Source organism: Carica papaya, chromosome 7, assembly GCF_054855325.1.
Source record: "Carica papaya isolate Zhongbai chromosome 7, ASM5485532v1, whole genome shotgun sequence".
Lineage (NCBI taxonomy): Eukaryota > Viridiplantae > Streptophyta > Magnoliopsida > Brassicales > Caricaceae > Carica > Carica papaya.
The window spans coordinates 12,710,612-12,782,700 of NC_142315.1; the positions used below are offsets into that span (position 1 = coordinate 12,710,612).

The window sequence follows — 72,089 nt, forward strand, 5'->3', positions numbered from 1 at the left end:
ATCACAAACATCATAAAGATATAATATATATATAACAAAATTTCAGATTTAGAGGCTGACAAACACAGAATTTTGGCGTAGGTGTTCTACCGCTTGTGGTGGTTTATGCTACTGGGAAAGTTTTCTACTCCATTTGGTGGAGACCAAAATGGGTGGAGAAGCATCTGAAGCAGCAAGGAATTAGAGGCAACCGCTATAAACTGCTAATTGGAGACATGAAAGATTTCATAAGCCGCTTGTTCCAAAACCATCAACCTAACCCACCAAATTGTTCAGAGAGTCGATCCGTTTACATTAAACAACGTCGAAAATTACGGTAGGCTACATGTCAATTTTCATCATTTTGCACTCAATTTCTTTTGTATTAGTATTTGATATATAGAATCACCAAAATGTTGATGTCTGAGTTTGGATGTAAAATAAGCAGGGAAGATTTCATTGCGTTGGACTGGGAAAACACCAAGAGTGATCATCAAGGACCCGGAACTTATGATGGAAGCACTATCAAATAAGATGGGTCATCTTCAAAAGCCACCGTTAAATCCTCTTATTCTCATTCTAGCCAGATGATTGACTGTGCTTGAGGGTGAAAAATGGGTGAAACATAGAAGGATAATTAACCCTACTTTTCACCTCCAGAAACTTAGGTTCTTCTCTTCTTTCCTATATTATTATTTACCATGTTTTCTGCTTTATCCTTTCTCATTATCTTGACAGTTTATAGAAGATGTAGCCCCTATGTACGTTACGTTTCTATATAAAAAAAATGTAATCTTTAATGAACTGTGTAAGTTTTAATACATATGGTTGTAAAAACAAATTATGGAATAAAAGAGGCTTTTGCCTTATGAATCCTGATGAGTATGTTACTTGATCGAGATTTTTTTCTTTTGTTTCCTTTCTTTGCTCTTTTTTTTTTTGCATTTTGCGAGAAAAGTAGATTAAAAAAATTGGTACTCAACAACAATTTTATTAAGTCATAAAAGTGTTAATTGACATTATGTCTTGCTTCGATCGATGTATAAGATAACTCTTTTTTTAATAGATAAACAGACAAAAAAAATTCACGGTGCAAGAATTTAAAAGTGCAAAAGTAAAAGATAGTAGGTTTAGATGGAGAAAAGCTTTGATACCAAATGATACAAAACCCAAAATCAATTAGCATGATCAGAAACTCACACAATTTCATTTAAAGGCATCAAAAAAATTGATCTTGTAGAAATCTTCCCTACTTAACCCGCTATCAAGAATGATAGGAACTAAGATCACTAAAAATGAAAGAAATATAATGAAAAAACACCACAAGGTCATACCTTGATAAGTAAATCCACTCATTTTTCAACAAGATAGTAGAAGAATCTCTTTTGAAAAGAAACACTCTTAATATTATTGAGATAATTTCTAAATATTTACAATAAAAATTTGATAGTTTATTTATAGGGTAAGCCATGTGAATAAAAAGATAATAAAAATATCATAATTTAAAGTTACAATTATATAGAAAATTAATTAAAATTAAAGTCTAAATAACTAATTAGGTGCATAGAAAATTAATTAAAATTAAAGTCTAACTTGCTAATTAAGATAGATGTGGTGTTTCCCTTTTTCTTGGCTGATTGATTCCTTTTCTTACCCTTTTCCATCATGTACTTGAAGCAAGTTGACGAGACCATTATGCCATTGGATTAATTGGTTGGGCTTGTTTTCCTCTTCCTTTGGATGAGGCCTTCTCTTTATGGTCCATGTCCATGTTCACATCACTAGGGGTTTGACATATTGCATCCTAATGTCTTAATCAATGTGTTATGATCGTAAGAGATGATGGGAATGTAATCAGTGACCATGAAAGTGCTAATGAATAGGAAGACATATAATCATTTGGAGCTAGTGAAGAACGTATTGCCCGGCCAATTCAGGAAGATATGTTTATGATGCAAAGAACTCTGAATGTGCAAATCAAGTCAAAGAAAAATGATTAGAGAGAAACCATCTTCCACTCAAGATGTCTGATTAACAAAAAATTCTGTAGTGTGATTATTGATGGAGGCAGTGTTACTAATGTTGCCATCACCTTATTGGTTGATAAGGCATAATTAACTTACATACCATACCCTAATCCCTACAAGTTATACTAGTTAATGAATAAGGAGATCAGTGTCACCAAACAAGTTTGAGTTCTATTTTTTGTTGGTAAATATGAAGATGAGATACTATACGATATCGTTCCAATGCAAGTAGGGCACTTGTTGCTAGGAAAACCATGACAATACAATAGAGATGTTAGTCATGTTGGTGGAAAGAATCATTATTCCGTATGTATGGGAGGTTTCACCCATGTGTTGACTCCCTTATCAAGAAGGAAAGTGTACAAAGACTATCTTAAAATTAAGAAGTTTTATGATGAGTTTGCAGGACGAAAAACAGAGGTAGACAATGTCCCATCAAGTTCCAAGAGTTGTTTCCTCGTGAAAGAGCAAAGAGTTGTTCTAAGTTACTCCGTTGATTGTTTGGTATTTTCCTTGGCCTCTTTATCCTTAAATCAGAAAATTACAGAAAATGCGTATTTAAGGAAGAATCCTCTCAAAGAATAGGAGGATGATGTGATAATAACTGAGGAAAAGTTTAATGATAAATTGAAGGTTCTTATGACAAACGAAGGGCAGAAAAGGTTAAATAACAACATGTTTCTTAAACATACTCGAAAGTGTTCCTGAACAGAAAGTACTCGAGTTGAATCCACCCAAGTACAAACCCAATGTAGCGAATCCGGATTAAATGAATCTGGGCCTTGGCCTAAAAAGATGTGAAATTAAAAAAGACCGAAAACAAGAAAGTTATTGGGCCATATAGCCGAGGAAAGATTTGGCCCACGAATCCTGACCTGAAAGGAAGCTCAATAAGTGATTTGGGTGTGGATAGCCATTAGATAAGCATTTGTGCCCTTCCACATGTGTGAGCTGGGGCACCTGCACGTGCGGACACCCCATATGCATGATCAAGCACGTAGGACGTGCGAACAGCAGCACTCGCACCTCCCACAACAGGTACACAAGCACGCGATAGGACACTCGTATGCGCAATATCTGCATATGTGTGGACAGACAGCTTCGCATGCCATAACATATGCGAGTATGCGCATGGACAATAACTGGCATATACACCCCATGTGTATGTGCACAGTAGGCCAGACACGTACCCAACGCCCAGTGCGCGCTTGAAGGAGCCTCGCACGACAGGACCACACGACTCGCGCAACATGCCCGTGCGACCCTTGGGGCATATGCATGCCACCCAGGTGTACCCAACATGCTACCGACATAGCAACCCTCTTTTAAGTCCTTTTGGACTCTTTGTCTTCCTTTTCCAAGTCCTATAAGGTTTCCAAGTCTTCCATAAATTATCCCATGTGATTATTGTGCTAAATTGGAGGATGATTTCAACTCAAATTGGAAGTCCAAAGAATATAATGCTATTTGAAGATTTGAATAAGGATAAAACATTATTTTATTAATTATTTTAACTATTTTAATTATTTTGATTATTTTAAGATAAGACTAAGTATTTAAGTATTTTTGTATTTATTTTCTAATTAAATTAATATCTAGCATTTGTATAGGAATTTATAATCTTATTCTAATTAGAATTAGTAAATAAAAGCCTATATAAAGGTTTAAGTTCATAGGTTCTAATCACAACTTTTAGATTAATAAATTTTGAAGCTTTTGCTTTCTTCAGAATTAACCAAGACTACTTTTTTTAGTGTTCTTTAAGTTCTTCAAAGTTAGGGAGCTTCCTGAAGTCTTATTGAGTCAAGGAATTGTGATTGACTTATTGGATAAGTCATTCCATCTTTTCTTCTCTTTTATTTTCCTATTTCTTGTTTATGCATGCCATATAGGTGGGTGTAGATTCAAGTAGGGGTTAATTAGGCGGTCAAGTCTTCGATTGCATGCATTAGTTGAGGTTTTGGGAGTTAAAACGATCCTCCTCATACCTTCCTGTGTCAATACTGAAACAAACTTGGTGCTAGTTGATCCACTAGTCAAGGGACTGAGACTTATTGTGTTTAAAGAATATATTGTTAACATAGATATTTTAGGATCTCTTGATGTACTTGGTTAATAGAGCTTAATTTATTGATGCATGAATCATTTTGACTATTGTTTAAGCATTTTGTAACTGAGTATTCTTTACTAAATAAATGGAACTTATTATTATTATTATTATTGTTATTATTATTATTATTATTATTATTATTATGGTTTATCATGTCTCTTTTCTAGATGTTTGACATATCATGATTATAAAATTAAATCGTAAGGGCATGTATAACTATGACTATTATGTCAATTGTAATATATTTGTTGCGCTATATTTAAGATTATTATGGTATAAAGTACGATTAAGACATGATATTTTTTAGGTTGGTACATGGTATTTTAAAATTTCTAAATGAACAGTGCATAGTATTTGGCAATTTCTTAATGATTAGTTAATAAAATTTTGGTAATGAGATTATATTATGGACTAACAAAGAAAAAAGCTTGTTAAGACACATTTGAGCTGTTTCTTATTTCATACCATATCTCTGATCCATTTTTATTAGTAATTGTAACCATGATTTTTGTCTTACATCATTAGAATATATATCGACTATCATGATTCATTATTGATTGACTTTATTAGACCATAATGATTTTGAGTTACGTGTCCAAAACCACTATTTTCTTAAAGTGGTCAAATAAAAATTTTAACTATTTGATGGTTTTCTTTGTCTAGCCCACGTGGCAAATAATAAAAGGAAGAAAAAGGCTATAAATTAAAGAATTAGGGGGAAACATTTTTCTCTCTTTCTCACATATATATACTCACACAAAATTAAAAAAAAAAGAACAAAAACAGAAGTGCAATTCATAATTTTCTCTTCTTATACACTCACATACGAGAACTGAGTAAAAGTCAGACTAGTTTTCATACTAGGGTTTGCCTTGTTTTTGGAAAACATTAGGGTTTGCCTTGTTTTTGGAAATTGAGATAGAATATGGCTGATTTTGTACTTTTTCTTTCAGTCACGGGAACAGAGGAGAAGGTTTAGTTTTAGTGAATTTTCTTTTGGTTTATGAATCTATTTTGGAGGATTATTCCCTAATTTATTGATGAGATTATTCAAGAGGAATTGAGTTTGTCTAGGGAAACATTGATGTATTTTCTCTATTATTGGTGATCTGAACTGTGAATTACCTGAGAATATCTTCATTTGGTTCTTTGATAGTGGATTTGACTCGAAATTTGGTCCGTAATTTTTGCCTCTATACTGGAGGGGTTTTCCATGTAAAATGTCATGTATCTTTATTTTGTTGATTGGTTCTTTGTTTGCATTGATTTTTATTTACAATATTAATTGGCTTGGAATTTTAAATTGGATCCGGTGAATTAATTTTATGATTACCTTAGTTTACACAAGTGGCTAGATTTTTTGGAACACCCAACAAGTGGTATTATAGGCAGGTTGATTAGTTTCTTGGTTGATTTCTGGTATGAGATTAATTGTGTGAATTAGAATGAAAAAATTTACTAGTATAATTGATGTGGAACCCAGGATCAATAACGCAATCCAAAATCTCGCATATATATTAGTAAGTAGAAACTCAAAATCCTAAGTAAACTCCCTACTTTACTTGCACTCAATAGGGGAGTGAAAACTAAGGTTATAGGAAAAGAAACAAAGAATTAGAATTAAAAAGATGCCACGAGGCTTACCTTGATAAGTGGTTTTAATTTCTAGTGCAATATGTTGATCGAAGACCCACTCACTCATTCTTGAAAGCTTGAAAGTTTAAAAGCAAAAATACTTGAATTTTATTAATAATATGAATTGTGAATACAAGAAGGGGTGGTGGCCTCTATTTATAGAGTTGGCCATCCTTATTTGACTCAAAGTAGGAAATAAGAATCCTAAACATAATTTTTAATTCCAATCTTAATAAAATATTGAAACTTAATTTAATTCAAACTCAAAAACTTAAAAAAATTGCAATAAAAATTTCTAGAATTAACTAAGCTAAACTCCTCTTTTTTGGTAGGCTTAGATTCTCTTTTCCATTTTGACAATTGTCTTCCACATGGTTTCATCTTCTGATTTCTTTATTATTTAATTCTTTATGCAGGTAGTGACTGGACAAATTATTTCTTCCAAAATTATGAATAATTTAGGAATTCAGAAGTCAAGTAGGACTCTACCTCTCTTGGTCGACACCCACTTTCCCATGTTGTGTTGTCTTCTTCCTTTTCTCTCTTTTTTACTTTCCTTCTTCTACTCATCTTTAGTATTCTTCCTCTCTTCTTCTTCTTATTGTGTAGCCATGCAGATTTTTCTTCTTATTGCAGATTGGGGAAACAGTTTCAGAAAACTAGAAGAAACCTTGCAGTAAGGAGAATCCTTATTTGGTTATAGGTGTCATTTTTTGTCCCCATTTTGCTTCTGTTTTTGCAAGTTAGTCAGAGTCTATATTGAAGGCTTCAAGCCTCCTCAAAGAGAAACCTAGCTTAGTCTTTCCTAGTTTGGTGTAGTTCCCATGCGGGTGAATAGGACTGCACCTCCATTCTCTTCCTAAACAAGAACCATACATGGTTGAGGTTTTTCTATTTTTCTTGGGCTTGTTTTTGCAGCTCCTTGGGCTTTAAATTTGCTTCCTTGTGTGATCTAGGTTTGAACAAGAAGATTGAAAGCTTTCTAAAAGCTTTTGGCATAGGTTCAGGTAATAGGTCCCTCCAGGACTTGAATATTTCTTCCTAGTTCTCCTCAATTGTCTTCTTGGTCTTTCGGGTAACGTCCTTCTCTATATCTCTTGTGTCTAGGTTTATATCAATAATGATTAAATTATCATATTCAGATTATTAAATTTGGAAGTTAAAGATTGAGAACCTTCTTTATTGTAAAGATTTATATGATCCTATTAAGTTGGGAACTGTTAAGCCAATTGGAAAATCATATGACAATTAGGAGAAAATGCATAGAAAGATTGTAAGAACTATTCGACAATGAATGGATAATAGTGTATATCATAATATAAACAAAGAAGTGAATGCACAAATTTTATGGAAGAAATTAGAAAATATGTATGAGAGGAAAAGTATTTTTAATAAAACTTTTATTATTAAAAAGCATGTCAATATGAAGTTGAGATATGGATAATTAATTGCAGAATACTAAGTAAATTTCAAGATTTGGTGATGTGAGCATGGATCATCTTGGGCCACTTGGAAGAGACATCATCATGCCAAGTGGGCCCATAACAAGGAACTAGACCCAAGGATTATAACAAGTTTTCCAACTCTTTATTCAAGTTTGAATTAATGAGGAAGATGAGTTTAGATCCACTAAAGAAGCCTGAGGAAATAAGCTACCTAACCAGTTGATCCAAAGGCATAATGGGCTTATCAACTTACTTCAAGCACATGATGGAAATGGGTAAGAAAAGGAAACAATCGGCCAAGAAAAGGGGGAAGACCATAACTATCATAATTAGAAATTTGAATTTGAATTTTAATTAATTTCCCATGTAATTGTACCTAGTTGGGAATTTATATTTTATTTTTAATTAACTTCCTATGCAATTGCAATTTTAATTAGGAGATTTTTATTACCTTTGTATTCACCTGGCTTACCCTATAAATAGGTCATCAAGTCTTCATCGTAAGCATTCAAGATTAAAATTAATAATATTGTGAGTCTTTTTCAAGAGAGGTGTCTTCATCTTTCTTATTGAGCAAGAAGTGGATTTACTTATCAAAGTAATTTCTTGTGGCATTTTTATATTCTTCTTTTAATTCTCCATTTTCCAATTATCTTAGTTCCTATCATTCTTGATAGAAGGTTAAGTAGAGAGAGTTTTTATATAATCAAATTCCTTTGGTGCCTTGAATGAAATTGTGTGAGTTTTTGATCACATTGATTGATCTTGGGTTTCGCATCATTTGGTATCAGAGCTTTGGCTCCATCTAAACCTATTGTATCCTTTATTTTTGTACTTTTAAATTCTTGCACCATTTATTTATTTATTTTATTCATCTATTAAAAAAAGGATTATCTCATACATCGATCCAAGTAAGACATAACATCAATTAACGCTTTCTTGACTTGATAAAATCATTGTTGAGTACCAATTTTTTTAATATACTTTTTTTGTAATTTTTTTTTCTGTGTAAAAAAAAAAAGAAAATAAGAGAAAATTAAAAAAAGAGAGAAAAAAGGAAACAAATAAAAGAAATCCTATCGGAAAAGTACTTACCTTTTTGGTACTCAATCATCCTTCTTTGAAACGGTGCAAGAACCACCTCTTCATAAGGCTAAAACCCCTTTTATTCTACAATTTTTTTTTTACAATCACGTGCACCCACACTTACAGAGTTCATTAAAGGCTACTTTTTTTTTTTATCGAATGCAACATATATCGAAAATATATTAGTAGGAATATCTTTCAAAATTTCCCTTGGGGTAATACCGAATCCCTATATCTTCTATAAATCAACAATTTTTTTAAACTCTCAGTTTCTTTTATTGTTTTAAGCTTCAATTCCTTGATACATCTAAGCATCTAAATTGCATCTTAGAGCTTAGTGTAATTGATAACACACTACTTCTTCCTCTGTGTGTTACACTCTTACTTCTAGTATTAGTGTAGTATTTGTTTTATAGGACTCCTCACGGTGTCTTAAAACAATATTTGAGAATACTTTGATTCAAGAGGATATATCCCACATTCAACTTGAGGGTGGGAGATAGAAAGGTAAAAAAGGCAAGATTGTGTGAGAATATCAGAGAGTAAAAGTCTAGTGAGTAAAACATGAGAGAACCAATGAGGAATCTTTATTTGTGATTACTAACCTCTTCTATAGAGAACTCTTTTATGAAGATGTCAAGTGAACACCAAAGCCCTACCAACATAAGATTCTTTCTGGAGGCTATGCAAGCAAAATTAACACAACTCGGTAAAAAAATAGATAATCTAAGTGGTGACTGAAGTTAGACAAGGCACGAGACCCCAAACACCAGACGTCCTAAGACTCAATAGCATGACGATAAGGTGGGGTCCTGTAATGATGAAGAGGAAGATAGGGTGAAGAGGAGAGAAGAAATAAGGGATAACAATATTAGCTCCATCAAGATGAGAATACCACCTTTCGAGGGTAAGAATGATGCTGAAGCATACTTGGTGTGGGAGAGGAAGGTAAAACTAGTCTTTGATTGCCATAACTATCACAAAAAAAAGATCAAACTAGAAGTGGTAGAGTTCATTGACTACGCTTTAGTGTGGTGGGATCAACTACTCCTCAATAGATAATGTAATAAAGAATAACCAATTTTCTCATGGAGAGAGATGAAAGCAATTATGCAAAAAAGGTTCGTACCCTCTTACTACCATAGAAAAATACATAAAAAAGTTACAGCGTTTAATGCTAGAGTCTATGTTTGTTGAGGACTACCACAAGGAGATGGAGATGGCTATGATCAGGGTCAATATAGAAGAAGATCTTGAAGTAACCATGGAGAGATTCCTCAAAGGTCTCAATAAAGACATCGCCAACACAGTGGAATTACAAAACGATGTAGAGGTGGAGGACATGGTCCACATGGCCATGAAGATTGATAAATAACTAAGGAGTAAAGGCAAGGGAATATTCCATACCACTCTTACTTTTAATTCAAGATGGCTAAAGAAAGAGGAAAGAAAGATAGTTGAGGCAAAGAAGGAGAAGGCAACCACTCCTGACTATAAAGGTAAACAACTATCTCATCTTAAAAATATAGCACTATCAAATGTTTTAGGTGTTTAAAATTCGAGCACAATGTTTCCTAATGTCCGAATTAGAGAGTGATGTTATTAAGAGACAATGGCGAGATCGATAGTGACTTTAAAAGCAATAGCATGTCATCACTAGAGGATGAAGATGAGAAAAATAAGTATGCGGCTCAAGGAGGGTCCCTAGTTATATGGAGAGCCCTTAACATCCAAATAAAGGAGGAGGAGGATCAGAGAGAGAACATATTCCATATACAGTTTCTTGTGGGTGGAAAAGTATACAGCATGATCATCGATTGAGGTAGTTGCACCAACATAGCCAGCACAACACTTGTTGAGAAGTTGGGATTAACTTGTACCAAGCACCCAATCGATATCGGCTATAGTGGTTGAATGAGTGTGGAGACATCTGAGTAAACAAGCAGGTAATGATAACTTTCACCATATGAAGTTATCATGATTAAGTTCTTTGTAATGTTGTACATATGCATGCTTGTCACATCTTATTAGGGTGATCATTGCAATATGACCAACGAGTTACTATGACAATTTTAAGAACCAGTACGCCTTTAGCTTCAACGGGTGAAATTACACTCTTATCCCGTTGACACCTAAGGAGGTATGTGAAGACTAGTTTAAAACCAAAAAGTCAATGGAAGGAATAATAACACAAAAAGAAAAAGAAAAAAATGAGGCCCAAAAAAAAGAGAAGACCCAATGAGTGAACAAAAAGAGGCCCAAAAGAAAATAGAAGGCCCATTGAGTGATAAAGAGGCTAGGAAAAAAAGACCCACTAAGAGAGCAAAAGGCCCAAAAAAAAATGTAAGGCCCAGTGACGGAGGAGAAACAAAAGAAAAAAGAGTGTCTACTTGTGAGGGAGAGAGAGTTGAGGAGAGTGTATTGTGAGAAACAAATTCTAATTGTACTTTGGTATAAAGAGGCTTATTTAAGTTTAACTGACCTTAACCCCTCTTTACCTAATGTTCTATTGTTTGCTTTGTAGGAATTCAAAGACGTATTTCTAGAAGGGATACCAGATGGATTACCACTGATACAAAGGATTGACTTCACCCCTGGATAATCGATTCCCAATTGACCTACCTACCGAAGCAATTTTGAGGAGGCAAAGGAGCTTCAGAGATAGATAGAGTAGTTATTGAAGAAGGGACATATTCGTAAAAGTCTAAGTACTTGTGCAGTGTCAGTCCTGTTGGTACCCAAGGATGGGTTTTTGAGGATATGTGTGGATTATCAGGCCGTGAATAAAATTACGGTTAAGTATAGACACCCCATTCCCTGATTCGATGATATGCTCGACAAGTTAAGTGGTGCAAACGTCTTCACGAAGATCAAATTGAAGAGTGGCCACATCAGATCCACATGAATTCTAGAGATGAGTGAAAGACTACCTTCGAAATGAAATACAATTTGTATGAGTGTTGGTTATGTCCTTTGGGTTGACTAATGCTCTTAGCATTTTCATTCATTTAATGAATCATATTTTATAGCCATATCTTAGTAAGTTTGTAGTTGTTTACTTTGATGACATTTTAATGTATAGCAAATCATTAGAAAATCATGTTGAGCATATTAAAAGTGTCCTAGAGATATTGCAAAAAGAAAAGTTGTATGCTAACCTCAAAAAGTGTACCTTTTGTAGTAAAAACTAACTTTTTTGGGCTTTGTGGTTAGCACACAGTGTATCGAATTAGATGACGAGAAAGTAAAAGCCATTAGAGATTGGCCTATGCCTAAGACTGCAAGCGAGATGATGAGTTTCCATAGACTAGTTAGTTTTTACTGATGGTTTGTAAGAGATTTCAGTTCCATAGCTGCACCTTTAAATGAACTTGTTAATAATGACATAAAATTTGTATGGATTGATAAACAGGAAAATGCTTCTACTTTACTTAAAGAAAAGTTGTGTATTGCGACTATTATAGCATTATCAAATTTTGACAAAATATTTGAACTTGAATGTGATGTTTCAGGTATCGGTGTAGGAGCAATACTACTACAAGAATAATGCCCCATTGCCTTTTTAGTGAAAAGTTCAACGACGCACCTTTTAATTACTCCACCTACAACAAAAAACTATATGTACTAGTTAAAGCACTAGATGTATGGTAGCATTATCTCTTACCAAGGAGTTTGTGATCCACATAGATCATGAATCATTAAAACATCTAAAAAGATAGGGTAAGCTAAACCACAGATATGGTAAGTGGGTAGAATTCATTGAAACATTTCCTTATATCATCAAGTACAAGAAAGGTAAAGATAATATTGTAGCGGATGCATTGTCACGGAGGTATGTATTACTTACAAATCCTAGTTCTAAATTGCTCGGCTTTGAACATATTAAAGAATTATATCCCAATGATAATGACTTTGCTAATGTTTATGCAGGATGTAAAAAATGTGTCTTCTAGAAGTTTTATAGGCATAATGAGTTTCTGTTTAAAGATGGAAAATTATGCGTACTTGTATGCTCCCAGCGGGAACTTTTAGTACGTCAGTCACACAGTGGGAGACTCATTGGACATTTTGGGGTAGTTAAGACTTTAAGTATCCTACAAGAACACTTTTACTGGCTTAACATGTGTAGGGATGTAGAGCGAGCGTCTGAAAAGTGTATTGCATGTAGGCATGCCAAGTTTAGGTCCTTACAACACAGATGTACACTCTGTTACCCAGTTCGTCAGCACTATGGATAGATGTATCTATGAATTTCGTATTAGGGTTACCGAGGACTAAGCGATGAAATGATAGTATAGTCGTTGTAATGGATAGGTTCAGTAAAATATCATACTTTATAGCATGTCATAGAACAGATGATGCAACAAATATAGCCAATCTGTTTTTCAGTGACGTTGTGCGGCTACATGGTGTTCCCAGGACCATAGTTAGTGATAGGGATGTCAAGTTCCTAAGTCACTTTCCACTACCAGTCACTCCCGGATAGATGGACAGACAGAAGTAGTTAATAGGACTTTAGGAGCCCTATTAAGGGTGGTACTTGGAAAAAATTTAAAAACATAGAAAGAGTATTTACCTTTAGTGGAGTTTGTTTATAACAGGACTATTCACTCTTCCACTGGTTTATCTCTTTTTGAGATTGTATATGGATTTAACCAATTAACTCCACTTGATTTAACTCTTTTTACCTATACAGGAACTTGCTAATCTTGATGGATAACAAAGAGCAGAATTAGTTAAAACTATACACAAAAAGGCATGGGAACACTTTGAGAAAAAGAATGAATCATATGCTCGCAATGCCAATAAAGGGAGAAAATAAATCACATTTTAACCTGAAGATTGGGTATGGGTCCATGTGAGGAAAGAAAGATTTCCTAAATAAATGAAGTTAAAACTAGACCCTAGTGGAGCTGACCTGTTCCAGGTCTTAAAGCACTTCAACGATAAGGCTTACACGATAGACCTCCCAGGTAAGTATGGCGTTTCCACCACCTTTATTGTTGTTGACCTTTCCTTTTTCGATGTAGGTCTAGATTCGAGGACAAATCCTCTTGAAGAGGAGGGAGATGATGTGAGCATGGATCATCTTATGCCATTTAGAAGAGACATCGTCATGCCAAGTGGGCCTAAAACAAGGAGCCAGGCTTAAGAATTACAACAAGTTTTCCAACTCTTCATCCAAGCTTGAATTAATGAGGAAGATGGGTTTGGATTCACTAAAAAAGCCCAAGAAAATAAGCTACCTAACCAATTAATCTAAGGGCATAATGGTCTTATCAACTTGCTTCAAGCACATGATGGAAATGGGTAAGAAAATGAAACAATTGGCCAAAAAAAAGGGGGAAGATCATAAATATCATAATTAGGAATTTAGACTTTAATTTTAATTAATTTTCTATGTAATTGCACCTAGTTAGAAATTTAGACTTTATTTTTAAATAATTTCCTCTGTAATTGTAATTTTAATTAAGAAATTTTTATTACCTTTTTATTCACCTAACTTACCCTATAAATAGGCTATCAAGTCTCCATTGTAAGGATTCAAGATTAAAATCAATAATATTGTGAGTCTTTTTCAAGAGAGGTATTTTCATCCTTCTTATTGAGTAAGGAGTAGATCTACTTATCAATGTAATTCCTTGTGACATTTTTTCATTCTTCTTTTAGTTCTCCATTTCTCAATAACTTTAGTTCTTATCATTCTTGATAGAGGATTAAGTAGGGAGGGTTTTTATAAGATCAAATTCTTTTGGTGCATTACATTGGTTGATCTTGGATTTTACATCAATTGTTAAATCAATTGAACACAATAAAAATGACTCTAGATGATGAATTCTAAGTGTTATTATTCTTAAGTTATTTTACTAGACAATTGGCCGACCTTGGTGGTATCTCTTAGTAATTCTGCTCCAAGTGGTATTTTATTTTTATTTGTGATAATAGATACGTTGTACAAAAAAGATAGTATAAGAGAAAATATGACATTAAGACTTCACAAGCACTTGTTACAACGATAGAGAGTAAGGGTAGAAGTAGAAGTAGAGGTCTTAAGGGGTGTTATAAATCAAAAGGCAAATTAAAATTAAAAGGAAAATTCAGTTGTTACAACTGCAACAAAGAGGGGCATATGAAAAGAAACTATATGGTTTGGAAAAATGAAGAGAATAGTGAAGAAAATAAAAAAAAAAAGACAAATGATCAGAATACCACTACAACTGTAGCTGATGATAGTGAAAAACTAATTGTACTTTCATTTATTGAGGATCATAGTCATGCTCTATTCTTATACTGAGTGGGTTATTGATTTTACAGCATCCTATCATGCTACACCTAGGAGAGATATCTTTACTATGTATAAAATAGAAAATTTTTGCATAATAAAGATGGGTAATACCAGTTACACAAATATTATGGGCATTAGTGATATTTATGTGTAGACAGATGTTGGTTGCATGTAACTCTGAAGAACGTGCAACATGTGACAGATTTGCGTTTGAATATGATTTCTACTCACACCTTTGACTTATATTGTTATTACAATCTATTTAGCGGTAGAAATGAAAACTCACTAAAGGTTCAATTATGCTTGCTAGAGGCAGATTGTGTAATACACTTTATAATACTCAAGTGAATAATATTAGAGGTGCATTGAATGCAGCTAAAGATGATGTTTCACAATATTTGTAGCATAAGAGGCTGGCTCACATGAGTGAAAAGGGATTATAAATTTTGGTAAAGAAGTCTCTTATTCTCTTTGTCAAAGTTATGAGTTTAAATCCTTGCTATCATTGTTTGTATGGTAAACAACATAAAATTTCTTTTACGAGTTCATCTAAAAAGAAAAAAGAATGCTATTGAATTAATTTACTTTAATGTATATGGTCCTATTGATGTGAAAATTATAGAAGATTCTAGATACTTTATTACTTTTATTAATGATGCTTCACAAACGATTTAAATGTTTGTTTTAAAAACAAAAAATTAGGTTCTTTTGTACTTTAAGTAGTTTTATGTCATGGTAGAAAGAGAGAAAGAAACATCTTTAAAATATCTTCACAGTAACACTAGAGGTGAATACATTTCAAAAGAGTTTAAGAATTACTACATACAATATGGAATCAGACATGAAAAGTTTGTTCTTGGTACTCCTATTTATGTCATGGTAGAAAGAGAGAAAGAAACATCTTTAAAATATCTTCGCAGTAACACTAGAGGTGAATACATTTCAAAAGAGTTTGAGAATTACTACATACAATATGGAATTAGACATGAAAAGTTTGTTCTTGGTACTCCTCAACATAATGATGTGGTTAAAAGAACAAACAGAATCCTCATTGAAAAGGTCATATGCATGTTGAAAATGACTAATCTACCAAAGCTATTTTGGGGTGAACTCTACACTGTCTGTTACTTAATGAATCGATCTCCATTAACTCCTTTAGATTTTGGTATTCCTTAGAGAGTATGGTTTGGGAAGGATCTCACTTATTCTTATTTGAAAATATTTAGGTGTAAGGCGTTTATGCATGAGCCTAAGGAGGAAAGACAGAAGTTTGATGACAAGACTATTCTATGTATTTTTTCTGGGTTGTGAAGATATAGAGTTTGGATACAGATTGTGAGATCCAGTGAAATAAAAAGTCATCATATCTGTAGATGTGATTTTTATTAAAACAAGACATTGTCAGACTTTAAAACATCAGAGAAGATTATAAGTAAATATATTCCTCGTACAGATATCCCTTTTCTTGTACTAGTTTCTCCTTTAATCAAAGATGCCACTGATGAAAGAGAGTTACATGATGAACAAGAGATTGATGATATGTCATAACCAGATTATGTTGAACAGGAAAAACAACCCCTTATACCTTATATTACAGAAGAACCTTAGCTTAAAAGATCAACTAGAACACATCACCCTTCTATTAGATATCCTAATTCTTAGTATGTTATAGTTATTGAAAATGAGGAGCTAGAAAACTTCTAAGAAGTTCAGAATCATTAAAAGAAAGCTTAGTGGTTGAAAGCAATACAAGAGGAGATGAACTCTCTAAAGAATAATACTTATGAGCTAACTGAACTTTCAAAGGTAAAAAAGCTTTGAAAACAAAAATAGATGGTGACAAGCTAGTGAAATATAAGGCTTATTTAGTAGTAAAGAGTTTCAATAAGAAGAAATGAATTGATTTTGATGAGATATTTTCTTTTGTTGTCAAGATAAACTTCATCTGAGTAATTCTTGATTTGACTACTAGTTTAGATCTTGAGCTTTAATAGTTAGATGTTAAAACTACATTCTTTCATGGTGATTTAGAGGAAGAAATCTACATGGATTAACTAAAGGGATTTAAAGTAAAAATAAAAGAACAGATAATTTGCAGGTTAAAGAAGAGTTAGTATGGGTTGAAATAAGCTCCAAGACAATGGTACAAGAAATTTAATTCTTTTATGGTGAGTCATGGTTGCACAAGAACAAATGCAAATCATTGTGTGTACTTTAAGACATTCCCAGATAGTGAGGTTGTCATTCTTTTACTTTATGTGATGACATACTGATAGTAGGGCAAGATACTACAAAGATTAGTGGTTTAAAAAAAGAGTTGTTTGGCTTTTTTGATATAAAAGATTTGGGACTAGCATGACAGATTTTGGGTATGCAGATTATTCATGACATGAAAGCTCAAATGTTGTGGTTGTCATAAGAGAGGTATGTTGAGTAGGTTTTAAATAGATTTAATATAAAAAATGTTAAGCTAGTTAGCACACTTTTTTCTAATCACTTCACACTTAGCAAGAAATCATACCCTTCAACTCAAAAGAAAAGGAAAAAAATGACAATTATTCATTACTCTTCTGTAGTTAGGAGTTTAATGTATGTTATGGTTTGCACTACTAAATATTGTTCATTCTGTTTGTTTGGTCAACAGGTTTCTTTCTAATCTTAGTAAAGATCATTGAGAGGTAATGAAATGGATTCTCATATATTTGAGAGGTATTTTTAATATGTGCTTATATTTTGGAGGGTTAGAACCAATTATAGAGGAAAATACAAATGCAGATATGACAGGTGATCTTGAAAACAAAAAGTCTATTTCAGAGTATGTGTTTATTTTTACAAGGGAGCTGTATCATGGCAATCTAAATTGCAAAAGTGTGTTGCTTTATCTACAACTTAGGGAAAGTACACAACTATGATTGAAATAGGTAAAGAAATGCTCTGGATAAAAAGATTTCTCAAATAGTTGGATTTGAAGCAAGATAAGTGTGTGATGAATTGTGATAGTCAAAATACTCTCCATTTGACTAAGAAAGCTACATGTCATTGTCGAACTAAGCATATTGATATGAGATACTATTGGATTCATGCAATTATGAATAATCAAGAAATGTTAATGAAAAAGATTCGCACTAGTAAAAATCTAGTTGATATGTTGACTAAGGTAGTGAATCATGACAAACATTAGTCTTCCACTACGATGGTAGGATTAAGTGGTAGTTGAGCAATGAATGTTAGATATCTCTCCATGGGATAAAGGGGGAGATTGTTGGTTTTCTTTGTCCCACCCACCTGGTAAATAATAAAAGAAAAGAAGGCCATAAATTAGAAAATCGGGGGGATATAATTTTATCTCTTTCTCACATAGAAATACTCACACGAAAATTGAGAAAACAAAGCCATAAGTGCAATTCAAATTTTTCTCTTATTGTACACTCACACATGGGAACCAAGTAGAAGTGAGACTTGTTTTCATACTTGCACAAAAATCGAGGGGAAAGAAAACATAAAGTGCTTTGTTTTTCCTATTTTTGTACAAGAAAATCAAGGCACAATTTGGTTGGTTTTGTGCTTTCTCTTTTAGCCATAAGAACTAAGGAGAAGGTTCGGTTTTAGTGAATTTTTTTTTTGTTTATGAATCTATTTTGGAGGATTATTTCCTAATTTCTTGATGTGATCATTTAAGACGAATTGAGTTTTTTTAAGGAAGCATTAATGTATTTTCTCTATTATTAGCGATCCGAAGTATGAATTACTTAAGGATATGTTGTACTTGGTTCTTTGATAGTGGATTTGACTTGGAATTTGGCATGTGCTTTTTTTTTCTACATTGGAGGAGTTTTTCATGTAAAATACTGTGTATCTTTATTTTGTTGATTGATTCTTTATTTTCATTAGTTTTGATTTACAATATCGATTGGTTTGAAATTGTAAATTAGATCCAGTTAATTAATTACGTAATTACCTTAGTTTACACAAGTGACTAGATTTTTTGAAAGAGTATTAGCCTGTAAAAATAAGGATTCATTGACATATTTCTATATATACATTTTATTATTAATTAAGAGCTTAATTAAATATTATCCAAGTGAAAGATTGTAAGAATTTATACGCTACTATTCAATTGAGAATCTATGATTTATTAATAGGTTAAACTCTATATTAGATGTAATTAAAATACGTGTATTATATGATTTAAATCTATTAGTCTACATAGACACCTCGTAATAGTAAGATATGAATTTAAAACTTAGTGGTGGGCCTATATATCTCAACAAGCACATTATGGGAGGCCCTATGTGGGAAATAGCCTAGGATTAAGTCTTTTTTGCTCATATATATATGACTTATTCCATTGATAGTTGTCATTTACAAAAAAAATAAACAAAAGAAGGAAAAAACATCTAATCATCAAACTCTAACACATATTCCTAGAATATACTACAATGTCTCAATTAGGTATGTGTGTACTATACATACTATGTGATTATTTTGTATTCTAGATTTATATATTAGATCATAAAGTTTACATTTTATTTGTAATTTACATAGTCAATGTTACTATTGCTAGTCAAGCTAATAACTATCTATGCTTCAAAGCATTGATTATATTTTTATCATTTAGTTAAACTACCATAACTAACATTAGAACAAAGAGACTCCTTTTTTATCAATTGAGAAATCTGTATATACATTAGCATAATGACATGACTTGTTATGTTTAGCAACTGAAACCCTTAGTATGCTAGTTTAAAAGATCCAAACAATATTGACAGGAACTAATGAATTGCAGCTTTAATAGTTTGTGATCTCCAATAGCTTAAATTATTCATTCTTATTCTCTTTGACTTCAAATATGGATATTCAATTATTAGTAACTATTCTTGATTTTTGCTAAAATATTTCTTTAAGTCTCATTTATATATAGGAGTATAATATTAGATTTTGTTATTCATTAAAATTAATTTAAATAGTTTAGCAATTAAGTTGGCAAAATGCAATTCGTTCAAATTTACCATATTATTTCAAACTATATTGACAAATGTGCATTAAATTGTACAAAGAAAATAAGATTATAAGATTATAATATTGAAATTTATTCAAACTCAAATATTGTTTATAAAGTTCTTTAGCTAATGTATTAATATGACTTGACACTATTTGTAAAAGCTCGAAATTTTAAAGAAAATGAATTTATATATTTAATACGGAAACGAATAATAAAGTCAGTGTTTATATTTCTTACATAGTAAATTGGAATGCCCAATAAGACTACGGGAATGTCCCTTCTACATTTGTTTATAAAAAAATAAACGGTAATTAAAAATAAATAAATAGTAATCCTAGGGGTTAACGTTCACTAGCACTTGAAGCTAGTCCGGGAGGTGAACTATTCACATCCCTCTTGCTTATCAAGATCTAGATCTTAGTCTTCTTGATCTGAAATAGTTAATAAAAAGGTGAGGTACACTAACCCAGTAAGAATATCATACTAATCACTGATATAAAAAATCGAATGTTGGTAACAATCACAAAACAACTAATGGAGCCCTTGATTTAAGTAAATACTTTTAACTCTAAAACGTCTTATTTTATACTCACAGTTACAAGTTTTTTCGAAAATAACCTATGAAGACAAATAGTGAAGTAATATTTTAATTTCGTACATAAGATCAACAATTCTTCCTTTTAAGCTACTTACTGGGACATTGGGGGTCCATAGGGATATCCTTATACTCGCGGACCCAGTATCAAGATTTGACAATTAACCCGGCCGTCCCCATACCTCGTCAGGTAATGGAAACCAAAAACACCATCGTCTCGATACCCCGTCCGGTATGATAGTGAACTATATATCTCAAAATCCTTCCGATATTGGACTTCTCAGCCCTGTCCGACTGAGATAATGTCTACATTAGGGTTCTCTATAGATCGAATCTGTCCACCCTTTCTTAGGATGCCAGTAAGCTTTTATTTATTTAGATTTTCATCATCCAAACAACCACCAAAGCATACCAACATCTCATTTCATATTGATTAATTTAAATGGCATTTAAGCAAACGATACACCTAAACATAACTGAATAATCAAGTAACCAGATAAATAAATAAACAATGCAAGAGGAACCAAATAATCGAGAAGACTATAAAAACTATCAATTCAAATGCCCATAATATGATAGTAAGCAATTTAAGTAGTACAGAAAAACAAACAAGGAATCAGGACAAATATGAACTAACCAATTCTGCCTCCACTAGTGATATGTAATTATTTTTAGGATTTTTTTAATTTTTTACAAAATACACAATTATCGATTATTAATCCTCAATTTACCATAACAGAAAATAGGGTGATGGATTCTTATCCGAATCGATATTTTGAAATGTCATACTATCCTAACGGGTCACGAATTTCTTGAATTTTTTCTGTGGGAATCAAAATACCCGTCATGTACCTAAGAATACCCAAAAAACAAAAAATTGATTTTGAAAATCCTTTCCATCCAATTTTGGAGTTCCGACACAGTGGTGTCGTCGTGTTCTGGCGTCTACAACGGCGATTCGCCTTGGCCTAGCTAGTTTTGGCCTATTTTACACGTATCCCTACGAAAAAACACGTTAGGAACCTTGGTTAGTCAGAAAATAAAAAAAAATCAAACCTACTGGCGGGGAAGGTCTCTAAGTGCGGCAGCTCCGCCAGTTCTCCTTCACGACTGGGGTTTTTTCTCCAGCTAACCTGCACAGAAAAGGAGGATGAACAGAATGGTCGAAAAATTATGTGAAACGAGAAACGGGAAGGGGCTCATCGAAGGGGTTTTAAGGTTTTGGTCGCGATATCTCTGCCGAGCCGTGCTTGCAATTTTTGGCTCACCCACCATCCCTTTTGCTCCGATATGATCGTAGAGAGACTCGAAATTAAATTCCAAGTGGGGAGGAGAAAATTTTACCTTTTTGGCTATTGACAGTGGCGATGGTGAGGCGACGGTTGGGAGTCGGTCTCCTTCTCTAGCAGCCGTTTCTTTTTCTCCAACAAGGGCAGGTACGGTTAGGGTTAACGGGTTCCATGAGACACGATGTTTAAATACCAATCCCGCGTTGATTTGGGCCGTCTGTCTGCGTTCGACGTGGAGCAAGGAGAGTCATTCAATCATTGCCTGTTTAGGTCGATTGTGTGGGAAAATCTGGGTCATTCATCTCGATTGATCTCGTTCGTCCGATTACGCTTAAAGAGGGAATGCATATGAGTCGTCCGTGCGTGCGAGACGTGATCGGGACCATTAGATCGTCAAGCACGCAGATCGCCTATGTGGGACTGATGTCAGCGTATTTTGCGATGCGGCGTGCTCTGGTTCGCCGTGGTTGTTGACTGGGCCGTCTCATGCGGCCGAATTTTCTCTTTTTACGATTTTACCCCATGTTTTCATGTTTTTTTTTTAAAATACCCATTTTATTCAAATTTTACTATTTTTTCCCAAAATTATTTTCAATTTCATCCCCATTTCTTCTTTTTTTTTGAATAATTTAAATAAAATTAAATTAAAATTAAATTAAATTAAATTAGTTATTTATTTAATTTTTATAAATAAAAAGGATTATATCAGACCGATTTTCGGGCCCGGTTATTACACTATTAATTGGGATGAACAAGTACAAAATATACTATTCACACCAAAATTTGTTTTGATCCCATTAAACATTAGTGAAGTAGCTATTATGTTATTCATATGTTATAAGGCAAATCAACTATATTGACTCGAACAAAATTCTTATTTGGATTTTTACCACAAGTCAAGTAAAATTTTAAAGATACTAGTTACCCATGAATTTATTCTTTTAATTTAGTTTTTTTTTTTTTGTAGATAATTTAAATGGAATGATTTAAATTTTTGTACTAATATATTGAGTGACTTCTACAAGCCTCCATAATAGTCATTGGCTATGATTCATAACATGCATAATTATGAAATAGTAGTTAAGTATCCATTGTTCTCAATAAAATAAGGATTACACCATATGGTTGTGTATTATAAATATTTCTAAAAAGTTTTCATTATAGCAATAAAAGATGAGGAGTTTATCTAAATATGATTTATCTAAACATTATTAAACTATTAAAACTGATTAATAGGGTGTGAGAGAGTACATATCCTAAACCTTTACATAATATAGTAGATGGGAACAGTGTATTTATATAAAATTGTTAAATAAAATATTTTTTCTTTTAATAAATTATCTTTGTATTTTCTAGATGCAATAAAAATTTAATATTTATGAATAACAAATGCATATTTAATATAATTAGTAAATAAGATTTAATCAATTGATATGGTCGATTATTAAATCTACTATTGGTTAGAGAATTGAAACTAATCCTTTGTTTGGATGATGGGTAATTAATTTACGGTATGGTAATTCAATGGTTTTGTCTTGTTTGAATCCACTTCTAAACAGATAGTATAGTTATTGAGTGGTATTTCATGGTTATTTTAGCCCTCATTTTGGTATATTTTGTAAACCACCTCGGTGGTTTTTGATGTAACATATTTTTCTTCCATTTATACCCTCACCATATTTTGTTAATTCTAGTTTTACCCTTAACTGAAACCCCAATTTTGTTTTTCTTCAAAGCTCGACCTGCTTCTTCTTCACAGGAGCTTGCATCTTTTTCTTCTGCTTTCATCTTCTACTTCTACTTCTTCGATTCTATCATTTGTGTTATCTTGCTTCACCTCTCCTTCTTTCAATCAAGGTAAGTATTGATTTTCTTGCTTCTTGCTTTGGATATTCTTGTTTTTAGGTTTGTGTTTTTGAAATATATATAGCTTATTTTTGAAAATTTAAATATTGAAATGCATATAGGGTTTGTGAAATGCATTCTTACCCCTCTCTACTCAAACAACCCACTACCCTTCTCTGTGATGCCTGTGGAACATCGCATAATCTCTTTTTACGCTCTCCCACTCATAATAGCCACTGACCTTTCTTTCTACTAGGTTTCCAAAACTTCACCACCAGGATCTTTATTGCAATTCAACCCATATGCACCTCAGCACTTCCCAATACCTAACCTTATATTTCTTACCTCTTGTCTACTTAGACTGACTCCTTGAATAGGTAGGATTTGTCTCTATTTTCTATCAACACAGTATTCTCTCAATACAGCAAGTTAAATCCCTCACTTTTTCTCATTTTGCTCCCATATTCAGTAGCCATATAGCTCTTTTGGTATTTCAAAACCCTCACACCATTCCCAGACCTAACCCATTCATTTTACAAGAATATGCCCAAACATCAATTTTTCCTTCTCATCTATAAACCCATATTTATCAAGCATATCTCAGACACCATTTGGCCACACATTCCCATGCAATCATCCTGCACACTAGAAATAGCCAACAAATTATTTAGGTTCTATTTTCCCTAGCTTATGCTTAGTTGCCCTCAATGCCCGATGAGATTTCTTCACACTATGGACCTATCTCTTATACATTATATCTATGGACCTATCTCCATAAACTTCGATTTTTGAAACGAAAAGATTTAAGGGTTTCAAATTCTCTACTTCTCATCCTCATAGTAAGCTTCTCTACATTTATCTTCTCTATTGTCATCCTCATCAGAATCAGTTTCATTTTTTATGGGTTTTTTTTCTTTGTTGGTTGGAATTTTGTTTTAGAATTTATGCTTAGGTTGAAGGCAATACCTTCTCTTTGTTGATTCTGATGACTTTTTTCTCATGTAAGGTAGCAAATTTTATTTAGATAATGAGAAATTTAAGCAGAAATGGAATTCTGAGTTTTTAAAATGAAATTTTTTTCTTTGAACTTTTTTTTTCACTTGACACTCTGTATGTTGTGAGAAATGGAGGATGGGCTAGAAGTACAATCATCCAGATGGAAGCATGGCAAACAAATTATTATTTTGATAGTGTGATGTGTAAGAAACCCTTTCATAGATATGATCTATGAGAAATATTGGGTGTAATTTGTAGGTTTATCCTAAATTTATTAAGTAGGCAAATTAATCTTAATTCATTATAAATATATATATATATATCTAAAGGGGTGTTCTATGAGAAAACGAATACCAGTTATTTAAAGAGATTGATAAAGAAAAGAAAATAAGAAGCTAATGGGGTTTTGTCAAAGGAAAAACATCTAGTACTTAACTGTTTGCTCATTGCCTTCGTTTTTAGTGGTTGGACACTATTCAAGAGAGGCTTTAAGATTTTTCATGGATTTCGTCTTAATTAAAAATTGAGTATCAAACTTTTATTAGTCTATATAAGAGAAGGACCTCTCCATTAAGTTATATATCATATGCCTACAAGTTTGGTGATGAATCTTACATAATTATTTGTAAGATATTATATGTTGTCTGTTGATAATCATGTTATTCTGATGACTGTACATGTATGTAAATTATGACTAGAAAGAGAGAATATTATTTTGTAGTGCCTTTCGGAATTACAATTCTTCTTCGTTCTTTGCATAAAATTTTAGATTGAGGATATATTTGCAAAAACTTATTCTTAAGAAGAAAGCTTCTACTCACTCATGAATTACGATTAGAGAGAGAGAAAGTTTGAGACAGGCTTATGAAAAGTTTGGTCTCAAGTGAGTTTTGTCGGCACACCATCAGGATGAGAGCTCCAACCTTTATGAATTTATGTCGTCTACTATTTATAGATGGTAGACTTAAGCCCACCATTCGTGCAACTGTGGAGGAATAAGTTTCCAAGAATATTAGGATACAATGAGAGAAATCAAGTCCTATTTTGGCATTATTGATGATTTCGAGAGACAACAAGTCGCCATTTCCATAATGTGCTATGATGTATAATGTAAATGGAAGATAAATTTCTTAATAAGCCAGATGGATCACAAGTGTAAACCCACAAAAAATATATAAATATAAAATAAAATAAACAAAAACTTGTGTGTAATTAAATAATTAATAAATATAATTTTTTATTAATTTATTTTATTTTGTTGTATTTTATTTTATTTTATTTGGGGGTAAAAATGAAGTAAAAATTGAATGAGGATGAAATTAAAAATAATTTTGGGAAAAATGGGTAAAATTTTGAGTTCTGGATGTATTTTTGAAAGAAAAATAAGAAATCAGGGGTCAAAGTGCAATTTGGAGAAGTTCTACCCCGTGTGACACCTAGTCAGCAGTCCCAACGAAACAGGACACGCCACGTGGCAATGGACACTGACGCGGTGTCATGCGGGAAGCAACGCAGGCAATCCGCGTGCCCACGATCGAACGGTCCAGGTCCTTTCATGCGGGCACGGACAACCTAGATGCGCTCTCTCCCAAACGAAGTTGAACGGCCAGATTCAAACGTGATCAGATGATCCAGAGTAGATTGCGATGGACGGCCCAGATTGGATCGCGATGAACTGTCCAAATTCACTCCTTATTTAATTGCGATCGGACGGACCAGATCAAACACGATGAACAGTCTAGATCAAAAGCGGACGGATATAAATAACTCCCATCCGCACCAAACCTTAACCCTAGCCGCCAGACCCCCTCGCCGGAGAAGACGACCCAGCCGCCAGGGAGTAGATCGCCGCCACCCGCCGCCTCACCAGAACCCTTTCCGACTGCCAAAAAAGGTAAAAACTTCCAATTTTGCACGAAATTCAATTTAAAGCTCACCCATGGCCAAATAAGAGCAAAAAGACCAGCTAATTGATCGAAAAATGCCGGCGAAGCCCGGCAGCACCGTCTCAGGGAATTCCACAAAACACCTCTGATGAGGCCCTTCCCGATTCCTGTTCTATGTAATTTTTTTACTGTTGTGATCACTGTATCCTTCTCTACTGGTTGACCGGAGCAAAACACCCAACCGCAACATGCCAGAGGAGCTGCCACACCGGAGAGCCCTACTGCCGGTGAGTTTCGATTTTTTATATTTTTTCAGCCAACTAAGGCCATTTAACGTATTTTTTCGTAGGGATCGATACAAAATCGATCGAAAATAACCGACTTGAGGGGAACCGCTACCGTGGATGGTGGCACCATCGCTGGAGCATGGTGAAGCTGCCGTGCCGGAATTCTGAAATTGGCCGAGTGGACCCTATGACTGATTTTGGATTTGTTTGGAATATTTGTAGGTACTACTAGCGCATTTTGATTCCCGAAGAAAAATTTAGAGAACCCAAGGACCGCCTGTAGACGTAGTAAACAACTTAGCTTTTCAGGCGTCAAATCGAGTAAGGATCCCTCACCCTGTTGATGGAGCCCAAACCGAAAATTGTTCTATGTTGATTTTTGTTTATTTATTTTACAGTCTAAAAGCATGATAGTATCTGACTTATCACTTTTATGATTTGAATGCATGAATTGCTGCCTTACATGACTACTATTTGATTAAAAAATTGAGATATGATTGCATTCCCTGATGCATGTTTGTTTGCTTACGTGATCATGGTTGATTTGAAAAATGGAGACTAAAGGAAAACGGAAAAGTTGTGTGATTAAATAAATAGATGGAATGACAGCCTTACTGGATATCTTGAGAGATGGTAGATGGACCGAGTACATAGGGAATCCTACCGTGAACGTTGTCTCATACCGGACGGGGTATGGATACTTCATAATTTAGTGCTCATACCAGATGGAGTATGGGGACGGCCCGCTTCATCCTCATACCGGATAAGGTATTGAGATTTAATAATTTGGCGCTCATACTGGACAGGGTATGGGGACGGCCCGAAATTGAGATTGTTAAAGGAAAGGGGTCACGTGTAGTGGAGATATCCCTATGAACCCTCATGGATACTAGTAGGCTGATAAAAAGGGTAAGTTGTTGTTTTGGTTAATTGAATATGAGATCATGATATGTGTTATGTTATTGATTCTACAGGTTGTTTTTGTAAACCTCGCTACGGTAAGTAGGCGGTAAACGATTTTGTTTATGATAAATGAATTTGCTAAATTTAGTGCTCCATTAGTTGTTTTTATTTTTATACCCATCTTTATTTCTGTATCGGTGATATACTGTGATATCTTTACTCGGCTAGTGTAGCTCATTCCTTATTTAACCATTTCAGATCAAGAAGACCAGGTTTCAGAGCCCGATCCGCAAGAAGATTACGAGTAGATGCTAGATATTTTCTCTTTTTCGTTTATTTTCTTATTTCTTGTGTTTATTTCAAAAGGGTGAATCTCGTAATGCTGTTTAGTACTTTTAAGTTATTGTGTAAGGAATATAAACCTTAACCTTTTTATTTCCCTTCTACACTTAACTTATTATCTATTTCCTTTGGGTATTTCCGGGGTTGTTACAGTTGGTATCAGAGCTGCATTCCTTGGATTCATTTTTTACACAATAATCCTTAAGGAACACCAAAATAATGAATTATCACTCAACTCTTTCTTGTGAAATGCAGGTACAGAGAGATGAGGAGAGGAAGACCCCCACTAAATCGAGCAGCCCGTGATGGTTCACTTAGGGAAGATGTTGATCGGATATTTGAGATGCTGGAGAGACTTATTGCTACCCAGCAGGGCCGAAAGGAAAGGATGGAGCTACCTGACCCTCCCCCGCTGCCACATATAGAGCCACCCCTGCAGCGAGAGGATCCCAAGCCACCCCGGTACGACCCTGCTCCTTTACAGTACCACCCGGTACCACCACAGTATGATCTAGTGCCCCAACTACAGTACTACCCAGCACTGCCATAGTACAATCTGGTGCCCCCACCGTATCAGCACATACCACTGCAGGGCCACCCAGTCCATCCTCAGCATGGCCTAGTTCCTCTTCCACGGGACCTAGCTCCTTCCATGATTGACCCAGGCTACATAGAGAGGTATAAGAGATTAAACCCATCTACTTTGCAGGGGGATCCTCTTTTGAAGATGTCGAATATTAGTTAGTAGAGATAGAGAAGGTCTTCAAGACCTTGGGAGTGATTCTCAAACGAAAAGTCACCGTTGCTACCTACATGCTAGTGGGAGAAGCAGACCACTGGTAGGAACTCAAACAGACCACCCTGCCTGTTCCAGTTACTTGAACAGTTCCTGGCGGCTTTTCGTGCAGAATACCTTCTAGAACATCTCCGACATCTGAAGGAGATGGAGTTTGTACAGTTGTTCCAAGGGAACATGACTGTGTTAGAATATGCTAGCAAGTTTTTAGAGTTGGACCGATATTCCCCTGAGACATTGTTGGATTAAGGCAGGAAGGCTAGAAGGTTCGAGTGGGGTCTCCGCCTAGAGATCAGACAACATTTGTTTGTGCTGAAGCTCAAGACTTATTCGGCTGTTCTGGCCAAGGCACAGCTAGTGGAAAGGAGTTTTCGCACCCTCTCTCAAGCAGCAGTGAACCTTAAACCCTCAGCTCCACCCCGCAGACTAGCACCTACTGCGCCTGTTCAACAGAACAAGAGGCCCAGGCTGGTGATCCAGGCTCCCCCTCAGGCTCCAATGGCAGGACGCGGTAAGATTTGTCAGCATTGTGGCAGGGATCATGGGGACTAACCCTACTATCGCCTCAACAATACATATCGCATATGTGGTAGTGCCCAACATCATGTGAGGGAGTGCCCAAGGAACCGGAATTAGGGCAGACCTCCTATCTAGGGCAGACCTTATAATCTCACCCAGTAGGATGCAGAAGCCAACCAAGACATGGTACAAAGTATGTACACTATCTGTAACTATCTTGTTGATGTTCTGATTGATGCTGGTGTATCACATTAATTTGTTTCACCTATTTTAGCATCAAAATTTAATGTATTACCTGATAAACTTGATTCTATATTGTTTGTGTCTATTGTTGGGAGTATGACACTATTGAAAAAAGCTGTATACAGAGCCTGTGTCATAGATATAGCGGATAGAAAATTGAGTATGGACCTAATAGAATTAGACACAGGGGACTTTGATTGTAATTTTAGGAATGAACTGGCTAGTGACGTATCACGCCACTGTAGACTGTTTTAGCAAAGAGTTTGTATTCAATCCTACTAATGAGGAGCCATTTACAAATTAATAAAATCGTTTAACATTTTTCCCTCACGGAGAATTTTCTTATTATCAAGTACTTTAACCCTACTGTTTTCTCTAACTGGGCAAATCCAAGAAAGAGATTTGCATTCAAGGGATTTCGGTAGTCCGAGATTTTTCAGATGTATTTTCGGATGAATTACCCGGACTGCCAGTGGATAGAGAAGTCGAATTCACTATAAACCTTTAGCCAGACACCCAACTCATTTCGGTCGCTCCTTACTGCATAAGCCATGTTGAGATGGAGGAACTGAGGAAACAGATCACTGAATTGCAGGATAGTAGGTTTATCTAACATAGTGTGTCCCCTTGGGGCGCCGGAGTCACCTTTGTTAGAAAGGGAGATGGGACGTTGAGGTTATGTATTGATTATAGAGGTCTGAACAGAGTCACAATCAAGAACAAGTATCCCCTTCCCAAGATTAATGACCTCTTCGATCAGTTATAGGGTGCCCAGATCTTCTCTAAAATAGACATGCGTTTAGGTTACCATCAGGTAAAAAAATAAGGGTAGAAGACATCCCCAAAATAGCCTTTCGAACTAGGTACAGATATTATGAGTTCCTAGACATGCCATTTGGACTAACCAATGCCCCAGCCATCTTCATAGACTTTATGAACAGGGTTTTCAGACAATTCCTGAATCAGTTTGTGATTGTGTTCATCGACGACATTCTGGTTTATTTAAAAAACAAAGAGGAACATGCTTATCATCTGACTCAGATTTTGTAGGTTCTCAGAGAGAATAAACTGTATGCAAAGCTGAGTAAGTGTGAATTCTGGCTTGAGAAGATTACATTCCTGGGACACATCATATCAAAGGATAGAGTGTCAGTGAAACCAGAAAAGGTTGAAACAATCCTCGGCTGGGAAAAATTCACATCAATTAAGGAGATCTGTAGCTTTCTAGGGATGGTAAGTTATTACCGTAGGTTTGTAGAAGAGTTTTCTATTCTAGCTGCTCCCCTGACTCAGCTCACAAAGAAGAATGTCAAGTTTAAGTAGCACGAGGACTGTGGAAGAAGTTTTTCAGAGCTAAAGAAGCAGCTGACTTCGGCACCTGTGTTGGCTTTGCCGAATAGATCGGAGGGATATACAGTTCACAGTGGTGCCTCCTACCTAGGCCTGGGTTATGTTTTGATGCAGTATAGGAAGGTCATAACCTATGGGTCCAGACAGTTGAAGAGTCATGAAAAAAACTATCCCACTAATGACTTAGAGTTTATCGTAATCATACACACCATGAAGACTTGGCGTCATTATTTGTATGGGGAGACCTTTCAGAACTATACCGATCACAAGAGTTTAAAACACATATTCACTCAAAAGGATCTCAACATGCGTTAGAGAAGGTGGATAGAACTTCTTAAGGACTATGATTGCAACATCTTGTATCACCCGAGTAAGGGCAACGTGGTAGCCGATGCACTCAGCAGAAAAAGTTCAGGTACATTAGCCCATTTGATGGTTTCAGAATGCAGGCAGATTGGGGCCACACAACAGGTACGGCTTCAGGACTTGAGGAGAGTCACATGTTTGGGTCACTTGACCGTTCAGCTTGAGTTAATCTAGAGAATAAGGGAAGCTCAATTCGCCGATTCCACCTTAGTAGCCCTTAAGAAAGATGTAGAACAGGGAGTTAGCTCAAAATTTCGAGTCTCGGCCAATGGGTTGCTCAGATTTCAGGACAATGTATTTCAGGTGACAGTAAATTAAAGATGGACATTATGACAGAGGCTTATAGCTCAAAGTTTACCATGCATCCTAGAAGCACTAAAATGTACCAAAGTATGTGACCCCGATTTTAGTGGAACGGGATTAAAAGAGATATAGCTGACTTTGTTTCTAATTGTTTGGTATATCAGCAGGTCAAGGTAGAGCATCAACGCCTAGACGGGCTACTTCAGCCATTACCGATCCCGGAATGAAAGTGGGAACATATCACCATGGACTTCGTGATAGGATTATCTAAGGCACGCTCAGGATATGATATCATCTGGGTAATTGTTGACCGGCTTACCAAGTCTTTCCACTTCTTGGCCATTAGGATAATTGATCCCTTGAACAGGTTAGCAAGAATGTATATCCGAAAAATAGTCAGATTACATGGAGTGCTAGTAACTGCAGTATCCGACAGAGACCCTAGGTTCACTTCTCAATTTTCGTATAGCTTTTAGTAAGCCATGGGAAAAAAGTTGTCCCTTAGTACTACATTCCACCCTCAGACCGATGGACAGTCAGAAAGGACAATCTGTATACTTGAGGATATGCTCTGAGCTTGTGTCCTTGACTTCGGAGGCCATTGGGATGACCATCTACCCCTGATAGAGTTTGCATATAACAACAGCTACTAAGTGAGTATTGGCTTGGCTCCGTATGAGGCATTATATGGGCGCCCATGCAGATCACCGATTTGTTAGGAAGAAGTGGGTGATAGAAAACTGTTCGGCCCAGATCTAGTAGGGAAGACTACATCCAAAATAGTTAAGATCAAGAAGAATATTCAAACAGCTCAGAGTAGGCAGAAGAGGTATGCGGACACCCAGAGGAGGGATTTGGAATTTGAGAAAAGCGATCGGGTGTTCTTCAAGGTCACTCCCTTCAAGGGAATCAGTAGGTTCAGCAAGAGCGAGAAACTGAATCCCTGAATTATTAAACCATTTAAAATCTTAGACGGAATTAGTACTACCGCCTATAGACTGACACTGCCTCCAGAACTTTTCAAGATCCATAATGTGTTTCATGTGTCCATGCTACGCAAGTACAACACGAACCCCTCTCATGTCTTGGCCCACGAGTCTCTTCCACTCTAGGAGGATCTGTCATACAAGGAAGTACCGGCTGATATTGTGGATTGAAAGAGCAGATTACTCCGCAACTTAGAAATTCCCTTTGTAAAGGTCATATGGCAGAACCACACACCGAGAGAAGCCACATGGGAGCTAGAATCAGACTTTAAAGTCTAATATCCCTAGTTGTTTGATTGACAGTGAGAGACAAATTTGAGGAACCAAATTTCTTTTAAGGGAGAGAGTTGTAACACCCACAAAAAAATATATATAAATAAAATAAATACAAATTTGTGTGTCATTAAATAATTAATAAATATAATTTTTTATTAATTTATTTCATTTTTTGTATTTTATCTTATTTAATTTGGGGTAAAAATGAAGTAAAAATCGAATGAGGATGAAACTGGAAGCAATTTTAGGGAAAAGGAGTAAACATTTAGGTTATGCAGATATTTTTTAAAGAAAAATCAGAAACTAGGGGTCAAAGTACAGTTTAGAGAAGTTCTGTCACGTGGGATGCCCGGTCAGCAGCCTCGACAAAGTAAGACGCGCCACATGACAACAGGCGTTGACGACAAGCCACGTGGGTGATCCGCGTGCCCACAATCGAACGGCCCAAGTCCGTTCCTGTGCTCACGGACGACCTGGATGCGCTCCCTCCCAAGCGTGATCGAACGGCCAGATTCAAACGCAATTGGACAACCCATAGTGGATCGTAATGGACGGCCTAGATTGGATCACGATCGGATGATCTAGATCAAATACGATGGACGGTCTAGATCAAAAGGGGACGGATATAAATAACCAACATCTGCACCAAACCCTAACCCTAGCTGCTAGACCCCCTCACCTAAGAAGACGACCCAGCCACTGGAGAGCAGACTGCCGCCACCCGCCGCCGCACCGAAACCCTTTCCGACTGCCAAAAAAGGTAAAAACTTCCATTTGTAAAAAAATCAATTTTAAGCTCATCCATGGCCAAATCGGAGAAAAAAAAATTGTCCAATTGGCCAAAAAACTCCAGCGAAGCTCGACGGCGCCGCCGCGGGAAATTCCACAAAACACCTCTGATGAGGCCCTTTTTGATTCCTGTTTCGTGTAATTTTTCCACCGTTGTGATCACCATGTTATTCTCTACAGGTTGAATGGAGCAAAACACCCAACCGCAATGTGAGCGGAGGAGCCACCGCACTAGAGAGCCCCGCTGCTGGTGAGTTTCGATTTTTTTTTATTTTTTCAGCCAACTAAGGCCCTTTAATGTGTTTTCTCATAGGGATAGATGCAAAATCGGTTGAAATCAATACAAAAATGGCCGAAAACAGCTGACCCGAGGTGAATCGCTACCTCCATCGCCAAAGCATGGCGGAGTCGCCGTGTCGGAATTTTAAAATTAGCCAAGTAGGCCCTGGGACTGATTTTGGGTTTGTTTGGAACATTTGTAGGTACTATTAGTGCATTTCGATTCCCAAAGAAAAATTTAGGGGACCTAGGGACCGCCCGTAGGCGCAGTAAATAACTTAACTTTTCGGACATCAAATCGAGTAAGGATCCCTCACCCTAGTCCCTATCATAGAATTGAAATCTAAATCAATAATAATATGGTATTTGTACAAATTAAATAAATGTGCATAATTAATTACTGATTGCTAATGGAGGCCGAACTAGAAATTATTCTTTGTTGACATTTGTTGATTTATTTTACAGTCTAAAAGTATGATAGTATCTGGTTTATCACTTTTATGATTTGAATGCATGAATTACTGCCTTACATGACTACTGTTTGATTGAGAAATTGATATATGATTGCATTCCCTGATGCATGTTTGTTTGCTTATGTGATCATAGTTGATTTGAAAAATAAGGACTAAAGAAAAACGGAAAAATTTTGTGATTAAATAAACAGATAAAATGGTAGCCTTACTAGATATCCTAAGAGATGGTGGACGGATCGAATATATACAGAACCCTACCGTGAACGTTGTCTCATACTGGATGGGTTATGAATACTTGATAATTTGGCGCTCATACCGGACGGGATATGGGGACGACCCCCTTCACCCTGATACTGGACAGGGTATGGGAATGGCCCATAATTGAGATTGTTAAAGGAAATAGATCACGTGTAGCGGGAACATCCCTATGAACCCCCATAGATACTAATAGGCTGATAAAAAGGGTAAGTTGTTGTTTTGATTAATTGAATATGAGATCATGATATGTGTTATGTTATTGATTCTACAGGTTGTTTTTGTAAACCTCGCTACGGTAAGTAGCAGGTAAACGATTTTATTTATGATAAATGAATTTGCTAAATTTAGTGCTCTATTTGTTGTTTTTGTTTTTATACCCACATTTATTTCTGTGTCGGTAATATACTGTGATATCTTTACTGGACTAGTGTAGCTCATTCCTTATTTAACCATTTCAGATCAAGAGTACCAGGTTCCAGAGCCCGATCCGCAAGAAGATTGCGAGTAGATGCTAGATATTTTTTTTTTCCGTTTATTTCCTTATTTCTTGTGTTTCTTTCAAAAGGATGAATTCTGTAATGTTGTTTACTACTCTGAGTTATTGTGTAAGGAATGTAAACCTTAACCCTTTTATTTCGCTTTTGCACTTAAGTTATTATTTATTTCCTTTGGGTATTTCCGTGGTTGTTACAACAAGTGCCTTCGGAAATAAACAACAATCCTATATTATTTCCATTTGTTAAGGTAAACATATAAGTTATTTGATTTATAATTATTTTTCGTAATGTACAAGTTTAACTAAATTTCTTTAAATAAGTATAAGTTTAATTAATTAGAAAAATATTAATTTCATGATTGTGTTGGTTCAATTGATGGAATACATATACGTGTGAAAGTGTCTAGAAATGATGCCTCAAGGTTTCAGGGGAGAAAAGATTTCCCCACATAAAATGTATTGACAGTTTTTACATTCGATTTAAAATTTTCATACATCCTAGCTGGATGGGAGAGGATCATATCATATTCAAGAATATTAAAGCATGCCTTAAACAAACTTGATATGATAGCTTAAAAATACCTTTGAATTAATTTATTAAGTTGATATATTTAATTTAGCCTTTATATATTTTTGAAAATATATAATAAGGTTAAGGATATAGTTTAGTGTTAAACGGAAAAATGATAGATAAGGATGAAGGAGCTAAAATAAACATGAAAAGACATGAAAAAAGGTGGGAACCTTTTAAATTAAGTGTTATAATGAAAAGTACTAACTTTTAGATAAAATGAAATAACAAAAAATGACAACTTTTAGATGAAGTGACATTATAAAAAGTGATAATTTTTAGATAAAATGATATGTAAAAAGTGGTAACCTTTTAGATTAAGTGACATGTAAACAATGATAACCTTTTAGATGAAGTAATATGATGAAAGGTGGCAACTTTTGGAGGAAGTGGCATGATAGAATGGTAGAAACCTTTCTCTCATAGCTCCCCACTCCTATAAATAAGGGATAGAGGTGAAGGAAGAAGAATGAATATGAAGTTTTTTTAGAGTATTTTGAAGTTTTAGATAAAAATCTTGGAGAAAATCTGTTAAATTTATGAGAGCGGAGGAAGAGGAAGAGAAGAAGAAGAAGGCTCATCATCAAAAAGAGATTCTAAACCATTAGAAAGGTAAACCTTTTCTTAAGTCTTGAAGTTCAATTTCTCTTTAATTTTTAGCATTAGTTTTTGAGTATTGTGTTGGATATTTTTTAGTTAAGAAAGTGACCAAAAATCATTCTGAAACTCTTCCAAATTTTTGAAAAGAAAATGTTATAAATAAAGTCAAAGCTCTACTGAAATTAAGATTACGACTGCTAAAGACCTAAGGTAAATAGATATTATGGATTCACAGCCTACATAATTTTGAAGTATTTTATGTATTTTTAGTATAAAAATGTAAAAGTGTTTGAATTGTTTTTCATATTTGCTAAGTAAATATTTGTTAAAGTTTTACTTTGATATAAATATTATTTCACTTTTTATTTTCAAAATGTGATTTTGAAATATGTGCATTACTCATTATGGAAAGGAGTTATTCAGAAAATACCTGCATTATGTTAGGCTTCAATGTGGCCATACATAACCGTTCCATATTTAAGTGTATTGGCAAAGTAATAAGTGTGTACTCATACATAACCGTTCTATTTTTAGGTATATGGAAAAACAGTCTGATCTGCGTGCCCTAACCGTTCTGTGTTCGAGGCATAGTAATGTTTCAAAGTTTTTATATATGTCGTTTCGTATTCAGGTACATGGAAAACTAGTGATAAGTATGTGTGCCTATGCATAACATATTGTAACTGATTGATCCTTCATAATAGTGATGAAGTATACAATGAAGTATATACTCTGATTTATGTATTCGTTTTCTGATTCGTATATTTATTTTGGAAAGATTATATGATACATGTTTTGCTGTATGTAAAAAAAATATATTGTATGTATTATGCTGTAATTTCATAATATTACTTATTGAGTTATTTTATCTCACCTCCCCTATCACCTTTCAGATATCGAAGATACCGCTGCAGAGTGAGCAGTGATACGGAGAAATTTTTTGAAGTTAGACTCTGAGATTAAATTTACTGTTTTGTACTTTTATTGGTAATGTAAGTAATGAAATTTAGAGTCTCGTACATATGTTTATATTTTACATTTAAGGGATATGACACTTCTGCGACTTTATTATGATTAATAAAGTTAAGTTATTTTATTTAACTGAGTCTATGTGATTTAAGTATGCTTCGGTTATTATCCTATAAGACGGGGTATGGTCCGTGACAAGTGGCATCAAAGCACGATTTTAGGACGTCCCTTGAATATAAGGCTTAGGGTTACATGAGACTTAGATAGAGTTGTGAAACATAGTGAAATGCCTCTAAGTTCAAATTTAATAAATGTAGGAAATAGCAAGGATACCGAGAGAGTAGGCACATTAGATTTTGAAAGATCGAATCGAGTAGAGTCTAGATAGACTCATGCGTATAGTCGAAGGCTTCGCTAACATAGTTAAAGTGCTACTAACAGTAACAATGCTAATACAAGTAACACCAAGCTGATGGAGGGAAATAATAAAAAAACTCATTGAAAGATTCTAAAGAATGAATCCACCACCATTTGCTAAAGCAACTGACGCGATATTAGTTGAATGGTGAATCATGGAGTTAGAAAAAATGTTCAAGGTTCTTAACCCCACTTCAGAGCAAAACATACAATTAGCCACATTCATGTTCAAGGGAGCTGCAGAACATTAGTGGTGCCTGAAGAAGGGATCCTTAAGGACACCAATCCTTTGGAAACCATTTGGAGTAGCATTTTACGAGAAGGATTTTCTTGAATTTGTTCGAGAAAAGAAGCAAATGGAGTTCCTAAAGTTTAAACAAGGGAATATGAGTGTGGTAGAATATGTAGAAAAGTTCATATAATTGGCTCGGTTCACGTCCAACTTAGTAGCAAACGGAAGCCTAAGAGCCAGAAAGTTTCAAAGAGGCCTACTTAAGGAGATCTGGGATAAAATCTCAGTTATGAAGATTAATGACTACTAAGAAGCACTAGAATGGGTCCAGATTAAAGAAGAGATTATAAATTCAATCCCACAAAAGATCCAGCAAGTTCAACCATTAATACCAAACAATAAGAGGAAGGCCCAGGAGCCACAACAACTTGATAAAAGGCTGGAGACGGGTCTCATAATCCCAGCACAAGGGCCAGACCAAATATGCCCCCATTGTGGAAAGAACCATGGTAGGAGACCCTGCTACAAGATGACAAATAGATGCTTCAGATATGGTAGTACTTAATATCATATCAAAGAGTGTCTTACCAACAAAAGCAAACCAGGCCAAGAATTCAATAAAGAGTATATGCCCTTACAGAGAAAGATGCTAAACCCTCTCAAAATGTGGTCCAAGGTATGCTCACTTCTCTAGTACCTTGGCTAAGGTCTTAATAGACCCAAGATCTACACACTCTTTAGCATCACATGAGTTTGCTCAACATCTGAACATTGAACAATCACATTTAGATTATGTATTAGTATTCTCTACCCCAGCCAATAGGGACTTGACCACTAGTATAATATATTGAGCATGTATTATAAAGATTGCCAATAGAGAGTTAACAGTAGAGTTCATACTTTTTAATATGCATGATTTTGACGTTATATTAAGAATGGAATAGTTGGTGGCATACCATACTAATATAAATTATCATAGGATGACGGTGACCTTTAATGTTCCAATGACAAGGCCTTCAAATTCAAAGGGATTATGAAGCCCCAACATCCATGTCTCATATCTTACATTCAAGCTTAACGATTACTTAAGAAGGGATGACAGGGTATTTAGCTTACGTATTGGAGAATAATCATAAAGAAGTCAATCTACAACAGCTACCCATGGTAAAAGAATTTTTCAATGTTTTTTCAGAAGATCTTCTAAGTCTATCCTTAGATCAGGAGATCGAGTTCTTTATTGACTTAATTCCTAGTACGAGCCCTAACTCTAAGGCTCCATACTGCATGAAAAAGGCCGAACTAAAGGAACTCAAGAAATAATTATAAGAATTATTAGACAAGGTTTTTCATCAGATCAAACGTATCATCATGAGGAACCCCAATATTATTTGTAAAGAAGAAGGATGGTACCATGCAACTCTACATCGATTATAAGCAACTGAACCAAGTTACCATAAAGAATAAGTATTTGTTGCCTCGTATCGATGATCTATTTGACCAACTTCAAGGAGCCTAAGTATTTTTAAAGATTGATTTACGTTCCGGATACCATCAATTAAAGATTAAGAAAGAGGACGTTCCTAAGACTATCTTCAGGACTAAGTATAGCCATTACGAATTCTTAGTCATGCCTTTTGGTTTAACAAATGCTTATGCAATATTTATGGATTTGATGAATATAGCCTTCCAGCCATTCTTGGATAAGTTTATCATCGCCTTCATTGATGATATACTGATTTATTAACAAAGTAAGGCTAAACATGCGAAATATCTGGCAATAGTGCTTGTGATACTTAAGAAAAAGAAGTTGTATCCCAAGTTTAATAAGTGTGAATTTTGGTTCAAGAAGGTTGCCTTCCTTGGACATATAGTTTTAAAGGATGGGATATCTGTAGATCCAACTAAGGTAGAAGCGGTAGTAAATTGGAAAAGACCTATAACAGTAACTGAAGTTCAAAATTTCTTTGACCTAGCTGCATACTACAGGAAGTTTATTGAAATTTTTTCAAAAATCACTACTCCATTAATTCAGCTCACTAGAAATGACACAAAGTTCGAGTGAAATGATAAGTGTGAACAAAGTTTCTAAGAACTGAAGAATTGGTTGACAACAGCCCTAATATTCACTATTCCTAATGGCATTTGTGGATTCTCTATCTATAGTGATGCTTCAAAGTAAGGATTGGGATACGTGCTAATGCAATATAAAAAAATGATAACTTATGGTTCCAAACAATTAAAAAATCATGAATTGAACTATTGTATAGAACTAGCCACCATAGTTTTTGCCTTAAAGATCTAGCGTCATTATCTATATGATAAAAGTTTTTATATTCACACAGACCATAAGAGTTTGAAATATTAGTTTTCGCAAAAAGAATTTAATATGCACTAGAGGAAATTAATGGATTTACTTAAGGATTATGATTGTAAGATCCTATACCATTGGAGAAGAGGCAATATGGTTGCAGATGCACTTAGTAGAAAGAGTACTTGCACTCTTGCCTACATGATGGCCTTAGAGTGGAGACTTGTAGAGAAGTTCCAGAAGTTGAACCTAAATGTCTGACATAAGAGATCAAAAGGATACCTAGCTAATATAGAAGTACAACCAATTTTGGTGTAGAAAATTAGAGAAGCCCAGTAGTATGATTTTACTTTAAAGTCGATTATGAAAGATGCTAGTAAGGGACTTAGGCCAGAATTCAGACTATCAGAAGATGGTGTATTGAGGTTTGGAAATATAGCATGTGTGTCGAATAATAATGGTCTAAAAAATGAGATATTAGAAAAAACACACTGCTCTAGATTTGTTATGCACCTTGCCAACACTAAGATGTATCAAAACTTGAGGATCAAATACCGATGGAGTAGGATGAAGAATGATATAACAAAGTTCATTTCTAAATGTCTCACATGCCAATAAGTGAAGGCTAAACGTCAGAGGCTAGCAAGACTACTTCAACCCTTACCGGTAGCAAACTGAAAATGAGAACATATTACCATGGATTTCGTGGTGGGTCTACCTAAAACAAGATCCCAGCATGATGCCATTTGAGTTATTGTTGATAGACTAACTACGTCTACTCATTTTCTGGCTATTAGAGTAAATGACCCACTAGAGAAGTTAACCAAGCTTTATATCAAGGAGATTGTGAGATTGTATAGAATTCCAGTCACAATAGTCTCCAATCGAGATCTCTGCTTTACTTCAAGATTTTGGACCAGTTTACAGAATACTATGGGAACCAGGCTATTCTTTAGTACGACTTTCCATCCTCAGATGGATTGTCAATCAAAACAGACAATCCAAACTCTAGAAAATATGCTACGAACCTGCATCATTGAGTTACGAGGTAATTGGGATGATCCTTTGCCTCTGATTGAGTTAGTGTATAACAATAGCTATCAATCCAGCATTCAAATGACACCCTATGAGGTTTTGTACGGAAGACCTTGTAGATCACCTATTTGTTGAGAAAAAGTTGAAGAACAAAAACTGGTTGAATCTAAATTAGTGGAAGAAACTACAGAGAATGTGAAATTGATCAGAAAATATTTTCTAACAGCTCAAAATAGGCAGAAAAATTATGTCGACAATTGAAGAAGAGATTTAGAATTCGAAATAGACGACCATATATTTTTAAAATCTCACCAATTAAAGGGATCATGAGATTTGAAAGGAAAAAAAAAAACTCAGTCTTAGATTTATCAGACCTTTTGAGATATTGGATAGAGTGGGAGCTGTCACTTACCGTTTAGCATTGCCACCTGAGTTAGCCAACATATACAATGTCTTTCATCTATCGATGCTAAAGAAATATCACCTAGATCTATTGCATGTACTCTGATATGAACTCCTTGCACTTCAGGACAACCTATCCTACATTGAGCTTCTTGTGCAGATAGTGGATGACAAAGAAAAGATATTACAATCCAAAGTAATCTTCTTAGTAAAGGTATTGTGGCAGCATCATTTAACTAAATAAGCCACATGAGAGCCAGAAGAAGAAATGAAGGTCAAATACCCACATATGTTTGTGACTACTAGTAAGTCTAATTTGGAGGACCAAATTTTTTTTTTAAGGAGGGAGAGGATGTGATAGCTTGAAAATATCCCTGAGTTAATTTTTTATATTAATATATTTAATTTAGCCTTTATATGTGTTTGAAAATATATAATAAGGTTAAAGATGTAGTTTAGAGTCAAACGAAAAAATGATGGATAAGGATGAAGGAGCTAAAATAAGCTTAAAGAGATATGAAAAAAAGGTGTGAACCTTTTAAATGAAGTGGTATCATGAAAAGTGGTAACTTTTAAATAAAATAATATAATAGAAAGTGGCAACTTTTAAATAAAGTGACATGTGAAAAGTAGTAACTTTTGGATAAATGAACATCACAGAAAGTGACAACTTTTAGATGAAGTGACATGTGAAAAGTGATAACCTTTTAGATGAAGTGACATGTGAAAAGTGATAACCTTTTAGATGAAGTGACATGTGAAAAGTGATAACCTTTTAGATAAAACGACATGTGAAAAGTGATAACTTTTTAGATAAAGTGACATGATGAAAGATGACAACTTTTGGATGAAGTGGCATGATGGAATGGTAGCAACCTTTCTCTCGTGGCCCTTCACTCCTATAAATAGAGGTTAGAGAAATGAGGAAGAGATATTTCAGATGAGAGAAAAATAGTGAGAAGCATAGAGGTGACGAAAAAAGAATGAGTACAAAGTGTGTGATTTTTTAGAGTATTCTAAAATTTTAGGAAAATTTTGTTAAATTTATGAGAGTAGAGGAAGAGAAAAAAAAAGAGGAAGAAGGCTTACGATTAAAAGGAGGTTATAAACCATTAGAAATGTAAGCCTTTTCTGAAGTTTTGAAGTTCAGTTTCTCTTTAATTTTTGTGATTAGATTTTTAATATTATGTTGGATTTTGTTTAGTCAAGAAAGTGACCAAAAACCACCATGAGACTCTGATGGATTTTTGAGAGAAAAGGGTCATAAATAAAGTCAGAACTCTACTGAAATTTAGATTACAACTATTAAAGACTTAAGGTAAGTGGATATTATGGATTCATAACCTACATAATTTTGAAATATTTTGCATATTTTCAGTATAAAAATGTGAAAGTGTTCGAATTGTCTTTTGTATTTGCTAAGTAAGTATTTGTTAAAGTTTTACTTTGATATAAATATTATTTTACTTTGATATAAGTATTATTTCACTTTTTATTTTCAAAATGTGATTTTGATGTGTGCATCACTCATTACGGAAATGAGTTATTTAGAAAACACTTGCATTATGCTAGGCTTCAATATGTTTATACATAACCATTTCGTGTTTGGGTGTATTGGTGAAGTGATAAGTGTGTACTCATATATAACCGTTTCGTATTCAGATGTACGAGAAAACAGTATGATCTGCGTGCCCTAACTATTTTGTGTTTGGGGGTTAGCAATGTTTCAAGGTACTCATGTATATCATTCCGTATTCGGGTACATAAGAAACTAGTGATAAGTATATATGCCTACGCATTATGTATGATGACTGATTAATTGTCCATAATAGTAATGAAGTATACAACAAAACAATTATGAATCTATTTTCTGATTTGTGTATTCGTATTCTGATTCGTATATTTGTTTTAGAAATATTATATAATATATGTTTTGTTGTATGTAAAGAAATTATATATTGCATTTATTATACTGTGATTTTATAATATCGGTTATTGTAATTTTTTATCACACCCCTCTATCGCACTCTAGATATTGAAGATACCGCTACAGAGTGAGTTGTGATACAGAGAGTTTTTGAAACTAGACTTTGAAATTAAGGTTATTATTTTATACTTTTATTTAGTAATATAAGTAAAGAAATTTAGAGTCTTGTACATATGTTTATGTTTTACATTTAAGGGATGTAACGCTTCTATGACTCTGTTATGATTAATAAAGTTAAGCTATTTTACTTAACTCGAGTCTATGTGATTTAAGTAAGTATACTTCGGTGATTACCCTATAAAACATAATATAGTCCATAACACTTTAGGATCCTTTAGTTATCCCCGAAAATAATTAAAATATATTGAATTTTAATATGTAATGTATAAGTTTGAAGAAAAAGTTATAATTCAATTTATTCATTATTTGTAGGTAAGTTCTAACTTGTGGATGTTACTTTCATGTTGCGGGGTGGAATAATTGCTCCATATAGGGGAAAACATTACCATTCGAGTGAATATTCAAAGAATTCACCATGCAATGCTCATGAGCTATTTAATCTTCACTATGCTTCTTTATGTAATGCAATGTAACATGCCTTTAGAGTTCTTAAGAAATATATTTCAATTATTTTAAGCTCTATTGAACCTCGTTATTGTCTCAAGGGTCTTAATCGCATGATATTTGTTTGTTGCATTTTACATAACTATTTATGGGGAGAGGATCCAAATTATGAACTTCTTATAGAGGTTGATGAAAAACTTCAGTACATGACTCCTAATGAACGAGATCAATATAACATTAGAGAGTATTGAGGAAATAAGAAAAGGGGAAGCTCTTACAGATCATGTAACAGCTGATATATGGGCTACTTACAATGTTTGATTATATTTTAAACCAACTGTGTTGTTTATGACATTTATATGGTTTATCACTTGTGGCTAGTAACATTGATGTTTTAATTGAATCTATAATTTGGAATTTATTTTGTTGTAATCGCATTATATTTCGTTCCATATTGTTATTAAAAATGATTATATTTTTTGGTGTTATGCTGTGTGTTTTAAAAAATGGTAAGGAAAAATAAATCTGCAGATGGAGTGAGCAATACTATCCATTAGAGAGATTCTATAGATGATGTATCAATATATGCTTTTTACAATTAACATTTGTTGGGCCGTAGATCTAGTAGGGCATTCACCACACAAGCCATTGATTTTATCGTGACAGAACTAAGGAATGTGTTTCCAAACATGGCCATTGATAAAGAGCGAATCCACAATCGAATTAAAATTTTAAAAAGACAATTCTTCAAATGGTATGATTGTTTTCAAACATGGATTGAGTGGTTTTGCCTGGAATCTGACAATTAAAAGATTTAAAATAAAAAAAGGTGTGGCAGTAACTAATAGAGGTAAATCATCTAGTCTATCACATGCTTATAATATTTTATATAGTTTAAATATTAACATATTATTTCATCCTAGGCTCAACCCGAAACAGTTGAACTAAAGAACAAACGTGTTCGGAATTATGACAAAATATTGGAAACATATGGAAAGGATAGAGCTAATGGGGCTAGTTGTGAGACATCACGTACCAGTCAAGAACAAAGGAAGAGGAGTGGCAATCAACATGCAATGAGTGCTAAGGAGATTGACTAACAACTTACCCAAAATTTAGTTCACAATTTCAATTTTGAGGGTGTGGATACGATGAATGATGCTCCAATGCCTGAAACTCCTACTTCGCAACCACAACATGAATCACAAACTTCTTACAAATAAAAGAAATCAAAACGTTTATATGCTATCACAGAAGAAGATTATCTGGCTCAGTAAATTGGACTAGCTACAAATGCAATCAAGAAAATGGCAACAAGAACATAAGTTCTTGTTCCAGCAAGCTAGTTGTAGGAAGAAGTTGCTCGTTTAGGTTTCGATCCACATCAAGAAACAAGAACTTATATGCTTCTTATAAGCAAACCAAACATGGCTGTTGCTTCATGAATTGCCCTCCTGAATGGCGTAGTTTTTTCATAAGTAATTTGCTTCATTCATCAGGTAATGACTTATATTAAATCTTACGTTTGAATATCAAAACTTGTTAATTTGTATTCTTTGATTTTTTAATTTCTTTGCATTTTCAGATAATTAAATACGGGGGCTACTGTTACCGAAATGCAAGATTCTAGTATGGATTTAGGAAATTTGGAAAAACTATGTTGGATGTTTAATACAATTAAGAAAGTGGATGCTTAATATGAAACTACGTTATTATTTTGTAGTGATTAATTTATATTGAATTTATAATTAGAGTGATTTAACAAGTATTATATTCTCAAAGTTTTTATATTTATGTTACTATGCATTTTTTTTAATAAAAATATTGATGAGGTACATATTAATAAGAGTGGTTCAAACAGATAAGTTAATTGAATATATATTATTATTTAATTATTTAAAAATTATCAAAACTAAAAATTATTCTTACTAAAAATTATTTATTTACTTTATTTAAATTATAAAAATGATAGTAATAAATATTATGCAATATATAATTTTTATTTTCTTTTTTAATTTATAATTATAAATAAAAAATTCTAATTTTAAAATAATTTTTTATATTAACTATAAAAAATTAAATTTTTATTCTTTGTAGTAAAATTTTTTGGCTATTTTTTTAAAAAATTCATTAAACTTATAGTTTAAATAGTAAAATAAATTACTGAATTACAAGTTAAATAAATATTTTTTTTTATTTATTATTACATATAATAAGACAGAAACAAATTGATAATTTGATTAAGTATACAATCATATTATCCTATCAATCTAAACAAAACAGTTATTATTATCATACATCAATATATAATCTTTCCAAATATGATATAACTTTATCATTATCATCCTATGCTATTACCATACAATACCCTACATTAATGAACTACCATAAAATTCACCAAAACAAAATATAAAAGTTTATACATGTTATCCTAACAAATAGTTTCTTAGACTTTGAGTAATTACAAAAATGTCTAGATTTAATTTGTTTAAGTAAATCCTAAAATTAGATTAATAAAGTTAATTAAAATTAAGATACTTAATTTGATTAAAGAGTTTGATCAAAATGTATGATAAATTAAGAGAGAGATAAGTATATGTTTTTAAAATTGATAGATAAATATAAGATATTACTAACATTTGCAAAAAAAAAAAAAAAAAAAATTTTTGAAAAAATAAATTCTATTTTCTTTGGGCCAAATAAATTCTATTTTCTTCTAGGGGAAAATAATATATATATATTTTACTGTGTATAATGCAGGAGCTCTGGCTTGTTCTTCATAAAGGGCCAACCCATTCTTTTCAAAAGCAACCCAGTTGTATGATGAGGTTTGGAGTAATGGGCATTGAGCCCAAACTATATGGGTTACTCATTCTCTCCACTGTTATTTATTATCCAACTACATATATATAATAACGCCTCTCATCCAAACCCTACTTAGGTTTTGCACGTAGAACGCAGACATCGCTTGCTCAAGATCTTGTGGCCGTCGAAACCCCAGAAATATGGCTACTCAGATTAGCAAGAAAAGGAAGGTCAGTGTGCTGTTTTCTCTAAGAAATCCTAAACAAAAGTTCTAAATGATTGAAATCCCTTGTTCTTTGTTGTCGATTGCAGTTCGTCGCTGATGGTGTGTTTTTCGCCGAGCTTAACGAGGTTCTAACTAGAGAACTAGCAGAGGATGGGTACTCCGGTGTGGAGGTTAGGGTTACTCCCATGCGCACCGAGATAATTATCAGAGCCACACGTACCCAGAATGTTCTCGGTATTAATTATTTGTATACAGTTGCTGATCTGCTTTTTTTTTTCCCGAGTGGTCATTAGGATTTCTGTAGGTTAATTAAGTTTTTCTTTTCTGGTTTCAAGGTGACAAGGGGCGAAGGATTAGGGAGCTGACATCTGTTGTGCAGAAGAGATTTAAGTTCCCAGAGAACAGCGTTGAGCTGTATGCCGAGAAGGTTAACAACAGAGGTCTTTGCGCAATTGCGCAGGCCGAGTCTCTTCGCTACAAGCTCCTTGGTGGCCTCGCTGTTCGTAGGTATGAGATCGCTGATCTCTCTTTTTCGTTTGCGTTACACAAATTTGTGGCATTAAACTGTTTGATTGATTGACTGTTTTGTTCCAATTTGTTTTGATTTCAGTATTATATGCTTGTAAATGCGGCCTTTTGAATTAATTCCAATTGATTCACTGGTTTTCTTTATTTCAATACTTGAGCATATATTTTTCCTTTGTCATCTACAAAGCAGATTGGTATTTTCCTTCCAAGTTTGTGTCGGAAGATGGCGATAGTACTCCTCATGAGGTCATTGTCATGAAATTATCTGGTTTTCTTGCTATGGCCTTACAGAGGGCATATATTTCTTTCTTAGTCTCTCCTGTCAATGCACAATCGGCCAATATTCATATCCTGTCACCCAATACTTAGTTATCACTCTTGACGGATTGCGTGATTCCTGTTTACTCTATGGGGAAGTTACTCCCAAGAGGACATGTGGTTAATATTTTTGAATTTTGTTCAAAACATGTCTAAATTTAGTTATTTATGGTTGTGAAAAAGCGTGGAGGAATTTCTAAAAGCTCTGTTATTTTGTTTTGAGTAAAGGATCCGTAGTTGCTATCACTAGTTATTCTTTGGTGCTTCGTGGTCATCTTTAAAGCAAGTAGGTTGTTTATGTACTGATTGTGTCGGAAGATGACAATATTAATGAATCTCCTCCACAACATAATCATAGTGGAATATTCTTTTCTTTTTCCATTTATAAACTGTGGAGGATACAATCTGGACTATCTTTTCCTGTGGTGTGTTGGAGTATCTCATCACATAGAATGTTAAATTTTTTAATATGCATTTTACATAACTTACCTTTGCCATTACTTGTTCTTTTAGGGCTTGTTATGGTGTTTTGCGATTTATCATGGAAAGTGGAGCCAAAGGATGCGAGGTTTGTTCTTTTTTTTTTCTTTCTAGGTTCATTAGTTTTCATCAACTGTCTTTGGTGCTTGTGCCGAATATTATATTTATTATGTGGACAGGTGATTGTAAGCGGAAAGCTGAGAGCACAACGTGCTAAATCCATGAAGTTCAAGGATGGTTATATGATTTCTTCTGGTCAGCCAGTGAAGGAATATATTGATTCTGCTGTTAGACATGTTCTTTTGAGACAGGTTTTCACCTTTAGTTCATAATCTTTTTTGAGATAATTATCGTCTACCCATTTATTTAAGTGGGAAGCCATTTATAATTGTTTGTCATTTGATCAAATGTTCTATTAAATTGCAGGGTGTGCTTGGTATTAAGGTGAAGATCATGCTTGACTGGGATCCCAAGGGCAAGCAGGGCCCAAAAACTCCACTACCTGATTTGGTCACCATTCATGCTCCCAAAGAGGATGAAGAGTTTATCCGGCAACCGGTATTGGCAACTGATATCGAGGTCCCAGTTGCTTGAGCTCTTGTGGTGATGATATGTCTTTAGTTAATCAATTATATTTTATGCCTAGTATCAGATTGTTTTAAATTTCATCTTTGAATACTGAGATGATGGCAGACTTTTAAAGGGTGCTGGTGTTAGTGTCGAATCAAATGTTTCTCCAATTTTGTTATACAGTAATTTTGTTTCAGGGTTAATTATCATCAATGGTTTTGGTTATTACTTTATTGCATTAACTTTGTCACTTAATTTTTCTGGAAGGGCTTCTTTTTTACTGAGTTGTGTTGTTGATGCTATTGAGTGCGACTGAGGAGGTTGTTAGATGTAACTAGTTTAGATCTCCTTTAATAAATAATTAGCAGAGTCATAGGCGGATGGATGGTTTGAGTTACAACAGAATGCTTTCTTTTGAGGGTGAGACAGAAAGGGAGTGTTGAGTAAGGATGTAGAAGGGCATTTGCAGGAATACATCAAGATGAAAGACTGACTAATAAAGTAGACAGACAATCCTTGTAGGGATTCCATTGCTCTGGTGTTTTAGAAGTTTTTTAGTTTTTAGAATCTTCAAAATAGAATCATTGTAGGAATGGATAACAAGAAGCTAATGGAAATTCCACATTGGGTATGACTTTTCTTTTGAAGAAACATTCAATTAAAATAAATTAATGCAAGACCGAATGTATAGTCAAACAGTCTTGTTTCAAGTAAAAAGAAATCTTACTTAATACACACCTCCCCCCCTAGTTGAAATCTTGCAAACCTTGGGAGCATCATTAAAAGTACTTGGAACCATAATACACTATCTTTTCTTTCTACCATAGAAAGACTGCTGATTCTTGTGTCCACTCATTTCAAAGACGCGAAATTGAAATCCTTTTTGTCATTGCTAGTCAAAGTTTTGGAGGAAACTAAAAATGAACTCCCATTGCTCATTGCTAGTCAAAGATTATGTATGTTTTTATTTTAATTATCTTATACATTCTTGTTATTATATTTGTAATATGATTATTACGTCAAAACACTTAGATATTGAAATTGATTTAATTATCACGCCTTAATTTTTCTCTGTCATATCTCCATAAAGTACTAAAAATGGAATACCCTAAGATTAATGGATTTACTTGAACTTGGTGGAAATGTTTGACATATTACAAATATTCTTAAAACGTCTGACCAATCTTTATCAAATTTCACTACAAAAAAAAAAAAATTACGAAACTAAATAAATAAATTTTATCTTTTAAAATGATATTTTCAGCAAAATTCTACAAGCATGACACATTTTAATATTTTTATTTCTTCAAAAATCGCACTGACTTATTTAGAAATTAGATATTAAAATAAACTAACACTACTCCAGTATTAATCAATTTTCTTTAGTTTATAATATACCTTTTTATTTTAACGAAGAAATAGATATTCCTTAAAAATTTAATTGGATTTATATTAAGAGATAAAATTTATTTCTTGTTTAAAAGAGGTCAAAATTAAAGTTAGCACAATATATACTGTATGTGAATTATTTACAACTTCGGAAGAGTTGACGTATAGTGCTCTAAATATTTTTATAAAGAACGTATTGTTATATCATAATTCTAGAGAAAATTTAATTAATTTTTTAACCGAAATGAATGTCATATCCACACAACGAAAATGTTTAATATCGTTTATATTAAAAAAAAAATTACTAAAGATTTATGCGATTGAAATAAATGCAATACTAGATCAAAAATTTATTACTTCAAATATTTTTAAAGTATCTCAATTTAATAATATTGTGTAAATTTTTATCCAATACTTGTATCATTTGATGATGCCATGTGAATCACTAAAAAATATATGCAGTGTATGGCTAAGGACCGGAGCAGACTGCCGTGAGACAAAAGATCTTCTTTCTAAAGAGATTCGATTCCGAACTATTGCATGGATATTCATTAAAAAATTAGAAGATTATAAATCAAATGAACTCCTATGTATTGCTTTGTTCGTAGAATAAACTAAATTATTAAGTAGTCACAAACCAAAATTAGAATTAAATCTCCTGCACTTTTGGAATAGCATTCAAAGAGATACACATGGTTTCATATATAGATCATTTAAATGTTTTATATGATTTTATAGGTGCATCGACAAGATGGACACATGAATTTATTATTTACTTACAACATGGCTTTTGTGAAGTTATTAGTTCAAATAATTCAACTATGACTTATAACTTTTAGATTATACAATCATAAAATATATGTATTGATAATTTATATTCCTATATAAAATGGTTTAGTTAAATCGTTAATTAAATAGTTTTAAAAATTAACAGTTATACCATCTTTTATGAAAATAAAACTTTTTATTTTTATTTAGGGACACTATCTTTTTACATGCAATAATACTTACATGCATAAGACCAATAAGTTATCAAAAATTCTTCCGTACACAGTTAATTTATTATTAAAAATCAAATATTTATCATATTAGAATTTTTAGGTATGTACTATATGTTTCAATTGCTCAATTATAAACATAATATATGTCAGACCTACATATTAAAATAAAAAAGGGTAAATCATAAAATACGAGTATATATTAGAAATTATTTTTTTATTATTATTATTTATAGAATTATCCAAACAATCAAATGTGTCTTGGCATAGAAAAAAATATTTGATAGCAAATCACACACTAAGCCTGTAGAATAAGTTCGGCAATGGATCACGAAATCTTGGCGATCTTCTCTTTCTCTATCTAATGAATGGGGAGTCCGCTCTGAAATTGTCCGTGCGCCCCCCTCCCCCCCAAAGTATATGCTTCAACAGGAATCACAAACAAGGCACAATGAAGTACTCTTTCAAGCCACTCATAAGGAAATTATGCAAACAGTGAAAAGAACTTGCTAGCAAAATGTCAAACATAAATAAAAAAAAAGTGCCAACTTGTTTATGCAATATATATCAGAAGCTACCAAATGAAATAACTTTTGTTAGATGTCAATTGGAATAGCCGCTGGCCAAAAAGGTAAACAAGCTGCAATCTAGACCACCAAAAGTCAACCGCTGAGAGAGAATAACATCTGAACTATAATGGAATGCTGGTGAAAGTGAAAGGCTTTGAATACTAGCATTTTCATGTGACACTAGAAAGTATAAAATACTTTTGTGAATTTTGTGAACTGAATACTTAAGCTTAGAGTGAAAATTCTTATATTGATTGCAAAAACATGGAAATCATTTAATATAAATTGCAAGAGAAATGATAATATTCATCAACACAATCTTAAAATTGCTTTCGACCAGCCACTGGAATATCTAGAATTCGTGGCAAATTTCTGCACTCAGGAGGCCAGGAGCAGAGGAGATAGATGCTGCATCTTGAACATTTAGATTCTGATTCACCAAATTTGCAAAATATATTATGAACAAACTCCAAGGTTTCACCAAAGCAAAAGCTTCTGTTCTTTCAAATTTCATAAACATGCATGGTTTTCAATTAAATTATGAAAAATGGACAAAGATCATCAAAAGAAGAATAAAAAAGATGAGAAGAATATCAAATTTTGTGTATAGAAGTTGAACGCAGGTAGTTCCTTGAACAAATACTACGCCAATGTCTAGCCCATAGACTAAACCCAGAAAGAAACAGTAAAGCGGAAGAGTATAAAGATCAATCACCTGTCAGTGAACCATGGTCTGTATGCCATCCACACCAAGAAGAAATGGAATCATTAACTTGGTTAAGATCACTGGAAAAAGAGATCATGACTCTATTTTTTCAATAATCACCTCCAAGAGCAAAATAGCAATAATAGTTTGACGTGCGTACAACAAACACGTCCTTTTATAGCGTAATTCTTGGAGTTCAGGCTTTAAAAACACTACATAGCAATTTAAGAGTGATGAAAATTCCAGTTGGAACCAGTCACAACTATCGCTGTCTGCCTTGGGATTGGAAAGCCAAATATTATATCTAGTAATCAGTGCACGAAAGCCAGAATAGTTGAAGGTAACCATCGTGCCTCTACAAATCATTGCTATGCAGAGGCACGATGGTTACCTTCAACTATTCTCACTCCATGTCATATTTGAAAATAGGCACACAGCTTATCGATAGATTGTGAAAGAAGAAAATAAAACTCATTACTGCAAAGAGTAAACCTACTTAGGTACAGAAAGGCTTGGATAAGAGTGTAAATTTTATTACCTGCATTCCACTGGAAAATACAAAAGCACACGGTCCTTATGACACCGAGACCCCAGCAATATCTTTTCAAGGCCTTCACTTTCCTGAATTTTCATCCCTTTAGACACTGCTCAAGTGTACATGAAAAATTCAAGGGTTAAAAAACAACTGCACAAATAAGAAGAACATTGTTATATAGCTAAAGAAACACATGGAAATTTATTATAAAACAGAGGACCCAAAAGCTAAAGGGGAAGAGTAATGCATTGTTTGTTCAACATTCACTGATGGGCCATATATGCATGATGCTTTAGGCCTAAGCAACCAAGTACAACCTTCTTGTGGCTCTGGTTAGACCAACTCCATTCCAAGCCCACAACTTTAGTTGCTAAGATCCCGTACCACCCAACTAAGATTCAGCAGATTAAGACAGACTCCCACAGCTAGCAAGATTGCAAGCACAATTTATTTTGTAATTCCTTCATAAAATCTCCAAAAGGAAAGAAAGGAAGCTAAAAGCATTAGAGGCTTATTGCTAGACTTTAATATCTTTGGTTGTAGACCCTATGTTTTTTGTTCAAGGATCACAGTTCTGTATATGGAGGATATAGAGAACATTATTTGCTACTATGCTTAGCTTGTAAAGATTCATACTCTTTTGTATGTGAGTGGCATCCCTTTGGTGGTTATAAAATAGCACAGTTTTTTCCTTTTAATTTCAAAGAGAAAGGAAGCAAATGGTTCAGGAAAACAAATTGTGCAGATTCAAATACACAACACTATTTTTTTGCAATAAAAATTGCATAAGAAACAAATATTCATTCTTCAAGATATTATGCAATAGCCACAACCTCATAGTACCAACCATATTGTTCTCGGTGATATGCCTCCTGTTAAATTAAGGGTATGATTAAAGCGGTCAAGGTTCGAATCCCATTTTTAACATCTAATTTTTTCTAACTAAAAGACAAAATAGATGACATCATCATCATATGAGAGAGAATAAGAAAAAAATAATACCAAAATTGAGGGGGTCTTACTTTTCTTATCACAAAGCTGGTTATGCATATATATATATATATATATATGTGTATATATATATCTTCAATCTCTTGCTTTCTCCCCTCCTTTTTTTTTTTTCCTCTTTCACGCACGCACCATGCACCTCTTTTTTTTTTTTTTTTTTTTTTCCACGCAGACACAGTGCATCAGCCTTCTTCTATTTTTTATTTCAGTTTTCTATATATACAGACATACATATTTATATATCTTCAAGATTTTTTTTCACGCACACACAATGCAACTCCTCTCTCTGTTTTTTTTCTTTTCAGTTTTCACCCATGGCTAAAACTCTATTTTCTTTACAAAAAAAAAAACGCTTCTGTGGAAAAACTAAATACTGCAGTTTTTAATTATGCGACACTCATGTGGTATTTTTGTTTTCATATTCTTAGAAATTAAAAATATACATGAAAAAAAATAACATATTTTTTGGATTTATTATCATAAAAAAAATTAACAAACTTAATCCAGATTAGAGCATGATTATTACGAGAATAGATGCAAGCAAGTAGGCTCTGATACTACAATTAAACAATTAGAACTAATCTTAATGCGGAAGTAATAGATAGCATACTTGCTTTTATGCTCACAATACTTAATTGTTGAATTCTTTTTTTTTTTTTTCTGGATGTTAAATGCTTCCTTAATTAAAGGAAACATGTTACTTCCTAGACTATGATCATTATTTTTCATCTTTTTACCATTGGGCCAACTCAACATATAGATGCATGTTTGTGTTTTTGAGCAAATTTATTGGTTGGCAGTATGGGTATTTAATAGTATTTCGTGTATGCATATTATTTTTATTTATTTGGATAACATGTTAGTATTTTATAATGTTGTTTTATCATCACTGTACTAATGTACATTAATTAGTTTATGTACATTAGTTAGTTAAGCATCTTTTGTTAAGTTGAGATAACTACATATATCTTGTGATATTTTTTTATACTAATTAAGTTTGACAAAATTAAAAGGTACATGGATATGTTCCATTTAATTTTTTTTTATTACGATAATTAAATTATAATATTTTTAATTTGTATCATATGTGATAATTATGAACCTAGCAAAATTTTGGAACATGTGACATAAACAATGAAATTTTGATAATTTAATTATGAAAAGTTGTGCCTAATATCTATTTTTTTATATATACTTGTAAAAATAACAATTAAGAATATGATTACTGATTTGTCTACCAATGAGAAGTTAGATGAGACAAATTATGATATATGGCATAGGAAGATTCAGTTTCTTCTTAATGAATGCGGGGTTTGAAAACCTTAATCATTATTGTACCTGAGCAAAAAAATATTGGTAGTAACCAGTACAATGAAGATTTAGCTGCATACCAGGAATTGTTCAAAAAGGATCATTTTACGTGTCATACTATATTGTATTGCATGCATAACAATCTCATTATAGAGTTTGAGAGTTGTTCCACGACTAAGGACATGTTGGACAAGCTTAAGATCACTTATGGCTCAACATCCGCTACAAGACTTCGTGCCTTAGATTTAAAGTGGATAAAGTATGAAATGGATCCAAAGCACAATATAGCTGAATACTTACATGTCATGAGTGATATGGTTCGTGACCTTAAGACTGGAGGGTATGAAATAAGAGATTAGGAGCAGGTTTAGAATGTGATTCTTTCACTTTCAGATGAACTTAAATGTTGGAAAAAATTTAAACTCCTGATGGTTCATAGTGAACATATTAATACTTTCTTTAAAATTGTTAAGCACATTAAGATGGAGGTTGAGCGTCAAAAAATGCTTAATCCTTCCAATGTGGCACTTGTTAATAGTCCATGGGGTCAGACCCAAGGGAAACAAGCTTAATTGTGCAAAGCAATTTAAGAAAGGTTAGTGCCCCTCTCAAACCAATGGACCTAAAGGTGGTATGGCCAAACAACATAAGGTTAAGGACCATAGAGAGAAAAATATAGTGCATATGAAGTGCTACAACTGCGGCAACAAGGGTCACTTCGCTCGTGATTGTTCCAAGCCGAAGAAGATACCTTTTTCTATTTGCCTCTTGATTTATTTGTTCGTTCCCATGCATTAGTTGCTAATTTTTTTTTCTAATTATATTGTAGACATGGGAGCAAGCAAACATATAGTTCAAGATCGAGCTAGATTTATGGACTATCATCATGTCCCAATGGGTTCGCAAACCGTTGTATTGGGCAACGACAATGAAGAGGATGTCCTTGGAATCGGAACATACCAGGTCAACCTACATGAAGGAAATACTTTACTCATTCATGATACTCTCTATGTACCTGGAGTGCGATATTGTTTACCTTCAGTTGTTTCCTTATTAAAATTGGGTTTTTCTTTTAATTTTAAGCCTGGTACTTTAGACATTTTATATCATGGCGATGTATTTGGTTATGGGTATTTAAGAAAAAATTTCTTAATTCTTGACTTGGATGATAATATATATCATAATTCTATGTTTGCTTATGTTTCTCACTTTAATTGTGATTTTGAATCTGTTAAATAACATACTAGATTTGGCCATATTGACCAAGACCGAATGAGTAGACTGGGTAAAAAAAGTCTTTTAGACTGGCTTACTAAGGTTAAGTTACTTAAATGTGAGTCATGCTTAACTAGTAAAACAAGTAAGAAGTCTTTTGGTAAGGTTTGAAGGGCATCAAGTCACTTAGAATTAATCCATTCTGATATTTGCGGCCTTTAAATATTAAAACATTTTATGGTGATATATACTTTCTCATTTTTATAAATGACTATTCATGATATGGATATCTGTATTTAATTTCGCATCACTATAAAGCATTAAATATGTTCAAACGTTTTGTAGTGGAAGTGAAAAATCAAATAGATTAAAAAGTAAAGACTCTTCAAATCGATCATGGTTGTTAATACCTTTCTTATTTGTTCAAAGAATATTGTGAGAAAAAAAGTATACATAGGCAACTTATAATTCCCTATACTCTGCAAAAAAATAGTGTTGCAGAGCCAAAGAATCGTACATTACTAGATATAGTTAGATCGATGATAGCACATGCCAACCTCTCTAATAATTTTTGGAGAAATGCATTGCTTATGACAATCTACATCTTGAAACAAACACATTGGTATGTTATTCATAGATAGTTTAAAGGTCCATAAAGTAGATAAACAAGGATATTGCCAGGAAACCACAAGAGCAATAAATATTCTTCAGATTAAATGATGATATTATTTCAACAGAAGCCTATAATTGAGTTTTTAAATGCCAATAAGGGCATACTATACCTTTCCCTTGATTCACGCATGCAGGAAATAAAATGTAAGTTCGACACAACAGATTCTCCTCAAATGTGAATGCAAAAAGAATCTCCCAAGAAAAGATAAAAATGCCTAAGAAAAACTTGCAACAAAAAATAATCTTTTTTTTATCAGTGAATCTACTACCTTCTTTAAATTTTGCATTTGAATTCAGTACACCCTGAAGACCAAATATTGTACTTATTGTGCAAGATAAATACTCAGAAATAATAATAATAGTTAATGGAACATATAAATTAGTGTTGATATACAAGAGAACAAAGAACTTAGAAATCATTTTGTTCAAATGAATGTATTTTAACCAGAAAACATGCCCTTTTCACTTCCAAGAAAGGAATCAATAGCCCACACTAAAAATTGATCCTCTTAACTACATGTGTAAGAGGTGCCTAAAAAATGTCCTGAGAGAGATGAAACTCTAAAGTGCTTGGAAAAGAGATGGCTTATCTAAAAACATCTTACATGACACAGGTAGCAATTTGTTGATTCATTTTGTTGTTTCACACGTAAAACTAAGAGTGAGCGGATATAAAACAATACTATACTTGTAATAAATAGGTTGGACGAGAAAGACAAAGTGCTAGTTACCTGCTATAAGGATCTTCTAGTCGTCTCTTAACCTCTTCTGGCAAGCTGGCTAGCCTGCAAAAAGAAATTATCTTGTGAGGATTAGAATTACTGTTTCTTTATATCAATAGCAGAAAGAATGAACAGATGTTAAAACTTATGCCTAGGTGGAAGATACAGAAGATTTTGACGTAGCAAAGAAAATATCGGAGCCTATGTCGATAAGAAGTCAAACTTAAACAAGAAGCTATAAACTTATCATAAACTAGGAAGTAACAACTTCTAAATTTAAGAGAAGTTGATAGGGAAAAATAAGGTACAAATAACACTGGTTTATGGATAAAAACAATGATGACTATATAAACGAAACATAAACTTGAGTTAATACCCCCAATCCCACTAAAATGTGTGGCTTACAGAAACAAAAGTAATTTTCACTATTTGCCCTCTTCCTAACTAGCTACACATTTATGTGAATAATTTTTCATTACAAACAAAGATGTATGCAATGAACAAGTGTTCAACACACAACTAATTGACTATAAAAAGAGGTAACCAATCACACATGATCTAAGTGTCTCCTGTTAGGGATATAATTGCTATGTTCAAGATTCAATTATTCGTATAATATATTGAATACATTTTTATTTGATAATTTATTTTAATATATGGTAATAATATTTTTATTATCATATTTATTATTTTATTATTTAATTAATATGATAAAGTTCTTGATTAAATTTAGAGAATTTATATCAAGATGGTGATTTTGATAATGAGAGTAAATTTTTTTATAATTTAATCTAAAATATTCTTGGTAATTGAATTATTAAAATAGAACATTAATTATCCAGTAAAATTTATATATATGTGATGGTCTCTATAAGATAAAAATTAGTTGATCTCGTCTATTATGCATATGGAGATATGATCATTGAACCAACATAATTGAAAATTCTTAATGGTTAATATTACCTTAAACTGTCAATAAAATATTCTCTGAAAATGATGAGATATAAGAATTTTCTTTAACCTGAGATCATCATAGTAATTAACAAGTTATTTATAATACTTTGATTCTGTACACCTATAATAATAGAATTATAGTTGAAATAATATTAACTGTAATTAAATACTTGTAGAATTAGTAATTGATCAAAATAGAATCTGTCAACTTTGGTAATAAGTTTAACCTCTTTGTTATCATTTATTGTAAAAACTAAATTAGTACCTTAGCTAGAACAATTGAATGAAAGAATAAAAGAGTTTCTTATGTAATTTATTCGTCAGTTATAATTGACATGAAACATAATTGGTTACCTATTGAGATTTGACAGTTAAATCATATCGTATGGTTAATCCACATGAATAATGATGAAAGAAAATATTATATTATTATTTACCAGGTTCTTAAGAGTAATTATACGCTTCATGTTATCTGGTCGTTAAGGAGTGTTATTAGACGTCAATCTTAATTAGTAGATTAGTTTAACCAATTTGCTGTTAATTTAGTATTTAACCTATGAAGTCGCACATTAACAAGTGTTCTAACTTTTGCTAAAGGGATTAATTATTTTAATTATTTAATAATTCAATTTAATTAAATAAATTTTTTTTTATATAAATAGAATATTATTATATTTTTTACTAGCACAGAGGATATAATTAATATTGGTAACAAATTAAATTTTCTATTTTAGAAATAAAAAATTAATATGTATAACTATTATAATAATGGAGATTTTTGTAAAATCTAATTTAAAATTGAATTGATTTATAAAATTATTTTCTTAAATAATAATAATAATAAAATGCAACGTATATATGAGATATATATATAATTGGGTGTTTAAAAGAAAAAAAAAAGAGTCCAAATTGGTTCGGACGGTACAGGAAGTTGGACTTGACAATGATATATATAATATATTTATATGTAATTGGGTGCTGAAAAAAAAAAGGAAAGTCCCAATGAGTGGGGATTGCAAATTAAAAAAGAGAAAAGGAAAAAAAAACCTAGCCGCACACACACAAAAGAGAAAGGAAAATTGAGTGAAATTTTCTTTTAATTCTGTTAAAAGTTTATGAAAAAATTTTAACGCAAATATTATTCAATTTGTTCGTGTGTTCCATTGATCAAAGAGTTGATTAGCAAAGGTAAGTTTCGGTATAAATACGCATAGAGTCTTTATATTTTTAAAGAATTTTAATTTGAGAACTCACTCTCATATATGTTTTAAATTTGATCTTTAACCTGCAATATAATTTTTGAAACACAAATAGATCATATTGAATTATTTTATATTTTTCACTATGTGTTATGAATACATTACAATCCTTCGTCTCCAACATGCTTCTATATGTGTTTCTTTATGATAATATGTGTGTTACTTGTAGATGAAGAAGGCGTGGCTAGATACAAATTGATTAAGCTTGTGTACTGTAAAAGAAATGTCAGGTATGACAATAACTAAGTATAGAAGTCTGCCAATAGATCTACAATGAGAAGGAGCATTAGATAATAATTCACAATCATGAAGAGTCAATTGTTTAGGATCCATAGGACTAAGTGCTGGTATAGAGGACAAAAATCCAATATCTTCCCATATATGTGAAGTATAAACTCTTTAGAATAGAAATATAGTAATAGAGGATCTGACAATCTCCAAACCTAAAAAATATCTTCAAGACCCTAAATTTTTTAACTTGAATTGTGCATGCAAAAATTGTTTGATGGAATTGATAATATCAACTGAGGGACCTACAATCTTCTTTTGTCATTAACATAAACTAGTACATTATTTAAAAAAAATCAACATAATCGAGTAAAACTATTGATGTATTAAGACTTTTCTTAGAAATGTTTAGATATTTTTTGTTTTGCAAGTACAAAGTACTGTGTATGTGTATTGTCCTGCATATTTTTAATAGTAAAATATGCACATAATATTTTGCAGTAGGTAGTATTATGATTTCATTCCATAATTTAAGGAAATTGTTTACTTAGGTAAGAAACCTCTATATCACTCTTTTATATCTTAAAGATAATCAATGGAAATTCACGTTTCTTGTCATCTTTGCCGTCACTTTTCTACCTTTCTATTTTCTGTCAAATAGTATTAGAGCCTTCTTCTTGAAGGACCTGCGGAAAGTGATTTTTGAGTGTTTGTAAGGTGAGAGTTCAAACACTTTGCAAGGTAATTACTATATGACTTCGTCAAACTTTTTAGGAACCGGTCCTCCATTATTCAATGGAGAGAACTATCAGATTTGGGCAATTAAAATGAAAACTTATTTAAAAGCTTTAAACTTATGGAAGTAGTTGAAGATGGAGGAGATCCTCCACCACTTGGACTAGATCCAACATTGGCTCAAATTAAAAACCATGAAGAGTAGAAAACCAAGAACCAAGGCCTTAACCTATTTACATTCAACTTTTTCTGAAACTATATTCTTAAGTGTGATGACTTGTAAAACTTCTAAGGAGATATGGCATAAACTAAAGGAAGAATATGAAGGGAGTGAAAGGGTGAGATCGGTGAAACTTCTCACTTGAAAAAGAGAGTTTGAGATACTATGAATGAAAAAGGGCAAGTCTGTTAAAGAATATACAACAAAGTTACAAGAAATTGTTAATAAAATCAAGTTATATGGAGAAGCATTTCCATATTTCAAAATAGTTGAAAAGATTTTTATAAGTCTTCTGACAAAGTTTGAGCCTAAGATTTCTACTATAGAGGAATCATGTGATTTTAAAGTCCTCTTTGTTGCAGAACTTATAAGAAAATTACATGCTCAAGAATAAAGATTAAACCTGAGATAAGATGAAGCTGTCGAAGGTGCATTTCAAGCTAGAAATGGAGACCTTAAGGAAAGTAGCATAAGAAGGGAGGTGCTAAGAAAGGAAAGGGTTCTAAAACTTCAAAGGATCAGGGAAAGCAAAATAAATTCTCTCCATGTAGCATCTGTCAAAGAATAAATCATCTTAAAAAAGATTTTAGGTTCAAAGATAAACCAAAGATTGAATGCAAGTACTGTAAGAAGTTGGGGCACATAGAAAAGAATTGTTGGGCCAAGAAAAATCAAGCAAATGACAAAGAGCAACCTTTACAACACGTAAATTACACTAATGAGCAGGAGGAGGAAACTTCAAATTTGTTTATGGTCTTTCAATCCTCTCTCGACACTTGCAATCACACTTGGTATGTGGATAGTGGTTGTACAAGTCACATAAAAAATGAGGAGAACATGTTATGTAAACTTGATAGAATAGTCAATACACGAGTCAAACTTGGAAATGGAAAAGTTGTTGAAGCTCAAGGCAAAGGTACTATTGTTGTTCAGTCTCCAAAAGGTACTAAATATATTCAAAATGTTCTTTACATACCAAGCTTGACACAAAATCTTCTAAGTGTTGCACAAATGATTTCTAATGGGTATTCTCTGATTTTTAAAAATCAAATTTATTGTATATTTAATCAAAATAATCACTTAATTGTTGAAGTAAAAATGATAGATAAATGTTTTCCGCTAAAGTGGAATCCAGTCCTTAATAGTGCTCTTTATATTAAATATGATAAAACATTATTGTGGCATAGGAGATATGGACATTTCAATCTTGTATCATTGAAAAAAATGCAATCTCAACAATTAATAGAGATTTTCAAGGATTAAAATAATTAGATTTTGTATGTGGTGTACGTCAACTTGAAAAGTTTCATAGGCAACCATTTCCTACAAATTTTAAATAGAGAGCAAGAGAGAAACTTGAATTAGTAGACACAGATGTGTGTGGACCTATGAGCATTGATTCTTTCAATAAGAACAAATATTTTATGCTCTTCATCGATGATTGTACTAGGATGACTTGGATTTATTTCTTAATAAGTAAGGGGCAAGTATTTAATGTGTTTAAAAGATTTAAAGCAATGGTTGAACTATAAAATGAGGTAAACTAAAGGCTATCAAATCAGATAATAGTAAAGAATATGTCTTAAAAGAATTCTAGAATTTTTATGTAGAAAATGACATTTAACATCATCTCACAGTTAGTTACTCACCTTAGCAAAATGAAGTTTGTGAAAGGAATGATACGGCTTTTGTAAAAATGGCAAGATGCTTGATGAATGATAAGTCTTTACCTAAGTAATTTTGAGCTGAGGCAGCATATATAGTGTACTTATTGAACAGGTTACCAACTAAATTTGTTATGGGTAAAACATCTATAAAAGTTTGGTCTTGGGTAAAGCCATCAAGAAAGCATTTAAAAGTGTTCGGTTCAGCCTCTTATATACACATTCCAGCTGTAAAATGTTACAGGCATGAAACTATCAGGTTGTTATAGGTACTTGCAACTCCACAAAAATGGCAAGTCTTCCATCTTGATGTAAAATATGCATTCTTAAATGGTGAGTTGGAGGAGGAGCTTTATATAGAGCAATCCGAAGGTTTATTGGGTCCATAAGACTCTTTATGGGCTCAAGGAAGCTCCTCAAGCCTGATATAGTAAGATTGACACTCACTTAACAAAGTGTGGATTTATGAGAAGTGAGAATGAACCCACTTCATGTGTTAAAACTGTTGAAATAGGGAAGTGATCATTGTTTCTCTTTATGAAGATGACTTGTTAGTTACTGAAATTTCCAAAATTATTTCAGAATTCAATAGAGAAATGGAAAACAATTTTGAGATGTCTGACTTGGGATTCATGACATTTTCTTGGCATAAAGATCAATCAATCAAGAGAAAGTATTTTTGCATCTCAACAAAATATACCATTGAATTATTGAAGAAGTTTAAAATGGAGAGCTGCAAACAAGTTTCTACTCATCTAGTTCAAAATCTGAAGCTATCGAAAGAAGACAAAGGTGAAAATGTGGATGTTACTCTATGTAGAAGTTTAATAAGGAGTTTTCTTTATTTGGCAACTTTAAGACTTGGATTGCTATTTGCAATAAGTGTTCTTTCAAGATTTATTCAAGACCCATGACAAAATCATCTAGTAGCAGCAAAAAGGGTATTTAGATATGTCAAAGGGATAATTGACTATGATATTATTTATACACAAATTAACAATGGTGTTCTTGAAGGTTTATCTTATAGTGATTGGGCAGGATGCCCTGATGATTTTAAAAGCACTACTGGATATGTGTTTACACTTGGGTCAAAGGTGTTATCATGGCTATCAAGAAAGCAAGAGATGGTGGCGTAGTCAACATCAGAAGCTAAATACGTTGTTGCTACTGCTGCTACAAATCAAGCTATCTGGTTAAGAAAAGTTCCGTATGATTTAAAGCAAATTCAAGTTACTCCAACTGTGATCAAGGTGGATAATCAGCCAGCCTTGTCTATGGCAAAAAATCCAATCAACCATGGCAGAATAAATTGTGCATGTAAAATTTTTTTGATAGAATTGATAACATCAAATGAGGGACCAACAATCTTCTTTTGTCATTTACAGAAACTAGTACATTATTTTAAAAAAATCAACATAAACGAGTAAAACTATTGATGTACACTCTTTTTAGAAATGTTTAAATATTTTTTGTTTTGCAAGTTCAAAGTACTGTGTCTATGTATGGTCCTGCATATTTTTAATAGTAAAATATGCACATAATATTTTTTAGTAGGTAGTGTTATAATTTCCTTCCATAATTTAAGAAAGTTGTTTACCTAGGCAAGAAACCTTTATATATATATATCACTCTTTTGTATCTTAAAGATAATTAATGAAAATTCACATTTTTTGCCATCCTTATTTTCTGTCAAAAACAATGAATGAGGAGCCAGTACCTTTTATGAACAAAGAGTAATCTATTTGGATTGATGAAATCCAAATTGAAGCGGTGCATCAGTAAATTTTGAATATAACTACCTTGATGCACATTTAAGTCCATAAATGGACTTGTGAAGCTTGCAAACACGTGAACTAAAACTAAATACTCTTTTTTGTTATGATAATCGAGGGGAAGTTTCACGTAAACTTCCTCATGTAAGTCTTAATTTAAAAAGACATTATTTTCTTTTGAAATATATTCAAAAAGGTGTATTAATAACCTTGAGTTGGGAAAAATGTCATTGTCAAATTGTTGCCAATGCTATTAATAATTTAACAATTCCTAACTCGACAACCGAGGAAAATGTCTTATTGAAATCAACTTCCTCTTATTGTGTGTAGCTTATGGAACCAAAGGAGCTTTACAACTCTGTATGGAACTATCATATTTGTATTTGATCTTGCACACTATCTACATCCAATGACATGTTTTCTAAGCAGTAGTGGAACTATAAACCATGTATAATTTTGTTCCATAGCCTCTAGTTCAACTACCATGGCTTCTCTATAATGTTATTTCTTGATAGTTTCATGATAAAAACATGGTTCAATATGGGAAGAGTGTAATAGACTGGATTTTTCCAAATTGAAATCCTGTCTTTGATATGATTGATTAAGTGACTATATATATGAAGGGAGATGTGATAAGGTTAAGGACTAAGTTTCGAGTCAAATGGAGTGAAAATTATGAGACTGGGGTAACTAGAATTCCTTGAGAAGAGTTTTCGCCTCAATAGGAAAAAACTGAGTTCTCTATGCCCAAGAATGCTTCTCAAGACTAGAACAACATTGTAGAAGGCAAGAAGATCCTTTGGAAATATGAGAGATTAATTGAATTAACAATCAAGAGAGAAATCCCCCATGTGAGGGAGGAAATCCCCAGAGAAGCCCTAATTGACCCTTTTGGCTTGATTCGTGTCTCGAGACTAAAATACTTGGAATTTGAGACTCAAATTGGGCTAAGGACTAGATAAGATACTAAGGAAGAAGTTTGTGGAAATATTAAAATTTCTATAGGAGAAACATTGGAAAAAATAAGGCTAAACCAGAGATACATGCACATAAAGGACAATTTTGACATTTTGGGATCATTTGGACCATAAGTGGACCCGGATGAAGCCCAAACCAAAACCTTGTGATAGCTGCCTACTTGAGGAACATGTGAGGCACATCTGTGTCCAAAAAGATTAAGAATTGGTCAAGTTAATGAGTTTTGAAGTAAGGGTTTGGGCATGGGACTAACTTTGAGTGTAGTTTGAACCTTTTAGGACTTAGGTGGGACAAATATTGTTGTTTTGAGCCCAAATTGGGTCGTTAAGTAGCTGAAACCACGACGAGCAAGTGAAGGTAAAATACATCGGAAACATATGAGAATCGAGAGAGTTATGGCCATTTGAAGTAAAGACATGTGCATGGAGTACAGTTTTAGGCCTAAGGTGGCCCAAAACATATCGAACGGATCCCAAATTTGGTATAAAAACTCCTGGAAGTTGGATAAGACGTGGGAAGAGTGTGGATAAGATTAGAATACTCTAGAATCACTTAAAAGCTAAGGAAAAGAAGAGATAAAGATAAGGATGAAGCTTGAGGAGGTTTAAGTGGCCAATCACATTTTTCCACCTCTCCAATGCTTATCAACTTGCATGGACGTCCCTTCCCTATAAACAGGGGTGTGGGAAGAAGGGAAAAACATTATGGAGTTGAGAGAAAGCAAGGTTAGAGAGAGAAAAGAGAGAGAAATAGAAGAGGAAAAAAGAGAGGAAAATGGGAGAAACCCAATAAAAGTGAGGAAAATTGATGGAATTTGGGAATTTTTCCTTAAGAAAACTCTACCCAAATTGTGAGAGGAAGAGAGAGGAAGGAAGAAGGAAAAGAGAAAAATAAAGAAAGAAGAGAATGAGAGCAAAAGCTCACAGCCAATCATTGGAGAACTCACGAGCTTAAGGTAAGTTTTCTCATTCATTTGAATTCTGTTTGTCTTAAAATTTTGAAGATGATTTTGGAGTTATGTGAGGGATATTTTTGAGATTAGATATTGCTCAAAAGCATCTCGGAACTTTACTGGATTTTTGAAAGAAAAATTTAAAAATTAAATCGGGACTTTGCTAGAGTTAAAGTAGCATGTTTTGCGAGGTATGTAGTTCGAGTTTTTTTAAATGAAAATTAATTTACATATAATTAGAACATTTTTTAGTGTTAAATGATGATAATTCTAAGGGGAGATGCTGCTGAAATTTTGGTAGAAAATTGATGAAAATATAAGGCGAGACTCTGCTCGAGTGAAAAGAGAAAATCGAAATAATTTTTAGGGAAGACTCTGACAGAGTTACTACAAAAATTTAAAGAAAATATAGGGGGAGACTGTCAGAATATGCAAAGCTTAGATGGATTACATCATACTCGAGGTAAGTGGATACTATGATGGCATAGCCTGTGTAGTTTTCGAAGGATTTTCAAAGTATTTTTAGTATAGTAAGTGGATGTTGTGATTTCATGGCATATGTAGCTTTCAAGTGTTTCATCAGTGTTTTATATATATTTTCATATATAAAGTGCAAGTCTTTTGTGGAAGTGCTATTATGTTTTGAGTGTTATTTTTTTTATGTGTTTTACAAAGTGATTTTGATAAGTGTGCATCACTCGTTATCGAGGTGAGCTGTTCTAAAAGCACCTGCATGATGCTAGACTTCAGTGTGCCCCTACATAATTGTTCTATTTTCGGGTGTAGTGGCAAAGTGATAAGTGTGAACCCATACATAACCATTCCATTTTCAGGTGCATGGGGAAGTGTTAAGTGTTAAGTGTGCGCCTAGCATGCATGGCAGTAGGAAGATGTGAATGGCCCTCCGTAACGATGATGAAGTGGAGCTCATTGTATAATGTAGCAAAGTGCATCTGTTTTCTGATTCTAGGACATGTGACTCGTTGTACACTGTGGCGCACTGTACCTACTGAGTGATCTGGTACATGTGAGAGTGTAGCATATTGTATAATGTAGTAATGTGTTTTTTGAATCATTATTCTAGTTTTAGTTTTTTATTGTACATCTGTTTTCAGTGAAAATGAATATGTCTTCGAGAAAAGTATATCAAATATATATGTTTTGATGTGTGTGAAAACTATATATATTGCATACATTAGTTGTGTTGTCATAATATCTGCTTACTGGGATAGTGTATCTCATTCTCCTATCATTTTCAGATAATAAGGATTTCACTGCAAAATAGTATGTGATATGAAAAAGAAGTTGAGAAGTTAGAGATCAGATTACTAGTTTATACTCTTGTATTGTAAGAAAAGAAAAATTTTAGAGTCTCGTACTGCATTGTAGCTGATGTACATTATTTAAGAGATGTAACGCTTCTGTATACTCTGTATATTAATGAAAATTAATTTTTGTTATTTAATTAAGTGAAAAAAGTAAGTGTGCTCCGAACATGCCCCAAAAGAAGAGGGAGTGAGCCGTGACAAAGAGAGAATAATAACATATACTCATAAGATGGAGACAATTTTTTATAAGACAAGGATCTGGCCACGAATGTGTAACTATTGATGATGAAGCAATGTGCAACGAAAAGTCTTTGAGATATAATCGAGGTTTAGTTATTATTGATGAACTTCGAGGAATAACATTGTTATGTAAAGAATGAGATTATTACCTTGAGGATGATTAGACGTTGTCCAAAAAAAAAATTTCTGAGCACATGATATACTAGATTCTAGGACAACTGAAGATAATGGCAAAACAATATTTGGTAATAAGTCCAAGACTTCAACTTCTGAATTAAAATGATGAAAGGAAATTGATCTTCATTAGACATAACATTCCAAGAAAGAGATATCTTCCATTCCACAAATTAAATAGCTTGTATCCCTTTATTACTATTGAGTAACCAAGAAACAGGGTAGTTTTGACTCGAGGATCAAATTTACATCTGCGAGTAGTTAATGTAGTAATCAACTACATAAGGAGTAATCAAAACCTAGAGAAATGAGTAATCAAAACTCTTTTTGTAAAGTAATACATAAGGAGATTTATTTGTGAAACAAATAAGAAGACACTTTGTTGATTAGAAATGTTGTAGAAGTTATATACTCATTCCAAAACTGCAGAAGTACTTTGGATTGAAAGTAGAAAACTCTAACGACATTCAACATATGTCGATATTTCCTCTCTACTAAAAAGCTATATTATGGAGTTTCCACACAAGAAAATTGATGCAAGACCCCATTTCAACAAGAAAATTAGTAATGAATAATGATGAATTCTTGTGCATTATTTGATCTTAAACATTTGATATGACAATTAAATTATTTTGTAAATATTTCGAAGAAAAGCAAAATTACAACAATAGCATCAGACTTATTCTTGAGAAAAAAGATTAAAGTAAAATATGTGCAATTGTCAACAATTGTAAGAAAGTACTTCTGTTATATGATGAAACAGAAAATGGTCTTCATATGTTACAGTATACAAGATCAAATGGGTTTTGAAACATATTATTGTGGGATTCAAATGATAAACATTTTTGTTTATCTGTAGGACAAGTATGACAAATATCTTTATCCATACACCTATTATAAATTGTAATTTGAATTTCAACAATTCACAAATAGGAAAAGATAAACGTTTTTACCTTTTGTGTATGTTTGACAATGACTTTATTAATAAAGATTATATCCTCTACTTCTGGTGAGTGCCTCTTAGATTGGTAGCACATGGAGATTATTTCACTTATTAGCCCTGCTAATCATCTTTTTATTGTGAGGCTCCTGGATCATATAATGTAAAAGAAAAAACAACTCTAAGATCAGAACCATTTATATGTTCCCCACAAATATTAAATTGACTTTAAACTATGGTACATAAAGTATTTCCTTAAAAAGCAGTTTGAATTTATTTTGATATCTCCACAAAAACTTTCTAAAAGAATTATATTATTTGGTAATCTGATCATAGAATTTTGATCAGGTTTTAAAGAACTAAACTTGGTTGCATCAAAACACATATGCTTTGATGCTCCTGAATCAATTATCCAATCTCTTCTCAAAAGAATATTTAAACATAAGGAAGCAATTAAACAAATGTCTGCATTATGTGAGGCAGAGGGATTGTCTTGAGACTCTGAGACTTTAATAGAATTTATCATATGACTGGATAGAAGCATCATCAGTTAGTAATGTTGAACAGGATTAAGGTTTTGAATGAAGTTACCAATCCATCTTTGTCTGATTTATCTTCAACTTGTGTCATAACTTGGTTGATAATAGTTGGATTCTTCTATCTCTATCTATGATTAGGAGGATAACCATAGACTTTATAACAATGTTCAACTGCATAACCATGAATATTTTAATTAGTGCAAAAAGGTGTCGGTATTCAACCCACATGGGCAATTAATAAAATAGAAAAAAAAATTGGCTGGCAGTTTTTTCCATCACGTGCACAGGAACCAACATAAAAAATTAGGGCTTGCAGTTTTCTTTTTGAATTGCACATAAATAAATAAAAAGAAGAGAAAAACATAGGTTCTATTTTTGGGTTCTCTCTCACTCTCACACACGAGAACCAAGTAAAGAGAAAGGGTTTGCCATTAGAAAAGAAAAAAGGTAATTTTAGATTTTTTTTTTCCTTCTTCTCTGTGCACAATAACCGAGGAAAGGAAAAGTAAGTGTTTATTTTTATTTCATGCACAAAAATCAAGAAAAAAGGTTGATCAGATTTTGTGATTTTTCCTTCGGTATTTTGGATCAATTTTAAAGGATTATTCTCTAGATTCTTGGGGTGATCATTCAAGAAAGACTAGGCTTGGTTAGATAGATATTCATGTATTTTCTTCATTATTGATGATCTAAAGTGTGAATTACTTCATAATACTGTGTACTTGATTTATGTGATAGTAGATTTGACTTGAAATTGCCCTATAGTTTTTCTCTCTATATTGGAGGATTTTCTACGTAAATCTTGTGTCTTTTTATTTTGTGATTATTTCTTTATTTGCATAGATATGGTTGTTTTGGAAGTATTAATTAGACCTTTCGTATTAATTTTATGATCGTTTTAATTTACACATGAGATTATAATATTTTTGAAAGACTCAACAAGCGGTATCAGAGACAGGTTGATTACTTTGTTGGTTAATTTGTAGTAAGGGATTAATTATATGAATTATAATAGAGGAATTCGCAGGTACAATGACAAAATTTTCAACTTTAAATTATTCAATTTAGAAGTCAAAAATAGATGATTTACTTTATTATATATGATCTTATTAAGTTAGGAATTGTCAAGCCAACTGAAAATTAGATATTGATTGGGAGAAAATATATAAAAAAAACTGTATGAACTAATAAGCAATGTGTGGATGTTAGTGTCTATCATCATATGAATAAAAAAGTGAATACATAGGTTTTATAGAAGAAATTAGAAAATATATATGAGAGGAAAAGTGTTCACAATAAAGCTTTTATTATTAGAAAGCATTGAACCTGAACCTACGAGATGGTTGGTCAATTGCAAAATACTTAAGTGAATTTCAAGACTTCCTAAATTAGTTGAATAAAATGAAAATATTTTTAGATGAAGAACTATGGACATTATTGCTTTTAAGTTTTTTGCTGACAGTTGGGAGATTTTGGTGGTGTCTCTTAGTAATTATGCTCAAAACGGTATTTTTTTCTTATTTTTGGTAAATGATAGTTTGTACAATGAAAAGACTAGAAAAAAAAAATATGTGGGTAGTGACACTTCATAGGCACTTGTTACAATCATAAAAAGTAAGGGTAAAAGTAAAAGTAGAAATCTTAAGAGGCGCTATAAATTTAGAGGTAAATCACAGTCGAAAGGAAAATTCAGTTGTTCTCATTGCGACAAAGAGAGGCATATGAAAAGAAACTACAGGGTTTTGAAAAAAGGAACATAATAGTAAGAAATTAGAAAAAGACAAATGATCAGAATACCACTAAAACTATAGTTAATGACAATGAAGAACTACTTGTACTTTCATTTGTTTATGATCATAGCCATGTCACTCCTAATTCTATAGCATTCTATCGTGCTACACTTAGGAGAGATGTCTTTACTATGTACAAAGCAAAATATTTTGATAAAGTGAAGATGGGTAATAATAGCTATGAAAATATTATGAGTATTGATGATGTTTGTGGACAAACAATGTAGGTTGCACGTTAACTTTAAAGAATGTGAGACATCTGTCAAATTTGCATCTAAATCTGATTTTTACTCATGCACTTGATCTAGATGGTTATTACAATCTTTTTGGTG

At 33.2% G+C, this 72,089-nt stretch overlaps 2 protein-coding genes and 1 long non-coding RNA gene across 3 annotated transcripts; 2 read left to right on the forward strand and 1 right to left on the reverse strand.

Annotated features, from left to right (window-relative positions):
- The first annotated feature begins 23,204 nt into the window (after positions 1-23,204).
- LOC148252975 (uncharacterized) lies at positions 23,205-35,121 on the forward strand. The gene is made up of 4 exons (XM_088208182.1): positions 23,205-23,311; positions 27,630-27,675; positions 27,969-28,175; positions 34,810-35,121. Exons 3-4 carry the CDS (start codon positions 27,979-27,981, stop codon positions 34,919-34,921), a joined length of 309 nt encoding a protein of 102 aa, XP_088064308.1. The 5' UTR covers positions 23,205-23,311; positions 27,630-27,675; positions 27,969-27,978; the 3' UTR covers positions 34,922-35,121.
- An 11,685-nt stretch (positions 35,122-46,806) lies between these two features.
- On the forward strand, positions 46,807-49,084 carry LOC110817655 (small ribosomal subunit protein uS3x-like). Its single transcript, XM_088207953.1, has 6 exons — positions 46,807-46,967; positions 47,050-47,197; positions 47,299-47,470; positions 48,323-48,377; positions 48,469-48,600; positions 48,716-49,084. The coding sequence occupies exons 1-6, from the start codon at positions 46,938-46,940 to the stop codon at positions 48,881-48,883; spliced, it is 705 nt and encodes a 234-aa protein (XP_088064079.1). The 5' UTR covers positions 46,807-46,937; the 3' UTR covers positions 48,884-49,084.
- Positions 49,085-51,446: 2,362 nt separating this feature from the next.
- Positions 51,447-53,277, reverse strand: LOC148252976 (uncharacterized). Its single transcript, XR_015813394.1, has 3 exons — positions 53,060-53,277; positions 52,531-52,601; positions 51,447-51,669 (listed from the first exon to the last, which is right to left on the reverse strand). It is a non-coding gene; the product is annotated as an uncharacterized LOC148252976 (long non-coding RNA).
- Between the last annotated feature and the right edge of the window lie 18,812 nt (positions 53,278-72,089).

Coding starts and splice junctions, on each gene's coding strand:
- LOC110817655 (XM_088207953.1), top strand. CDS start 46,938: ATGGCTACTCAGATTAGCAAGAAAAGGAAG. Junction 47,198..47,298: donor ACGTACCCAGAATGTTCTCG/GTATTAATTATT, acceptor TCTGGTTTCAAG/GTGACAAGGGGCGAAGGATT. Junction 47,471..48,322: donor GGTGGCCTCGCTGTTCGTAG/GTATGAGATCGC, acceptor TTGTTCTTTTAG/GGCTTGTTATGGTGTTTTGC.
- LOC148252975 (XM_088208182.1), top strand. CDS start 27,979: ATGAGGAGAGGAAGACCCCCACTAAATCGAGCAGCCCGTGATGGTTCA. Junction 28,176..34,809: donor GAGGATCCCAAGCCACCCCG/GTACGACCCTGC, acceptor TAACCATTTCAG/ATCAAGAGTACCAGGTTCCA.